The following is a 72089-nucleotide window of genomic DNA, read 5'->3' on the forward strand; positions in this document are numbered from 1 at the left end:
CACTACATTCTAACACATAGAAGCCCTACTAGGCAATACTTAATCTTTACAAGAACTCTAATACTAAACAGTGCATAGGGGTTATGAGGCGTACTTGGAGTAATGAAGAACTCTGAGTCATAGGACACGTCCTTAACACCCCGTTGGTTTGGATTAATTTAAGTGTGTGATACCCCGTAGTAGAGAAGGTTGGAAGTGAAATTATAAGAATTCGGAAGGAATTGGAGGCCAAGTAACGAGTCGTAGGACTCGATTTACCTACGTAAGTTATTAATGTAAAAGTTTCATATATTTGAGCTACTAGAGGACATGCCAAGCCTGCGTAGTACGAATTACATAGGCTCTTAAAATAAAGTGAGATGACGAACCTACGAGAGGGAGCAAAAACTAGTTTCCAAACTTACAAAAGTGAAGCAAGCAGGTGACAAGCAAGCACCTCAAGCAAGCAGGTGACAAGCAAGCAAGTGACTCATCTGCCTGCTTGGGGGTGTGTGTCACGACCCAACCATGTAGGCCATGACTGGGGTCCGACTTGGACCCCCTTATATGTATCTATCAGCTACCCTTAAGTTGAACCGTGTGTGATATGATACTATATACAAACCATAATGGGTCAAAAACTTTTTTTCAGGAACTTGTAGCCTCATTCACCTATATCATAACATGAAGGGGGTATGCGAGCCGATGAGGCTGCCATACCATGAAAACATTTACAATACGTCGTATGAGCACAATTGAAACAAACTTACAAATAACCTACATACACATGTCTATAGACCTCTAAGAGTAATAACTGTATCATATGGCGGGACAGGGCCCTCATCGTACACCTGAATAAATAAACATATGTATCAATGACCAGCATCAACAATAAGGCTCCGAAACAGCGGAGCATGTCAAACATAGCTAAGTGGAAACCCTAAGCTAGCGGATCTCCAACATGAACATCTGTACCTACGGGCATGAAACGTAGCCCCCCGAGAAAAAGGGGGTCAGTACGATATATGTACTGTGTATGTAAAGCATAACACATCATAACTGAGGCAATAACTAAAATAGAATGCAGGGGACAAGTATAACAACTTAACGAATTACTGTACCTACACCTTAGGACACATAAATCATACACATCGTCATATGTTGTGCCCGGCCCTCTAGTGATCTTGGTGTCATAAGCATTTTATCATATTCACATGTCATCGTATCATTATGTATTTTATTTCATTATATCATCGTATACGGTATTATATCATCGTATACGGTATCATATCATCGTATACAATATCATATCATTTTATATGGTATAATCTTATCATGTATGTCATCGTATTACATCTGGTTCACTACGGGGCTTGAGGTCGCAAATATATCACTCTAATCTCATATGCATGCCTACATAAAGTATACGACCCCTTTAGTGAGGGAATCGGTGAATGGAGTGGTGTATGTCTATAGCATACCATCATAATATACATACCGTACCCGGCCCTCTAAGAAGGGACTCAGTGTTCCTTCCTTATTTTGCCACATATACTATCATATTATAGTTGGCCTGGGACTCGGTGAATAATCGTATCGTCATGACATATAACATATATCACACCTCACGTACGACATCGTCTCCTCATGTGTGGAACTATACACATACGGCCTGGGACGTGGTGAAAGAAGTAGTAAAGCTGCGCCCGACATAATATTCGGCCCATCGTGGGACGCGAAGAAAGAAGGGTTACAGCATGCACGCGTAGAGTAATGAGAAAATATATGCAACTAAGTCACCCTCTGAGACTCAATGAAACACTCAAGTGAACCGTAACCAGAAGAACAAGAAGGTACTCATCTGAAGTGCCCTTTAGATGTCATTAGGGGTTACATCAATTGGGGTATCAGGAATCACAGACACGCATTAAGACAATGCTACATAGCTTATGCAATCAAAAATATAGTTTATGCAATCAGAGACATGGTTATGCAATCAGAGACATAGTTATGCAATCAGAGACATAGTTATGCAATTAGAGACACAGTTATGTAATCAGAGACATTGATCGTTTCAGAGCCTTCAAGAAAAGGAGCTTGTATCTTCACTTACTATTCACTATATAGCAGGCTCAAGAATAATAGTTTGACTACTTTCAGGCTTTTAATGGTCAGAAGTGACTACAAGTCACGAATTATACTCAGAGCTCATAATTGAATTTTTCTCCAAATCTATATCATATATCATTTCACTTAAAATTAAGCCATTCCAAACGAAAGAAGAGATAGGCTTTACATGTACTAGTTTTCATCACATAGAGGACTTAAAGGTAATGATTCAGTTATTGCAGGAGTTCTAATATTAAGAAGTAAACGAGAGTCTCGACTCATACTCAGGGCTTTACGAATGGATTGAATCCCAAATGTCATAAACATATCATTTATAGCTTACATCAAAGACATGTCAAAAGAAAAGAAGAATAGCTCTACATACTTATTCCAAAAATGCGCCAAAAAAAGCTTCACATACCTTGTCTGAATTATTCCTTATCCTGCTTGCCTCGCCGTCCTTTGAACCTATTCATCATGAAAGTAATATAAATATCAAACCCTCTTAAATTTCCATCATCTTAGGTTACACCTTACTATTAATGGAATCTATTTCCTTAGTTGTTTCCCCGACTAGTTCTGTTATTTGTTAAGGTGTTAACGAAAATTGGGCAGCACCTCCCCTATAATGTTCCCTATCCAAATTTCCAATTAGGTCCCTAAGACCTACAGAAAACCAACAACAACAACCTGCAGCAATTCACACCAACAATATACAACATAAACTCCGAATGACTTATTCAAAAATACGGTAGCACAATAGGGCGTCTAGCCTTTATTTTGTAACGCCTTTAATAATACGCCACAAGGGGTCATGTGGATTCAAACAGAAGCAACCTAACCCAAATTAGAACATATTTAGGCCCTGAAACAACACATCACACCCCTGCAGCAGAAACTCACAAGAACAACGCCTCATTTCGACGACAATTCACTTCTAGCGACTCCAATTTAGTTTATTCCGAATACCGAACTTTTCAAACCTTTTACCCAACTTCCATCAGACCATAAGGTGTGTAATACACCATAATGTAACATCATAAACTTCAACTTATATGGGAAGAACTTACCTTTCCCGAAATTGGCCAAAACTAGCTAAAGCTTGCTTCGAAAATCTTTTGTCGTGCTGAAATGGAGCGGACTGTTTTTGACACTTCTTCGCTGCCCGAAATTATGATTTTAAGATATTAAACATATTTATATAAATATGGGATACCATAAATAATTAATTCACAGAATGAAAATCGGAGACTCACCTCCAAAGGCCAAAGCCGTAGCTCCCTCCTCTTGTTCCTAGAATTGTTCCTTTAAATTTTCTCTTGTTTGTTCCAAGCGTAAAGCTGAATTTCTGGTTCTGTAGACATTGTAAGATACCTATGTACATCTCCATGTGTTCGAGGAACACCGTAGATAATTAATTCACGGGGAAAAATTGGAGGACTTACCCTTTTTCTTCCTTAGTTGCCGTAGGTCTCCTTATCCTCTCTAAGAGTTTCTCTAAGCTCTTCGCTGATTCTTTTGGATAATGAACAATTTAATAGTCATAATACATACATGTATATACTAGCTTAGGAGGTGACACATGTCATCCCCATAGGGTGACACGTGTCCAGCACCTATTGGGCCACGGATCCATGCTTTCAAGGAGGGGCTGCCACGTTGCAGTGGGACCCACCTCCCCCAAGCAGATGGGTCACCTGCTTGCTTTGGTTCTGCCACGTGTCACCCTCCCATTGGCTGCCCCGCGTAATTTTTTTCTTCTTCCTCGTGGGTTCGTAATCTCGTCTCACTTTAAGAGCCTATGTAATCCGCACTACGTAAGCTTGATATATCCTTAAGCAACTTAAGTGTATAAGACTCTTAACTTAGTGGCTTACGTAGGTAAATCGAGTCCTACGACTCATTACTTGGCCTCCAATTCCTTTCGGATTCTTATGACTCCATTTCCAACCTTTCTTCTCTCGAGGTATCACAATCTTCTTTCCTTAGAGTTGTTTGATAGTGTCGTAGCTTATCCGGCTCACATGATAGTGTCTAAGGAACATAAGAAGACATTCCGAGCTCGAGAGCGCGGGGTGTAACATCCTTCCCCCCCTTTAGAACATTCGTCCCCGAATGTTGAATAAAACTTCCTTTAAGACTTTATACAAATTGTAGGGAGATTCCTTTCTACTGGAATGACATACATTCTCATCCAAGTAATTAATATACGAGTTCCAGGACTAGGGGTTATCTGTAGACATCAGGAACAGGTGCGGACACCTGTGTTTCATGTCCTCTTCAACCTCCCAGTGTATGTCTTTACGATTCTTATTCCGCCATAGTACCTTGACGGAAGCTATGTCCGTAGTTCGCAACTCATTTAATCTGCTGATCCCGGATGGAAATGGGTTGCCCCTCGTAGGATAACTCCTTGTTACGTGGACCTTCTCCACGGGAATTTTTCTGGGAGCGTCGTTCACATTCTTGTGGAGCATTGATCTGTGAAAACTGAATGTATTGTTTAAAATCGGATGGTAGGTCCCACTCATAGGCTGCTTTATCTATTCTACAAATGCCTTGAGAAGGACCAATATATCCCCTTTCTTGTCGACTCTAAGCTTCTAATCGATAGCTTATCCCGGATTAAGCTTTACTTCATCAATAATTTACTGGATCCCCTCTGGGCCTATCCATTAATCGAAGGGCAAAATGTCGTACTAAGACTCACCTGTGTTCCCAATCCTTACCGGAATGATCTCCAGCGATTAGCCGTATGTTGAACTTCATCGTCCGAGATAATAGATGTGGGAACCCCGTGAAATCTTATTGTTTCCTTCCTATGTCATCTCGTATAACCCTTAGCTGAATATACCTTCCTAATTGGAAGAATATGGGTTAATTTTGTCAGCTTGGACTATAACCTACATTAATCGCCTTCCATTCTCGAGTTGGGATTCCCATCCCCCGTAATAGGCTATTAAGACTCTAATGCTCCTCTTATTTTAAGCCATTACACAACTCCTCTTAATTCAACTTGTAACACCTTAGGTATGCTATCTTGCTCTTTTACTCAGATCTTCCTTCTAGTTTTATTACCACACATTATACTGTAATTCTTACACAAATGTGTGTAGGTACGCAGAGCCATTCAGAAAACGCTTTAGTGTCGCTATACTAGCGGCTTACCTCCTTCAGTCGAGGTTAGGGCTCTGCTATGGCTTTTGTCCTTAATACCGATTATATCTTAATAGTTCTGCCTCAAACCATTTTACACTTTTCTTTAATAGATTCTAAATATGGCAATCACATTGCTATTACTGACTTCATTTTATCGAGTAATCATTTGACCTTGCTCTTAGTATGCCAATGTTCGTAAGCTGCACAACTATTCTTGTGCCATTTTCACGAAGTGCGTTGTATTTGAGTCATAATCTTTTCTTCTCTTGGCTTACTCTGTTCTATATGTGTCATTGTAGTAACACGCCTTTATAATCTCTTTTTTTCATACTTGTCTCGTTCCCTTTTTCACTTCCCAGGGGGTCACCCATCCCAGTGCTACTCTTACCCAAGCACGCTTAACTTCGGAGTTTTGACGGAATCCGGTGCATTAGTGCGGGTATGATCGCGTCCATTCCTTATGGGGTCTCGTTTGAAGTTTAAGCGTTCCTATTTACATATGATAGCATCAGTTGATTTTCTCTTGCGCTTGTACTTCTGTTGTCCACTTCCCCCCTTTTAGGGTGTACATATGTCAGCCTCAATTTATTTTCAGCTATTCACACTCGAAGGATTCCACTCCAACATATTTAATGTGTTGTACCATATCTACATGTTATGTTAAATCTTCCATACGTTAGGTTGCCTTTATAGGAAACCCTAGCATAACCGTAGGGTGCATTAGTATTCACAATGTATCATATAAAATCTCATCTAACGATTGATACTCGAGTATTATCCGTAATGTAGCAGTGCATTCAAAGCCACATTCCATTCATCCCAATCAGTAATTAGCGAGGGCTCATAATTGGTGCCAATTCCCCACTCAAGTGTACTTATACTTTAATGACTCGTGTTTCAAGCTTCATCATTATACTAACTTTATTCTCGTGAATATAGCTTATTCCTCTAATAACCTCGTAATGCAGCAGTTGTTCTGCAAATTGACATACCCTCTCCTTGCAGGATCTCACTAATCATCAAGGTGGAGTCACGTATATTAACCTCGTTATGCCTTCTGAGCTTTCATCTTTGTCATGTGCTTCAGGCTCTCTTCTAATCCTGCTTAAAACCATATTAACTTCGTTGTAGTATGGGCCTTATCTTATTACTTTTTCATCATACTATACTTTCAATTCGTAGCTGTCTTCTTAACATTTCATATCCGTCACAATTCTTTATCCCTCGTACTCTTGTCTTAGTCATACTGTTACTTCCTTCAACCATAACTTGTCATAGTTTATCCCTATGTATCAATTCAGGCGATGCCTTACTATATTATTTTATCCCGATCTATCAGTCCTGTCTGAGTCTTCTTCTTTGGCTTGTAGGTCCTTTCTAACTTCATTCTACTATTCCAGTATCGACCTCCTAGTTTCTATTGCCATTAATTCAGCAATTAACTTATTTCTCGAGGTCAGCCATACTCGTTTAGTCAAATCTCATCATTGTTGCGAGAACAACCTTTCAAGACATACTACAACCCTGCATCTGATTCTCTTTTTATTTCAAAGAAAATTTGGGCAGAGTTTCCTCTATATTTCTTACTATCTCAACACCTGCACATAGAAAATATCAACAATGCCTAATAGGGCACACATATATATATTCATATCGTATCATATCGCAGCCACCCAGGGCACACATATATATTCATATCATTTCAGATCGCAGCAACACAGGGCACCTACAATTAGCAGTATGAAAATGGACTTAGCTCGTATGTCCCCTTGAACTGTGCTTGTTGCATTTTCCTGTATAATTTTCCTTTCATTTTCCAACTTTATATATCAATTGTATTGCAACACCTTACCTGACATAGGCCCTTCATGCCTTTTCTTACCTGCGTTCTTCATAACATCCAACATTGTCAGTTACTTTCTTCTATATGAGGAATTTCATTTCTTATAGCTCGGCTCTATTGCACGATCTTAGATATGAAAGAAAGTAACATCCTACATGTCCTGTAGCCTCCTGTCTATAGATGTGGTGCACAACACACCGATAAACCAGACTCTACTAGACACGGTCTATAGACAACCCAAGGACGAACTGCTCTGATACCACTTCTATCACGACCCAACCCCGTAGGCCACGACTGGGGTCCGACTTGGACCCCCTTATGTGTATCTATTAGCTACCCTTAAGTTCAACCGTGTCTGATGTGATACTATATACAAACCCCAATGGGTAAAAAACTTTTTTTTTAGGAACCTATAGCCTCATTCACCTGTATCATAACAGGAAGGGGGCACGCGAGCCGACGAGGCAACCATACCATGAAAACATTTGCAATACGTCGTATGAGCACAATTGAAACAATCTTACAAATAACCCACATACACATGTCTACAGATCTCTAAGAGTAATAACTGTATCATATGGCGGGACAGGACCTGCGTCGTACCCCTAAATAAATAAACATATGCATCAATGACCAGCATCAACAATACGGCTCCGGAATAGCAGAGCACGTCCAACATAGCTGAGTGGAAACCCTAAGCTAGCGGATCTCCAACATGAACATCTGTACCTGCCGGCATGAAATGCAGCCCCCCGAGAAAAAAAGGGTCAGTACAATATATGTACTGAGTATGTAAAGCATAACACATCGTAACTGAGGCCATAACTGAAATAGGGATGCAGGGGACAAGTATAACAACTTAACGAATTATTGTACCTGCACCTTAGGACACGTAAATCATACACATCGTCATATGTTGTGCCCGGCCCTCTAGTGAACTCGGAGTCATAAGCATTTTCTCATATTCACATGTCATCGTATCATTATGTATTTTATTTCATCATGTCATCGTATATGATACCATATCATCGTATACGGTATCATATTATCATATACGGTATCATATCATCATATACGGTATAATCTTATCATGTATGTCATTGTATTACATCCGGTTCACTACGGGGCTCGGGGTCGCAAATATATCACTCTAATCTTATATGCATGCCTACATAAAGTATACGGCCCCTTTAGTGAGGGACTCGGTGAATGGAGTGGTGTACGTCTATAGCGTAACATCATAATATACATACTGTACCCGGCCCTCCAAGGAGGGACTCGGTGTTCCTTCCTTATTTCGCGACATATGCTATCATATTACAGCCGGCCCGGGACTCGGTGAATAATCGTATCGTCATGACATATAACATATATCACACCTCATGTATGACATCGTCTCCTCGTGCGTGGAACTATACACATCCGGCCTGGGACGCAGTGAAAGAAGTAGTAAAGCTGCGCCCGACATAATATCAAGCCCATCGTGGGACTAGAAGAAAGAAGGGTTACAACATGCACGAGTAGAGTAATGAGAAACTATATGCAACTAAGTCACCCTCTGAGACTCAATGAAACACTCAAGTGAACCATCACCTGAAGACCAGGAAGGTACTCATCCGAAGTGCCCTTTAGATATCATTAGGGGTTACATCAATTGGGGCATCAGGAATCACATACATGCATTAAGACAATGCTACATAGCTTATGCAATCAGAAACATGGTTTATGCAATCAGAGACATGGTTATGCAATCAGAGACATAGTTATGTAATCAGAGACACAGTTATGCAATTAGAGACATTGATCGTTTCATAGCCTTCAAGAAAAGGAGCTTGTATCTCCACTTACTATTCACTAAATAGCAGGCTCAAGAATAATAGTTTTACTACTTTCAGGCTTTTAATGGTCAGAGTGACTACAAGTCACAAATTATATTCAGAGCTCATAATTGGAATTTTCTCCAAATCTATATCATATATCATTTCACTTAAGATTAAGACATTCCAAAGGAAAGAAGAGATAGGCTTTACATGTACTAGTTTTCATCACATAGAGGACTTAAAGGTAATGATTCAGTTATTGCAGGAGTTCTAATATTAAGAAGTAAACGAGAGTCTCGACTCATACTCAGGGCTTTACGAATGGATTGAATCCCAAATGTCATAAACATATCATTTATAGCTTACATCAAAGACATGTCAAAAGAAAAGAAGAATAGCTCTACATACTTATTCCAAAAATGCGCCAAAAAAAGCTTCACATACCTTGTCTGAATTATTCCTTATCCTGCTTGCCTCGCCGTCCTTTGAACCTATTCATCATGAAAGTAATATAAATATCAAACCCTCTTAAATTTCCATCATCTTAGGTTACACCTTACTATTAATGGAATCTATTTCCTTAGTTGTTTCCCCGACTAGTTCTGTTATTTGTTAAGGTGTTAACGAAAATTGGGCAGCACCTCCCCTATAATGTTCCCTATCCAAATTTCCAATTAGGTCCCTAAGACCTACAGAAAACCAACAACAACAACCTGCAGCAATTCACACCAACAATATACAACATAAACTCCGAATGACTTATTCAAAAATACGGTAGCACAATAGGGCGTCTAGCCTTTATTTTGTAACGCCTTTAATAATACGCCACAAGGGGTCATGTGGATTCAAACAGAAGCAACCTAACCCAAATTAGAACATATTTAGGCCCTGAAACAACACATCACACCCCTGCAGCAGAAACTCACAAGAACAACGCCTCATTTCGACGACAATTCACTTCTAGCGACTCCAATTTAGTTTATTCCGAATGCCGAACTTTTCAAACCTTTTCCCCAACTTCCATCAGCCCCTAAGGTGTGTAATACACCCTAATGAAACATCATAAAATTCAAATTATATGGAAAGAACTTACCTTTCCCGAAATTGGCCAAAACTAGCTAAAACTTGCTTCGAAAATCTTTCGTCGTGCTGAAACGGAGCGGACTGTTTTTGACACTTCTTCGCTGCCCGAAATTATGATTTTAAGATATTACAAATATTTATATAAACATGGGATACCATAAATAATTAATTCACGGAACAAAAGTCGGAGACTCACCTTCAAAGGCCAAACCCGTAGCTCCCTCCTCTTGTTCCTAGAATTGTTCCTTTAAATTTTCTCTTGTTTGTTCCAAGCGTAAAGGTGAATTTATGGTTCTGTTGACATCGTGAGATACATATGTACATCTACATGTGGTCGAGGAACACCGTAGATAATTAATTCACTGCGAAAAATTGGAAGACTTACCTTTTTTCTTCCTTAGTTGCCGTAGTTCTCCTTCTCCTCTCTAAGAGTTTCTCTAGGCTCTTGGCTGATTCTTTTGGATAATGAACAAGTTAATAGTCATAATACATACATGTATATGCTGTCTTAGGAGGTGACATGTGTCATCCCCATAGGGTGACACGTGTCCAGACCCTATTGGGCCACGAATCCATGCTTTCAAGGAGGGGATGCCACATTGCAGTGGGGCCCACCTCCCCAAGAAGGTGGGTCACCTTCTTGACCCCAAGCAGGTGGGTCACCTGCTTGCTTAGGTGCTGCCACGTGTCACCCTCCCATTGGCTGCCCCGCGTAATTTTTTTCTTCTTCCTCATGGGTTCGTAATCTCGTCTCACTTTAAGAGCCTATGTAATCCGTACTACGTAAGATTGATATATCCTTAAGCAACTGAAGTGTATAAGACTCTTAACTTAGTGGCTTACGTAGGTAAATCGAGTCCTACGACTCATTACTTGGCCTCCAATTCCTTTCGGATTCTTATGACTCCATTTCCAACCTTTTTTCTCACGAGGTATCACAATCTTCTTTCCTTAGAGTTGTTTGATAGTTTCGTAGCTTGTCCGGATCGCATGATAGTGTCTAAGGAACTTAAGAAGACGTTTCGAGCTCGAGAGTGCGGGGTGTAATAGGGTTGACCCTGCTTCCACGTGGCGACGTTTGATAGGCCGCATGAACCTAGGTGGCGCCCTAGGGGGCTTCCACGTGGCACCTTCTAAAAATGGTGGATATATATGTTAATGACTCTTAAGTCATTATGTATCCAAAAAATCAGCCAAAACATAGAGAGGAAATGTGAGAGAAAGAGATTACCTACGGCAGCTTTGGTTTGGAAGAATTAAGGGTGAGTTCTTCATTATTCTTCCATGAATTAATTATCTACAGTATTCCTCAAGTACGTGGAGATGTATATATGTATATTATGATGACTAAGAAGTCATTTCTTCAGCTGTACACTTGGAAAAGTTGGACAGAAATGTGAGAGGAAGAAGAGAGGAGGGTTACGGCCTAAGGGCTGCCAAGGTACGCCTTCGAGCTTCGCTCTGTAAATAAATTATATAAGGTATACTATGATTAATTTAGGGTGATAATAACATAAATTTACTTCTTGGGGCAGCAAGGAAGTCATACAAACAGCCCGCTCAATTTCAGCACGGTTGAAGAAGTTCCGAGTTGCGATTTGACAATTTTGGCCAATTTCGGGTAAGGTAAGGTTTCTCCTTTTAATTTGGACTTTATAGTGTTGTTATTGAGTGTGTTACACGTCCTATAGGTGGCTGAAAATGTGAAAATGTCATAGAAACACTTGACGCTCGGAATAAACTAAATTGGAGTCGCTATAGTTGAATTATCGTCGAAATAAAGTATTGTTCTTGTGAGGTGCTGATGAAGGGGTGTGGTTTGTTGTTTCAGGGTATAAATATGTTCTAAATGAGGTGGGGGAGCTTCTGGTTTCAGCCACACGACCCCCCACTTCGTACGGTTAAAGGTTTTGCAAAATGGAAACTAGAAACCCTATTTTGATATCGTATTTTTGAGAGAGTCGTTTGGAGTTTATGTTGTATATTGTTGATATGAATTGCATAAACATATATTGAAGGTTGTTGTTGTTGGTTGGATGTAGTGTTTAGGGATATAATTGGAAATTTGGATAGGGCACATTATAGGGGAAGTGCTGCCCAATTTTCGTTAATGCCATAACTAATTAAAGAATTAGTCGAGGAAACGAACACGGAAATAGGTTCCATGAATACTAAGGTACAACCTAAGATGCTGTAAAGCTAAGGGTAGTTGATATTCTTATTACTTTCATGATTGAATAGGTTCAGAGGACGATGAAATGAACGGGATAAAGAGCAACTCACAAGAGGTATGTAAAGCTTTCTCTTGGCATGTTTTGGTATAAGTTTGTACAACTATCTTTCTTTCCTTTTGGCAAGTTTTAGCCTTAGGTGAATTGTGTGTGGAATGTGGGGATAATTCCATTCCCAAAACTCCAAGTAGGCCTCATAACCCCTATCCACTGCTTAGAATTTGTTACACCCCGCTCTCTTGAGCTCGGAATGTCTTCTTAAGTTCCTTAGACACTATCATGTGAGACAGATAAGCTATGACACTATCAAACAACTCTAAGGAAAGAAGATTGTCATACCTCGTGAGAAGGAAGGTTGGAAATGGAGTCATAAGAATTCGAAAGGAATTGGAGGCCAAGTAATGAGTCGTAAGACTCGATTTACCTACGTAAGCCACTAAGTTAAGAGTCTTATACACTTAAGTTTCTTAAGGATATATCAAGCTTACGTAGTGCGGATTACATCGGCTCTTAAGACAAGACGAGATTACGAACCCACGGGGGAGAGGAGAAGGCGACACGTGGCAGCAAAAGAAGGTGCCACGTGGAAGACTAGGGAAGTGCCACATAGAAGTAGGTGACCCACCTGCTTAGGGTCAAGTAGGTGACCCACATACTTGGGGGTGGGCCACACCAAGGACACGTGGCAGCCTTGGAGGCTAAGGGTGGATTCGTGGCCCAATAAGGGCTTGACTCGTGTCACCTTAGGGGCTGACACGTGTCACTTCCTAAGGAACCATATATATATGTGTTAATGACTCTTAAGTCATTTGGAGTCCAAAAACATCAGCTAAGCATAGAAAGAAAATGTGAGAGGAAGAGAGTACTACGGCAGCCATGGTTCAAGAAGAATTAAGGTAAGTTCTTCACTTTTCTTCCGTGAATTAATTATCTACGGTGTTTCCTAAGCACGTGGAGGTGTATATATATATTTTACGATGTCTGCAAAATTAATTCTTCAACTTGGAACTTGAGAGGAAGTTGAAAGAACAAAGAGGGAAAACGTTAAAAACTAGTTAACAAACCCATTTTTGGAGGGGAAAGTTGTTAGTAATATTGGTATAACTTCTTGTGTATAGCTTCGTTTTGGGTGATTCAATATGTTTTAGAAAGTTATTTCATAGTTATATAACTTTCATTTAGACTTTAAAATCCAGTTTTGCTTTTAGCTTCTCGAAAAAGGGTGATGAAGTGTAGAGGAGGTATTGCCCAGATTTTGGTTTTGGAAATCTTACACGTATTCCTGTTGGTGTTTTGGGCATATCGTTTTCTACAAAATTTATGTAGGGGTGATTTTAAATTGTATGCAAACCTAAAACACATGTCTATAACTTTCATGAAGGATATAAAACCTGTTTCCCTCCATTACCCCTTCGAAATGAAATGACAAGGTAAAATAGTAGGCTGTCCAGAATTCACGTTTTGATAGTTTTGAGTGAGTTGTTGCTTCAGGGGTGTAATGTATTGTTGCAGGGCCTAAATGCATTCTAAAAGATATGTGGTTGCTTCTGGTTGCAGACACACGACCCCTCGTTGCATGTAATGCAAGGCGTTACAAAATAAAGGCTAGACGCCCTATTGTGATATCGTATTTTTGAATAAGTCGTTTGGAGTTTATGTTGTATATTATTGGTGTGAATTGCTGCAGGTTGTTGTTTTTGGTTGGCTATAGGTCTTAGGAACCTAATTGGAAATTTGGATAGGGCACATTATAGGGGGTGCCCAATTTTCGTCGACACCTTAGCGAATAACAGAACTAGTCGGGGAAACGACTAAGGAAATAGATTCCATTAATACTAAGGTGTAACCTAGGGTGATGGAAAGTAAAAGGGGTTGATATTCATATTACTTTCATGTTGAATAGGTTCAAAAGATGGCGAGGCAAACAGGATAAGGAATAATTCAGACAAGGTATGTGAAGCTTTCTTTTGGCATGTTTTTAGAATAAGTATGTAGAGCTATCCTTCTTTTCTTTTGGCATGTCTTAGATGTAAGTAATGAACAATATGTATATGATATGTGGGATTAAATCCATTCATAAAGCCCTGAATATAAGTTGAAACTCTTATTTACTTCTTGATGTTAGAACTCTTGCAATAGCTGAGTTGTTGCACTTAAGTCTTTTATGTGATGAAAAGTAGTACATGTGAAGCCTATCTCTTCTTTCCTTTGGAATGACTTAATTTTAAGTAAAATGATATATGATATGGGTTTAGAGGTAATTCCAGTTATAAGCTCTGAGTGTAACTCGTGACTTGTAGTCACTTCTGAACATTCAGAGTCTAAAGGTAATAAAATTACTATTCTCGAGCCTGCTATATAATGAATAGTAAGTGGAAGTACTAGCCCTTCTTTTTAAAGACTCTGAAATGATAAGTGCGTCTGATTCCATAAGTTGAGTCTTTAACTAGATAAATTATGTTTCTGATTGCATAGACTATATTTCTGATTGCATAAATTGTGTGGCATTATCTTGATGCATATCTGTGATCTCTGAAACCCCAACTAATGTAAGCCCTAATGACATCTAAAGGGGTACCTCGAATAATTACTCCCCTAGTCTTCAGGTGATGGTTCACTTGACTGTTTCATCGATTTTCAGATAATGACTTAGTTGCATATGGTTTCCCACTACTCTACTCATGCATACTGTAACCCATCCTTCACTGCGTCCCATGATGGGCTGGGAATAGTTATCGTGCACAGTTTTACTATTTTTTTCACTGCATCCCAGACCGGATTTGTACAGTTCCATGCATGAGGAGATGATTCCGTACGTGAGGTGTGATATATGTTATATTTTATAATGATACGATTATTCACCGAGTCAAGGTCCGGTTGTAATATGATAGTATATGTGGCGAAATAAGAAAGGAACACCGAGTCCCTCCTTATAGGGACGGGGTATGATATGTATATTATGATGGTACGCTATAGACGTACACCACTCCATTCACCGAGTCCCTCACTAAAGGGGCTAGATACTTTATGTAGGCATGCATATGAGATTAGAGTGATACACTTGTGACCCCAAGCCCCGTAGTGAAATGGATGTAACACGATGGTATACATGATAAGATTATACCGTATACGATGATATGGTACCGTATACGATGATATGATACCGTATACGATGATATGATGAAATAAAATACATGATGATACGATGACATGTGAATATGAGAAAATGCTTATGACACCGAGTTCACTAGAGGGCCGGGCATATCATATGATGATGTGTATGATTTACGTGTCCTAAGGTGCAGGTACAGTAATTCGTTAAGTTGTTATACTTGCCCCCTGCATCCCTATTTAAGTTATGACCTCAGTTACGATATCTTATGCTTTATATACTCAGTACATATATCGTACTGACCCCCCTTTTCTCGTGGGGCTGCGTTTCATGTCTGCAAGTACAGATGTTTATGTTGGAGATCCGCTAGCTTAGGGTTTCCACTCAGCTATGTTGGACGTGCTCCGCTGTTCTGGAGCCTAATTTTTGATACTGCTCACTTAATGTATATATATTTGTACATTCAGGGGTACGGTGGGGGCCCTATACCGCCATATATTACTGTTACTATTCCTAGAGGTCTGTAGACATATGGATGTGGGTTGTTTATAAGTTTGTTTCGACGGTCCTTATATGACATGTTGTAAATGTTTTTATGTTATGGCAGCCTCGTCGGCGCATGCCCCTTCATGATACGATACGAATGAAAGAGGCTACAGGTACATAAAAAAGTTTTAAACTATTGAAGTACTTGTGTATTGTATCACTCACACATGGTTCAACTTAAGTGTAGCTGATAAATACGCATAAGAGGGTCCATGTCGGACCCCAATTGCGGCCTACGGGGTTGGGTCGTGATAGAAGTGGTATTAGAGCAGTTCGTCCTTGAAGTATCTACAGATCGTGTCTAGTAGAGTCTTGTTTATCGGTGTGCTGTGCACCACATCTATAGACAGGAGGCTACAGGACATTTAGGATGTTACTTTATTTCATATCTAAGATCGTGCGATAGAGCCGAACCATAGGAAATAAAATTCCTCATACTAACCTGCGATTTTAGTAGGAGGACAATGCCAATAGAAAGAAGTAACTGACAATATTGGATGTTACGAAGCACGTAGGTAAGTAAAGGCACGAAGGACCTATGTCAGGTAAGGTGTTGCAATACAATTGATATATAAAGTTGGAAAATGAAAGGAAAATTATACATGAAAGTGCAATAGGTGCAATTCGAGGGGACATACGAGGTAAGTCAATTTTCATACTACTAATGTGGACGCCCTGTGTGGCTGCAATATGAAATGATATAAATATATATATGTGCCCTGGGTGGCTGCGATATGATACGATACGAATATATATCTGTGTGCCCTGTGAGGTATGATTGGTATTTTCTGTGTACAGGTGTTGAGATAGTAAGAAATGTAGAGAAAACTCTGCCCAAATTTTCTTAGAAATAAAAAGAGAATGAGATGCAGGGTTGTAGTATGTCTTGAAAGGTTGTTCTCGCAACAATGATGAGATTTGACTAAATGAGTATGGCTGACCTCGAGAAATAAGTTAATTGCTGAGTTAATGGCAATAGAAACTAGAAGGTCGATACTGGAATAGTAGAACAGAGTTAGAAAGGACCTATAACCAAAGAAGATGACTCAAAGAGGACTGATAGATCGGGATAAAACAATATAGTAAGGCATCGCCTGAATTGATACATAGGGATAAATTATGACAAGTTATAGTTGAGGAAAGTAACAGTATGATTAAGACAAGAGTACGAGGGATAAAAAACTGTGACGGATATGAAATGTTAATAAGACAACTTGTGAAACATTAAGGATAATACTAACTAAGAAGGGTAAGTAGCCCATAGTAAGAATCGTAAAGAAAGTCAAGCGGTGTTATACTATGGGACTACATGTGAATAGGGTACTAGGTGAATATAACAAAAACCGTTATGAGAATAAGTAAAGGGTAATATGGAATTCCTTACGCCCAACCAAAAATGGAAATAAGCTGAAAGAATAATACAGAAGTTCTAACAGAGGCACTCAAGATAGATGTGATTAATTAAGTATGAGTACCGAACAAAAAGGGAGATAGACAGTTACAAATTGAAAGTATAGTATGATGAAAAAGTAATAAGATAAGGCCCCTATTACAATGAAGTTAATCTGATTTTAAGCAGGATTAGAAGGGAGCCTGAAGCACATGACAAAGATGAAAGTTCAGAAGGCATAATGAAGTTAATATACGTGACTCTACCTTGATGGTTAGTGAGATCCTGCAAGGAGAAGGTATGTCGATTTGCAGAACAACTGCTGCATTACGAGGTTATTAGAAGAATAAGCTGTATCCACAGGAATAAAGTTATTATAATGACGAAGATTGAAACATAAGTCATTAAAGTATAAGTACACTCGAGTGGGGAATTTGCACCAATTATGAGCCCTTGTTAATTACTGATTGGGATGAATGGAATGTGGCTTTGAATGAACTGCTACATTACGGATACTACTTGAGTATCAATCGTTAGATGAGATTTTATATGATACATTATGAATACTAACGCACCCTACGATTATGCTAGGGTTTCCTAGAAAGTCAACCTAACATGGGGATAATTTAATAGAAGATATAGATATGGTACAACACGTTAAATATGTTGGAGTAAGAATCATTCGCGTGTGAATAGACATGGGTACACCCTAAAAGGGGTAAAGTGGACAAGAGAAGTATAAGCGTAAGAGAAAATCAACTAACGCTATCATATGTAAATGGGAATGCTTAAACATCAAACGAGACCCCAAAAGGGATGGACGCGATTATACCTACACTAATGCACCAGATTCTGTCAAAACTCCAAAGTTAAGCATGCTTGGGTAAGAGTAGCACTGGGATGGGTGACCTCCTAGGAAGTGAAAAAGGAAATGAAGTAAGTATGGCAAAAAGAGATTATAAAGGCGTGTTAGTACAATGACGCATATAGAATAGAGTAAGCTAAGAGCAGAAAAGATTATGACTGAAATACAACGCACCTCGTGAAAATGGCACAGAATAGTTATGTAGCTTACGAACATTGTCATACTAAGAGCTAGGGCAAATGATTACTCAATAAAAGAAAGTCAGTAATAGCAATGTGATTGCCATATTTAGAATCTATTAAAGAAAAGTGTAAGGTGGTTCGAGGTAGAACTATTAAGATATAATTGGTATTAAGGACAAAAGTCATAGCAGATCCCTGACGTCCCCTGACCTCGACCGAAGGAGGTAAGCCGCTAGTATAGCGACACTAAAGCATTTTCTAGATGGCTCTATGTACCTACACATATTTTTGTAAGCATTATAGTATAATGTGTGGTAATAAAACTAGAAAGAAGATCTGAGTAAAAGAGCAAGATAGCATACCTAAGGTGTTACAAGTTGAATTAAGAGGAGTTGTATAATGGCTTAAACGAAAAGGAGCATCAAAGGCTTGATAGCCTATTACGGGGGATGGGAATCCCAACTCGGAGATGGAAGGCAATTAATGTAGGTTATAGTGCAGGCTGACCTTACACTCTACGAAAGTATAAGTTCATATAGGTTATGGTAGATAAGCTGACAAAATTAACCCATTTTCTTCCAATTAGGAAGGTATAATCAGCTAAGGGTTATACAAGATGACATAGCAAGGAAACAATAAGATTTCATGGGGTTCCCATATCTATTATCTCAGACGGGAAGGTTCAATGTACGGCTAATAGCTGGAGATCATTCCGGTAAGGATTGGGAACACAGGTGAATCTTAGTATGACATTTTGCCCTTCGATTAATGGATAGGCCCAGAGGGGATCCAGTAAATTATTGATGAAGTAAAGCTTAATCCGGGACAAGCTATCGAGTAGAAGCCTAGAGTCGGCAAGAAGGGGATACATTGATCCTTCTCAGGGCATTTGTAGAATAGATAAAGCTGTCTATGAGTGGGACCTACCGTCCAATTTGAAATAATACATTCAGTTTTCACAGATCAATGCTCCGCAAGAATGTGAACGACACTCCCAAAATATTTCCTGTGGAGGAGGTCCACGTAACAAGGAGTTATCCTACGAGGGGAAACCCATTTCCATCCGGGATCGGCAGATTAAATGGGTTACGAACTAAGGACATAGCTTCCGTCAAGGTACTGTGGTGGAATAAGAATTGTGAAGACATAACCTGGGAAGTTGAAGAGGACATGAAACACAGGTGTCCGCACCTATTCCCGATGTCTACAGATAACCCCCAGTCCTGGAACTTGTATATTAATTACTTGGATGAGAATGTATGTCATTCCAGTAGAAAGGAATCTCCCTACAATTTGTATAAAGTCTTAAAGGAAGTTTTATTCAACATTCGGGAACGAATGTTCTAAAGGGAGGGAAGGATGTTACACCCCGCGCTCTCGAGCTCGGAATGTCTTCTTAAGTTCCTTAGACACTATCATGTGAGCCGGATAAGCTACGACACTATCAAACAACTCTAAGGAAAGAAGATTGTGATACCTCGTGAGAAGAAAGGTTGGAAATGGAGTCATAAGAATCCGAAAGGAATTGGAGGCCAAGTAATGAGTCGTAGGACTCGATTTACCTACGTAAGCCACTAAGTTAAGAGTCTTATACACTTAAGTTTCTTAAGGATATATCAAGCTTACGTAGTGCGGATTACATAGGCTCTTAAGACAAGATGAGATTATGAACCCACGGGGGAGAGGAGAAGGCGACACATGGTAGAAAAAGAAGGTTCCATGTGGCAGCCTAGGGAAGTTCCATATGGCAGCAGGTGACCCACCTGCTTGGGGTCAAGTAGGTGACCCACCTACTTGGGGGTGGGCCCCACCAAGGACATGTGGCAGCCTTGAAGGCTAAGGGTGGATCCGTGGCCCAATAAGGGCTTGACACGTGTCACCCTTAGGTGATGACATATGTCAGTTCCTAAGTAACCATATATATATGTGTTAATGACTCTTAATTCATTTGGATTCCAAAAACATCAGCTAAACGTAGAGAGAAAACGTGAGAGGAAGAGAGTACTACGACAGCCATGGTTAAAGAAGAGTTAAGGTAAGTTCTTCACTTTTTTTCCGTGAATTAATTATATCTGGTGTTCCCTTAGCACGTGGAGGTGTATATATGTATTTTACGATGTCTACGGAATTAATTCTTTAGCTTGGAACTTAAGAGTAAGTTGAAAGACCAAAGAGGGAAAACCTTAAAAACTAGTTAACAAACCCATTTTTGGAGGGGACAGTTTTTAGTAATATTTGTATAACTTCTTGTGTATAACTTTAATTTTTTAAAATCCATTTTTTCTTTTAGCTTCTCGAACAAGGGTGATGAAGTGTAGAGGAGGTATTGCCCAGATTTTGATTTTGGAAATCTTACACGTATTCCTGTTGGTGTTTTGGGCATATCTTTTTTTACAAAATTGATGTAGTGGTGATTTTAAATTCTATGCGACCCTAAGACACATGTCTATAACTTTCATGAAGGACGTAAATCCTGTTTCCCTCCATTACCCCTTCGAAACGAAGCGACAAGGTAAAACAGTAAGCTGTCCAGAATTCACGTTTTGATAGCTTTGAGTGAGTTGTTGCTGCAGGGGTATAATGTATTATTGCAGGGACGAAATGCATTCTAAAGGGGATGTGGGTTCTTTTGGTTTCAGCCACATGACACCTCGTTGCGTTTAATGAAAGGCATTACAAAATAAAGGCTAGACGCCCTATTGTGATATCGTATTTTTGAATAAGTCGTTTGGAGTTTATGTTATATATTGTTGGTGTGAATTGCTGCAGGTTGTTGTTGTTGGTTGGCTATAGGTCTTAGGGACCTAATTGGAAATTTAGATAGGGTACATTATAGGGGAGGTGCTGCCCAATTTTCGTCGACGCCTTAGCGAATAACAGAACTAGTCGGGGAAACGACTAAGGAAATAGATTCCATTAATACTAAGGTGTAACCTAGGGTGCTGGAAAGTAAAAGGGGTTGATATTCATATTAGTTTCATGTTGAATAGGTTCAAAGGATGGCGAGGAAAACAGGATAAGGAATAATTCAGACAAGTTATGTGAAGCTTTCTTTTGGCATGTATTTAGAATAAGTATGTAGAGCTATCCTTCTTTTCTTTTGGCATATCTTAGATGTAAGTTATGAATGATATGTATATGATATGGGGGATTAAATCCATTCATAAAGCCCTGAATATAAGTCGAAACTCTTATTTACTTCTTGATGTTAGAACTCCTGCAATAGTTGAGTTGTTGCCCTTAAGTCTTTTATGTGATGAAAAGTAGTACATGTGAAGCCTATATATTCTTTCCTTTGTAATGGCTTAATTTTAAGTAAAATGATATATGATATGGGTTTAGAGGTAATTCCAGTTATGAGCTCTAAGTATAACTTGTGACTTGTAGTCACTTCTGAACATTCAGAGTCTAAACTTAATAAAATTACTATTCTCGAGCCTGCTATATAATGAATAGTAAGTGGAGGTACCAACCCTTATTTTTAAAGGCTCTGAAATGATAAATGTGTCTGATTGCATAAGTTGAGTCTTTAACTAGATAAATTGTGTTTCTGATTGCATAGACTGTATTTCTGATTGCATAAATTGTGTGGCATTATCTTAATGCATATCTGAGATCTCTGAAACCCCAACTAATGTAAGACCTAATGACATCTAAAGGGGTACCTCGGATAATTACTCCCCTAGTCTTCAGGTGACGGTTCACTTGACTGTTTCATCGATTTTCAAATAATGACTTAGTTGTATATGGTTTCCCACTACTCTACTCATGCATACTGTAACCCATCCTTCACCGCGTCCCATGATAGGCCGGGAATAGTTATCATGCACAGTTTTACTATTTCTTTCACTGCGTCCCGGGCCAGATTTGTACAGTTCCATGCATGAGGAGACGATTCCGTACGTGAGGTGTGATATATGTTATATGTTATGACGATACGATTATTCACCGAGTCACGGGATGGCTGTAATATGATAGTATATATGGTGAAATAAGGAAGGAACACCGAGTCCCTCCTTAGAGGGATGGGTACAGTATGTACATTATGATGGTATGCTATAGACGTACACCACTCTATTCACCGAGTCCCTCACTAAATTGGCCAGATACTTTATGTAGGTATGCATATGAGATTAGAGTGATACACTTGCGACCCCGAGCTCCGTAGTGAACCAGATGTAACACGATGGCATACATGATAAGATTATACTGTATACGATGATATAGTACTATATACGATGATATGATACCGTATATGATGATATGATACCGTATACAATGATATGATGTAATAAAATACATGATGATATGATGACATGTGAATATGAGAAAATGCTTATGACACCGAGTTCATAAGAGGGCCGGGCACAACATATGATGATGTGTATGATTTACGTATCCTAAGGTGCAGATATAGTAATTCGTTAAGTTGTTATACTTGCCCCCTGCATCCCTATTTCAGTTATGGCCTCAGTTACAATGTGTTATTCTTTACATACTCAGTACATATATCGTATTGACCCCCCTTTTTCTCGGGGGGCTGCGTTTCATGCCTGCAGGTACAGATGACTAGGGTCCCTGAGATCACTTTTAAGACAACCTATAATGGCATTTAGAGGACACTCGAGATGACTACGTCGATACTCGGGTCCTCAAATAGAAGCTTAACTTTCTTATTCTATTGGTTCTCTAATAATGATTTAAATTGCATATAGTTACTCACTACTCTACTCTTGTATACTGTAACCCTTCTTTCACCGAGTCCCGAGCCGGGTCCGTTCGTGCACAACTCACTGCATTATCCAACGAGCCCTTCACTAGAGGGTCGGGTACGTATGTATATATATATGATGATGATGTGTTGAAATAAGGTGGTGATGGCATCGGGCCTATGATGATCCTACAGATGTGATTCGCTGGATCTCGAAAGGGCCGGCTACATTATATAATTTGATCATGCATGCTTTCATGATTCACAGAGTACAAGTACAGGTTTCCAAGTTTGATATTTTATCCCCTGCTTCTCTACTTCAGATATGCTTCCAGTTGTATTATGTTATGTTTTACATACTGAGTACATATGTCGTACTGACCCCCTTTCTTTGGGGGGCTGCATTTGATGCCCGCAGGTACAAGTACAGGTTTGGGAGTCCGTGAGGCTATTATAACACATGGAGTCCTTAACACCCCATTACGAGTTCATTATTTTTCCTGAGCCCTCTGTTTAAATTCCTACAGTACAAATACAGCTGGAGATGCCGTAGTCTGAACTTTCTACTTAAATAAGCTTTTGTTCCTCCGAAATAAAATTCTTCAAGCGAAAAGGGTGCCCTTTATCGGCAACTTGAAGGATACCTCTTACAGCTTTAGTTAAACACAGTAGGGGTACTTGGCATCAATTTCTCAGACATCTCAAAAATCTATATTTCATTTCCTTTTCCCCATTCTGGTAAATATTTCAGCTGAGTTTCCTCTACACTTTATACTATCCCATAACCTGCACGCAGAAAATACCAACAATGCCTAACAGGGCCAACAATTAATATGGATTTCATTATCGGCTTACCTCGTACTCTGCGGAAGCAGGATTCCATATGGGTTATTATGGATAGGCTAACAAAATCTGCCCACTTCCTCCTAGTCAAGACCATATACTCCGCCGAGGATTATGCGAAGTTGTACATCAAGGAAATAGTACGACTTCATGGTGTTCCCGCATCTATTATTTCGGACAGGGGAGCCTAGTTCAGAGCCTATTTTTGGCGGTCATTCCAGGAAAGCTTAGGAACACAAGTGAGCCTTAGTACAGCATTTCATCCCCAAACTGATGGGCAGGCCGAGCGCACTATTCAGATACTAAAGGATATGTTACGAGCCTATATAATTGACTTTAAAGGTAGCTGGGATGATCATATACCACTTATTGAGTTTCCCTACAATAACAGTTATCACTCCAACATTCAAATGGCGCTATATGAGGCTTTATACGATAGGAAGTACAAGTCCCCTATCGGTTGGTTCGATGTTGGTGAAATGCAACTAATGGGTCCAGACATAGTCCAACAGGCGGTGGAAAAGGTAAAGCTTATTCGAGAAAGATTATTAACTGCCCAAAGTCGACAGAAGTCATACGCAGACAGTCGACTTCAACCATTGGAGTTTCAAGTGGGTGAATGGGTATTCTTGAAAGTGTCTCCCATGAAAGGAGTAATGAGATTTGGCAAGAAAGGAAAGTTGAGTCCAAGATACATTGGTCCTTACTTGATCCTTCGCCAAATAGGCAAGGTTTCCTACGAATTAGACTTGCCAGCCGACCTGGAAGCAGTACATCCAGTTTTCCATCTATCAATGCTTTGCAGATATGTAGGTGACCCGTCCTTAGTGCATTCTGTGGATGACATCCAGGTCACTCAAGAACTAGCCTACGAAGAACAGCCAGTCGCCATCCTAGATCGACAGATTAGGAGATTGCGAACTAAGGACGTAGCCTCAGTTAAAGTGCTGTGGCGGAATAGAAATCGAGAAGAAATGACCTGGGAGGCTGAAGAGGACATGAATCATATGTATCCGTACCTATTCCCGATATATATAGGTAACTCCAATTCTTGAGCACTCGTATGTTAATAAAATAGATGGAAATGTATGTGATAGCATAAAGGAAAGGAACCCCTCTATAATTTATATATAGTCTTAAAGGAAGTTGCATTTAACATTCGGGGACGAATGTTCTAAAGGGGGGAAGGATGTTACACCCCACATCTTTGAACTCGGAAGGTTCCTTAAGATACTTAGAAGCTAGTATGTGATCCACTTAAGTTGCGACCCTATTAAGCAACTCTAAGAAGGGAGAATGTGACACCCCATGGTAGGGGAGGTTGGAAATAGGGTCAAGAGAAGTCGGAGGGAGTTGGAGGCCAAGTGATAAGTCGTAGGACTTGATTTTCTTACGTACGCCCCTAACTTAGAAGTTTTACATACTTAAGCTATTTTAGTATATACAAAGCTTGTATAGCACAGATGACGTAGGCTCTTAAAATAAGACGAGATTACGAACCCACGAGGAGGAAAAAAAATTACGTGGGGCGGCCAATGGGAGAGTGACATATGGAAGCACCTAAGCAAGCAGGTGATCCACCTGCTTGGAGGAGGTGGGCCCCACTGCCACGTGGCAGCCCCTCCTTCAGCATGTAGATGCGGTGGCCCAATAAGGGTTGGACACGTGTCACCTCTTGGGGATGACACATGTCACACCCTAAGACCACATATTTGTAGGTATATGTATCATAAACTTCTGCTTTTATTCATCAAATTTGCAGCAACCAAAAATAGATGAACAAACCCTAATCTAGAGATAAAATTACGACGACTTGAGAGAAAAATAAGGTAAGTCCCGATTTCGTTCCATAAATTAATTATTTAGTGTATATCAAGATGATATGAAAGTATTAGTAGTATAAAACTAGAGTTTGGTGCAGAAAAAAAACGGACAGCAAGCTGCCACGATAATTCAGCGCGCTAAATTATCCGTCGAGAAAGGTAAGGTATTCCCCTCTAACTTGAAGTTTATGATGTTGTTATGGGGTGTATTACACACCTTTTTGACTGCTGGAAGTTGGTAAAAAGTCGGGAAAAGTTCGACATTCGAAATAAACTAAATCGGAATCGTTATAGTTAAATTGTTGTCGAAATAAGGTGTTGTGCGCGTGGGGGATGCTGCTGGTTGTGTTGTGGTGTGTTGCACGGTATAAAAGTGCTCTAAATGAGGTGGGGGAGCTGATGGTCACATTCACATGACCCCCTGCTTCGTACGGTTAAAGGTTTCGCAAAATAGAAACTAGAAACCCACTTTTGGTATTGTAACTTCGGGCGAGTCGTTTGGAGTTTATATTGTGTAATGTTTCCATGTTATATATATATATATGATCTTCTGATTTTATTGTTTGTTGGATTTAGGTGTTAAGGACATGGTTGGAAATTTGGATAGGGCACATTATAGGGGAGGTGCTGTCCGATTTCTGTTAACACCTTAACTAGTTAAGGAACTAGTCGAGAGGGCGAGCGAGGGGATGAATGCTATGAACACTCGTGAGTAGTCTAAGTTTCTGAGAATTCTAAGGTTGTCAATACTTGCGTTACTTCCATGTTAAATAGGTTTAGAGGAAAATGAAGTGAACACGATTAAGGGGAATCCATAAGAGTTATGTGGAACTTTCTTTTGGCATGTTTTTGGTATAAGTGCGTACAACTATCTTTCTTTCCTTTTGGCAATGTTTAGACTTAAGTGAATTGTATACGAAGTGTGGGGATAGTTCCATTCCCAGAATTCTAAGTACGCCTCATAACCCCTATCCACTGTTCAGTATTAGAGTTCCTGTAAAGATTAAGTATTGCCTAATAGGGCTTCTATGTGTTAGAATATAGTGTGTGAGAAGCTATCTCTCCTTTCCATTGAGATGTATTTGATACGAAAATGAGATTACGATGCCATAGTGGTTCACCGAGCCCCATGATGGACCGGGTACGAAATATGTATATGTAGATCACCTGAGGGAAAGTACACACTATATAGAGCTTATTCTCTTTCTTCTTTTGGGCATGTCCTTGTCTTAGTTGTAAGTTGAATATGATATTAGCTCTGGGGTAACTCCATCCTTAGCATCTCCTGTTTACTTTTGAATACCGAACTCTGATAGTAGTTGAGCTATTTTCCTGGAAACTTCTATATGTTAAAGAGGTACCAAATATAGAAGATCCGAGTCATAAAGACTACACAAGACTATGTGTTTGATTCCATAAATGATTTGGACCTACGTTAAAACATCTCTAGGGTCCCTGAGATTACTTTTGAGACAACCCATAATGGCATTTAGAGGACACTCGAGATGACTACTTCGTTACTCGGGTCCTCAAACAAAAGCTCAACTTTCTTGTTCTGTCGAGTCTTTGATAATGATTTAAATTGCATATAGTTACTCACTACTCTACTCATGTATACTGTAACCCTTCTTTCACCGAGTCTCGGGCCATGTCCTTTCATGCACAACTCACTGCATTGTCCACCGATCCCTTCACTAGAGGGTCGGGTACGTATGTATATATGTATGATGATGATGTGTTGCAATAAGGTAGTGATAGCACCGGGCCTATGATGGTCTTACATATGTGATTCGCTGGATCTCGAAAGGGTCGGCTATATTGTATAATTTGAGCATGCATACTTTTGTGATTCACAGAGTACAGGTACAGGTTTCTGATTTGATAATTTGTTCCCTTGCTTCTCTATTTCGAATATACCTCCAGTCGTATTATTTTACATTTTACATACTCAGTACATATGTCGTACTAACCTCTCTTTCCTCAGGGGGCTGCATTTTATGCCCTCAGGTGCAGGTACACAGGTTGGGGATCTGCCAGTGTAGGAGTCCCACTCAGCGGTCCAAGAATGCTCCATTATGCTGGAGCCTGATTTTGGGTACTAAAACTTGATGCATCTATATAAGTTTTGTTCATGGGTACGGCGGGGGCCCTGTCCCACCTTATGTTACTGTTATTTTGACTCTTAGAGGTCTGTGGATACAGATGTGGGTTGTATGTGTGTAGAGCGTATGTGTATATAAGGTGTATATACGTTGTATATGGACTATATCTAAGCTGTATATGAGCTATATATGAGTTGTGCATGGGCTATATATGAGTTGTGCCTGAGTAGTATATGAGCTGTATGTATGAATATATACGGCTGTACTGATATGACTTATAATCCAGGGCATTCTCGGAGTCGTGACGGCCTTGTCGGCTCGTATATATATATATCATGGGACGACCCTATGTGTTACAATAGCCTTGTTGGCTTATAAGTTTTCTTATTTGTTGATGTATTTTGAGTATAACCAGGGGACAGACTATGTATAGTTGGCCAGGGTAGATAGGGGTGTCCAATTCTGGCACCCGTCATGGCCTACGGGGTTGGGTCATGACAGAAGTGGTATCAGAGCAGTTCTTTCTAAGAGTATCCATAGACCGTGTCTAGTAGAGGCTTATTTATCGGTGTGTTGTGCACCACACCTATAGACAGGAGGCTGCAGGACATTTAGGATATTACCTTCTTTCTTATCTTATATCGTGCGATAGAGCTATATTTTTAGGATGACCCCTCACTAACCGATCTATATATTTACAGTAATGCCTCCAAGGAAAGCGACCACGGCCCAGAAGGGCAAGTCAGCAATAGGGGAAACTAGTCAGACCCCGAGAATTACCAGGGCCCGTGCCCAGTCTATGCCGAGGATTGTACTCCAGTCGATGAGTTCTACTATGCCGCCACCTCCAGAGGAGCTTGGGGCAGCAGCAGCTACCGATCCTAAACCTCTAGCACAAGAACCTTCCGGCGCAGAGGATAGACCTATGCGAGATGTCGTGCAGCTGTTGACTGGACTGATGGAAGGACAGGCCCAAAGACGTGGCCCAAATGATGTTAATAGACAAGACAGGTTGAGGGTCCGTGATTTCCTAGCTTGTAACCCTCTAGAATTTCATGGATCAAGAACTGCAGAGGATCCACAGGAATTCATTCGACAAATGCAGCGTACACTGCAGATCATTAGGGCTTCGGAGACTGAGTCGGTTGAATTGGCCTCCTATCGGCTACATGATGTAGCCTCTAACTGGAATGAGTCTTGGGATTTATCAAGGGGTGAGGGTGCTCCTCCAACTGAATGGGATGAGTTTGTAGAAGCTTTTATTAGCCACTTCCTGCCTCCAGAAATGAGACGATCCAGGGTGGATAGATTTTTGCAGTTGAAGCAGAACGGCAGGAGTGTTTGAGAATATAGCCTTGAGTTTGACTCATTGGCAAGACATGCCCACACAGTTGTAGCTTTATTTGGTTGATAGATGTATGGCCATGGCTTTTCAGCCAGGCATGGATGTTGCCCGGTACAAGCATACTCCCAAGGGATAGAAGAGCGACGTAGAAGGCGCCAGCCTGACAAAGGGTTCGACAGAAGTCAGCCTACGAGGGCTAGGTCAGTTGGTTATCCGGGGGAATTTCACAGCGGGAGATTCCAGCAGTTTAGGAGATACCCCTCCTAGCCAACTCGGAGTGTACCTCCATAGTTCCCAGGTGGACAAGTTGAAAGCGCCAGATATTTGGGGGCCGGTCAAAGCTCTAGAGCCTCAGGTATACAGGTAAACCATAGTTTTCGGCAGTCAAGACCCCCGATACCCCAGTATCCCCTTTGCAACAAGCCTCATTTTGGAGAATGTCGTTAGACTACGGGTGCTTGTTTTTTTGTAGCTGTCAAGGCCATATTGCGAGGGAGTGTCCATTTAAAAGTACTCCAGGTGGTATGGCTCAGCCAACTGGGTCAGTTGCGGGTTCGTCTTTTTCTGTGGCTATGCGCCGATGGGGCAAGGAATGCAGATACCAGCAAGCCGCGGTAGAGGCCGTGGTGGAGCTTCCAGTTATGGCGGTCCTTCTAATTGTATATATGCTTTAGCCAGTAGATAGGACCAGGAAGCATCGCCGAATGTGGTCACAGGTACATTATCAATCCTTTCTCAGGACATATATGCGTTGATGGATCCAGGCTCTACTTTATCATATATATCTCCTTATGTTGCTAGTAGAATTGGAATTAAGCCTGAGTTAATAGAATCATTTGAGTTTGCTACACCAGTAGGGGACTCTATTGTGGTAAAGCAGGTATATAGACACTGCCCGGTAAATATGTATAGTCATCGTACCTTGGCTAATTTGATAGAGTTAGATATGGTGGAATTTGATGTTATCATGGGTATGGATTGGCTAGCTTCTTGTCACGCTAACATAGACTGTAAAAATAAAATGGTTCGATTTCAGTTTTCAGACGAACCAATTGTCGAGTGGTTAGGAAACACAGCGTCACTGAAGGGTAGGTTTATTTCATACCTTAGGGCAAGGAAGATGATCAACAAGGGGTATATTTATCATTTAGTCTGCGTGCATGATCTGGAAGCAGAGGTGCCAACTCTTCATTCGGTACCCGTGGTTAATGAATATCCAGATGTGTTTCTAGATGAACTTCCAGGCCTCCCTCCAGAATAGGAGATGGAGTTCACTGTGGACATGCCACCAGATACTCAGCCTATCTCTATTTCCCCATATAGAATGGCACCCGCGGAGTTAAAGGAGCTAAATGAGCAGTTGAATGACCTATTGGAAAAAGGGTTTATTAGGCCCAGAACATTACCATGGGGAGCACCAGTGTTGTTTGTGAAAAAGAAAGATGGATCACTGCGAATGTGTATTGACTATAGGCAGCTGAATAAGGTAACAATTAAAAACCGATATCCCCTCCCCAGGATTGATGATCTATTTGACCAGTTGCAGGGTGCCCAATGCTTTTTGAAGATAGACCTGCGGTCAGGCTATCATCAGGTGTGGGTAAGGGAGGCAGATATACCAAAGACCGCATTCAGGACCCGGTATGGGCATTACGAGTTCAAGGTGATGTCTTTTGGGTGACAAACGCTCTAGCAGTATTTATGGATTTAATGAACCGAGTGTTCAAACCATTTCTAAATTTGTTTGTGATGGTATTTATTGATGATATTCTGGTCTATTCAAGATCGGAGATGGAATACGTGGATCACTTACGGGCGGTACTAGGGGTACTTCGACATTAGAAATTATACGCTAAGTTCTCTAAATGCGAATTTTAGTTAACGTCAGTGGCTTTTCTTGGACACATTATTGGAATTGATGGTATTCGAGAGGATACATAGAAGATTGAGGCCGTAAAGGCTTGGCCAGGACCCACAACCCCTACGGAGATACGTAGCTTCTTAGGATTAGCAGGATACTATAAGAGGTTCGTGGAAATGTTTGCTTCCATTTTGGCACCCTTAACAAGACTGACTCAAAAAGTGGTTAAGTTCCAATAGACTAACGCTTGTGAATAAAGCTTCCAATTGTTAAAAGAAAAACTGACTACGGCTCCTGTCCTCACTCTTCAAGAAGGACCGGATGGCTTTGTTATTTATTGTGATGCTTCCGGTATTAGATTAGGGTGCGTTCTGATGCAGCATGGTAGAGTTATAGCTTATGCCTCCCGACAGCTTAGGAAGCACGAAAAGAATTATCCAACTCATGATTTGGAATTAGCAGCGGTGATCCATGCTTTAAAAATATGGAGACACTACCTGCTTCCTAGAAGGACCCAAGTAACAAAGTAGTCATCTCGAGTGTCCTCTAAATGCCATTATGGGCTGTCTCAAAAGTAATCTCGGGATCCTAGACATGTATTAACATAGGGATAACTCATTTATGGAATCAAAATACTTAGTCTCGTATAGTCTTTATGACTTGGAGCTTATACATTTGGTACCTCTTTAACTGTAGAAGCTTCCAGGGAAATAGTTCCGCTACTATCAGAGTTTGATATTCAAAAGTAAATGACTCCTACGCTGACGAATCCCCAACCTGTGTACCTACACCTGCGGTCATGAAATGTAGCCCCCCGAGGAAAGGGGGGTCAGTACAACATATGTACTGAGTATGTAAAACGTAACATAATACGACTGGAGGTATATCAGAAATAGACAAGCAGGGGAACAAATTATCAAACAAGAAACCTGTACCTGTACTCTGTGAATCACAAAAGCATGCATGCTCAAATTATACAATATAGCTGACCCTTTCAGGGATCCGGCGAATCACATCTGTAGGACCATGATAGTCCTGGTGCTATCACAACCTTATTGCAACACATCATCATCATACATATATACATACGTACCCAACCCTCTAGTGAGGGCTCGGTGAATAATGCAGTGAGTTGTACACGATAATGAACCCGGCCGGGACTCGGTGAAGGAAGTGTTATAGTATACACGAGTAGAGTAGTGAGTAACTATATGCAATTCAAATCATTATCAGAGACTCAAAAGAATAAGAAAGTTGAGCTTTTGTTTGAGGACCCAAGTAAAGAAGTAGTCATCTCGAGCATCCTCTAAATGCCATTAGAGGCTATCTCAAAAGTAATCTTGGGGACCCTAGACATGTATTAACGTAGGGACAAATCATTTATGGAATCAAACACATAGTCTCGTGTACTCTTATGACTCGGAGCTTGTACATTTGGTACCTCTTTAACGTATAGAAGTTTCCAGGAAAATTGTTCAACTACTATCAGAGTTCGGTATTCAAAAGTAAACAGGAGATGCTAAGGATGGAGTTACCCCGGATCTCAGATCATATTCGACTTACAACTAAGACAAGGACATGCCCAAAAGAAGAAAGAGAATAAGCTCTATATAGTGTGTACTTTCCCTTAGGTGATCTGCATATACACAGGTGGACTGGGGTTCGACCTGGACCCCCGTATACCTACCTATCAGTTGTAGTCATACTGAGCTATGAACAAGGTGATACTACTCGTAAAAACCCCAATGAGTTAAAACTTTTTCGTGCACGTATGGCCTCTTTCACTCACTTCATAGCACATAAGGGCATGTAAGCCGACAAGGCTTCTGTAACATAACTATATTCACAAAATGTCGTATAGGCACAATCGAAACGAACTCACAAACATCCCACATCCATATGTCTACAAACCTCTAGGAATAGTAACAGCAACATATGGCGGGACAGGGCCCTCGCCGTACCCCTGAATGTACAAACATATACATTAAGTGACCAGTATCAAAAATTAGGCTCCAGAACAGTGAAGCACTTCCGACATAGCTGAGAGGAAGTCCTAAGCTGATGGATCTCCAGAATGAACATCTGTACCTGCGGGCATGAAACGTAGCCCCCCAAGAAAAGGGAGGTCAGTACGATATATGTACTGAGTATATAAAGCAAAATGCATCATAACTAAGAGAACAGCTGGAATAGGGATGTCGGGAACAAGTATAACAGTTAACAAGACACTATACCTGCATCTTATAACATAAGGCATGTACACCATCTTCATATACCGTATCCGTCCCGCTAGGGGACTCGGTGTTACCATGTCATCGCATATGGCATTGTGTCATATATTATGATTACATTATTATGTTTTCACATGCATGCCTATCTATCATTATATATCATACCATACCCGGCCTAGTAAATGGTCTCGGTGTTATAATCATATCATCACATACCGTACCCGGCCCATTAGGGGACTCGGTGTTATAATCATATCATCATATATCGTACCGGCCCTTTAGGGGACTAGGTGTTATTATCATATCATCATATACCATACCCGACCCTTTAGGGGACTCGGTGTCATAATCATCATATACCGTACCCGACCCTTTAGGGAACTTGGTGTCCTAATCATCATATATAGGTAGATCATTATCTGAGACTCACTAGGGTAATCATACTGAACTATCGTTCGTGGATCAGGGTAATAATCATCTCCGGTGCCCTTTGAGTGCCACTAGGGCTATATTAAGTAAAGTCTCAGGAATTATAGACATATGTTAGGGTAATGCCAACCGTCTTAAGGAAATCATAAACATCTGTCATCACAGAGTCCTTAGGAATAGGAGCTCTAAGTCCCATTATTAATCGACATATAGACAGTTCAGGGAAGGTAGCTCAACTACGATGAGAGTTTTCCTGCCAAGGAGTGAATATGAGACATATAGCGTATTCAGAGCTTAAGAATGGACCTCGAGGGTAGCAGTTCAACTACTTCAAGAACTTCGATATTAAGAAATGAATAGGAGTTATAGTTCATGCTTCCCATGCATCCGGTTACTATTTCCTGTATAGAAGGCTTGAGGGTAATAGCTCAGCTACTTTAAGAGCCTTAGCATTTAGAAGTGAACACAAGTCAATAGGCTCTACATATATTACCTTTTATCCTATAGAAGCCTTAAAAAGGCAATAGCTCAACTATTACAGGAGTTCTACCATTACGAAGTGGATAAGAATTATGGACTGTACTCGGAGCTTTACGAATGAAACTATCCCCAAGTTCCATATACAAACTATTCATAACTTATATCTAAGACATGCCAAAATAAAGAAGAATAGCTTTACCTACTTATGCCAAAAACATGCCAAGAGAAGGGATAAGCTTTACATACTTATTCCAAAAATATGCCAAAAGAAAGCTTCACATACCTGTTATGGGTTAGTCTTTGTCCCGGTCGCCTTGTCATCCTGTGAACCTAGGTAACATGAAATCAATATGAACATCAACCTCTTTACACCTTTAAGCATCTTACATTACTTGAGAGTATTCATAAACCCCATTCCCGCGCTCGCCTTCTCGACTAGTTCCTTAACTAGTTAAGGCGTTAACGAAAATTGGACAACACCTCTGCTATAATGTGCCCTATACGAATTCCCAATCACGTTCCTAATATATACAGACAACCAACAACATAACCAGCAGCTCTTATATATAGAAAACTTTGCAACATTATACATTACAACCTCCGAACGACTCGCTCGAAATTATGATATCCAAAATAGGGTTTCTAGTTTCTATTTTGCGAAACCTTTAATCGTACGAAGCGTGGAATCATGTGGATGCAACCAGAAACTTCCACACCTATTTTAGAACACATTTATACCCTTCAACACACACCACCCAACCGGAATCAGCCTCCAAACACACCACGCCTCACTTCGACTATAATTTAACTACGGCGACTTCAATTTAGATTGTTTCTTTCGCTGAGCATCCCCAAAATTTTTCTATACTTCCAGAAGTATAAAAGTTACATAATACACTCCATAAAACCCCCATAAAGTCCAAATTTAAAGGACAAACCTTACCTTACCCGAAATTGGCCAAACTAGCCAAAATCGCGCCTCGGAACCCTTCTTAGCGTGCTGAAACTGTGTGGACTAGTTGCTGTACGTTTTGGCTGCACCAAGACATGATTTTATACTTCTAATACCTCCATATCATCGTGGTATATTCTAGATAATTAATTTATGGAACGAAATCAGGACTTACCTCTTTTTTTTCCTCCTAGCCGTCGCTAGTTTCTCTCTAAACTAGGGTTTTGTTCTTGAGTTTTGCTGAATTTTAATGGATCAGAACTGAAGTATAAGATACATATACATGTATATATGTGGTCCTAGGAGGTGACACGTGTCATCCCCATATGGTGACATGTGTCCAGCCCCTATTGGGCCATGGATCCATATCGTACCCCTAGGCTGCCACGTGTCCTTATGGGCCCCACCTCCCAAGTAGGTTGGTCATCTACTTGACCCTAAGTAGGTGGGTCACCTGCTTGCTTGAGGTTCTACCAGGTGTCGCTCCTCCATTGGCTTCCACGTGTTGTCTTCTCCCCTTTCTCGTGGGTTCGTAATCTCGTCTTATTTTTGGAGCCTATGTAATCCATGCTACGTAAGCTTGGTATGTCCTTAAGCAAATCAAGTCTATAAGACTTCTAAATTAGTAGCTTACGTAGGTAAATCGAGTCCTATGACTCATTACTTGGCCTCCAATTCCTTTCGGATTCTTATGACTCTATTTCGAACCTTCTGTACTATAGGGTATCATCACATTCTCCTTTCCTTGGAGTCGTTTGATAGTATTGTAGCTTATCCAGCTCACATGATAATGTCAAAAGAACTTAAGAGACATTCCAAGCTCGAGAGTGTGGGGTGTAATAGTTTTCATGTGATCTATGTTATCAATGATGTTACCAAATGATCTGAAGGAAGGGAGGATGTAATGCTCCATATTTTGCATAGAGACTGGAAATAGGTTTGGAAGGATTTGAAAGGAGTTGGAGGCCAAATAATGTGTCGTGGTAATCAACCTAATTTCTTAAGCTACTGGTTTGGATGTCTTACATAATTAATCTACTTGAGTACATGTCGAGCTTAAGTAGAAAGGATCACACAGGTTCTTAAGGTAAGACTAGATTATGAACCTACTAAAAAGAATAAGTAGGTGATGCACCTAGTTAGAATGTATGGGCTGCATTTTTTTAAAGAGGAAAAGTAGGTGATGCAACTACTTACAAACTTTTGGCATGAATTAGTGGGGATTAGTGATTGATTATGATTAATTAAGTTAATTAAACCACTAAGGGGGGCCCACCAAGACACATGGCAGTAGCTGATTGGCGCATGGGTTAGAGGGACACATGTCAACCACATGGAAAGCCTATGGAAACATGTCCACCACATGGGAAGCATATATATTTCTATATTAATGACTAAGAGCTCATTGTTAGCTCATTCTTCTTCTTCCTAACATAGAGAAAAATAGAGAAAGAGAGGATGAGAGCTTCTACCATGACTGCAGCAAATATGCTCCTAAATTGTGGTTCCTAAACTAGTTCTCTAAGGTAATTTTGACCCATTGGGAGGTGATTAGAAATGTGGGATTCATTGTTAGGGAAGCAAGGAGGTTCAACGTGAATCTACAAATTTCAGCAAGTTCAAGAAGCCCACTTGTTAAGGTAAGGTTTGATCTCCTTTTCACACATTTTAATAAGGATTTAAACATGTTGTGGAAGTGTAAACATGGGATGGAAATATGAAATTATACACGTTACTATTGAAGGGTGTTGAAGCCGTGTAGGGTCTGTTTTGAAGTAAAAAAAGGGTGAATCAATTTTAAATAACATCGTGGTTGTTGCTGTTATATTAGGATGAAGGAATTAAATGAAATTGAAAGTGAGAAAACCCCATATTTAAGTGTTGGGCGTGTAAATAGACAGAATTGAAATTGTTCTAATCAGATTAAGGTTTGATTAGGGTTGTCGCTACTATGGTATTATTTTTAAAGGTAATTTGTTTATGTTGAAGGGATAGAAATATAGTTTTAGATAAGTATAGGTGCTGTTGTTCACAACAATGTTATGCTCCTTTTCGTGTGTTGTAATTTTGCAAAATAAAAATCGAAAATAGTATTTTGCTGTCATAGTTTTGGTGGATTATTCAGAACTTGTATTAAACTGATGTTGAAGTAGTTTTACTGTATGTGGATGGAGGTCAAAGTTGCTGTCATGTTGTTGTTAATATGGCTCATAAATTTAGAAGAAACCAAGCGTATAAGGTGTCGTATAAGAAACGTATGTTGATCTCTTTGGTGTAAAATCTTTGATATTAATGATTTGAATTGAAGAAGGATAAGGAGAGGTTATTAGGTTGTTATCGTTGTTGTTGGTGTTGCTGTGCTAATTGGAGATTAATTAAAAGTAGGGTTAGGTGAGTTTATAGAGGAAATGCAGCTCGATTTCTGTTAAGTTCTTAACTAATAAAACTACTAATCAAGAAGTGTGAACGAGAAAATGATTCCTATAAGTAATTGGTTGTAGATTTATAAGGTAGAAAGTCATAGTTTATTAATAATAGTGTTACTTTCGTGTTAAATAGGTTAAAGGGGTAACGACGAAAGCTTGGTTACAGTTGATCTATAACACATATGTTGTCACAACCCAATCTCGTAGGCCACGACTCGTGCCTGAGTTGGACACCCATACGTACCCTTAGCCCAAATTAGCATATTAGCAGAATAAATAAATATAGAAATTAATTAAGGCCACTATATAGCGCACGAAAATAGATGCAGCTCACAAAAACCGATAAGGCCATCATGGAACACAAAAGCCCAAAACATATACAGAACCCACAAATACATATCTACAAACCTCTATAGAATAATAGTATAATTATATGGTGGGACAAGTCCCCATCGTACCCCTGACCAATATATATATATAGGCTATAGAAAGGTAAGTACAAAAATATGGGCTTTGGACAAAGGAGCACTGTCAAACGGTAGAGTGGATGTCCTAAGCAAGCGGATCGGAAACTCAAACGTCTATACCTACAGGCATGTAAAAAAGCCCCCGAGGAAAGAGGGTCAGTATAGAAAATGTAAAGCATGGACTGTAATAAATAAAGTCATAACCAGAACAGAATGTGCAGAAAATGAGCAAAATATCCAGAATGTCAAAATACTTATCAAAAACACAGATAATGCATGAAGAAAAACATATGTCATATCCGGCCCCATTACAGGATGCGGTGAACAAAATGTGGTCGTCATCCCATCACTGGTGCCACAACACAGCATAACTCTAGAGTAGGGAATATCTCCGTAACAGATCATATCATATCAGATGGTCATATCATATCATATCATCAGACATCAGCATATGTGTACATGGCACAACATAACTCCACAACCCTTGTACAGGGCGTACCTGCCCCCCTCACGTCGGGGCACAGCAAACAAAGTAGAGAAGTACGCACGATCATGTATCTCCTAGCCTAGGTTCAGTGAAGAAAGCATTGAGTCATCCACGAGTAGAGTAGTGAGAAACTAAATACAATTTAAATCATATTTGAGACTCGATGGAATGATCAAAATGAGCTATCATTCAAAAATCAAGACAAGCGCTATATCAAGTACCTTTTGAATGTTACTATGGATTGTATCAAAATAGAACCTCTGAAAATCTAAAACGTTAGCCATCCAAGTGGCTCTAAGAATAGGAACTTACTTGGAAGCATATAAAAATCATATATTTGTTTCATAAATACCATGCCAAAGAAAGGAAGATAGCTTCACAGTTTTTTACTACTCTCCATCATATAGAAGGCTTGAGAGCCATAGCTCTATTATTATGGAAGTTCTAACATTAGGAAGTAGATAAGAGTCATAAATCATGCTCAGAGATTTATGGATGAAATAATCCCCCAAACTTACATCATGTAATACTTATCTCAAAACATTCCAAGAGAAGGAAGGGGTAGCTTTACATACCTATGCCAAAAACATGCCAAGAGAAAGAACCTAGCTTCACATACCTCTTATGGATTACTCTTAACCACGTTCGCCTCATCGTCTTTTAAACCTATTTAACATGAGAGTAATACTAATATTAATAACCTTTCACTTTCCAATTTCCAACTCTAAAACCACGTATCCATGGGAATCATTTCCTTATCTATTCCCTTTAACTAGCTTATTACTAGCTCCGAAGTTACCAAAAATTGAGCAGCATCTCCCCTATAACTTCAACATTCCCGAGATTTCAACTCAGCCAAAATATCAACAACTATACCAACAAAAATAACCAGCATCATATTTATAAGTAAATTAATTTAACTTTACACAATACAAACTCCAAACAACTCGCTTAACTACGATATTAAAATAGAGTTTTTAATCTTTGTTTCGTAAAAACTTTAACAATATGAAATGGAGGATCGTATGGATGAAAAAATCAGAAAACACACCCTTTTTAAAACACCTTCTATCCCTGAACCACACAACCAAACCAGCTACAACTGCAGCACCACAATGACAACACACTACCCGACTTCAATTTAACTATAACAACTTTAATTTAGTTCATTTCTAACATCAAGCATCCTTATGCAATTTTTCCACTTACAACCTTATTTAATACATGTAATATACCTCATAATATCATCATAGACTCCAATTTGAAAGGGAAAACCTTACCTTGCCCAAAACTCGCTAAACTCGCAAAAACTCACCTCGGAAGTTCCTTTAGCGCGACTAAAACTTTATGGCTGCTTGTTGTCCTTTTCGTGATTCCCCAAATCATAAATTTACATTAATAACCTTCATATCATCGTGTTATACCCTAGATAATTAATTCACTAAATAAAATTGGAGGACTTACCCTTTTTTTTCTCCAACCCAGTGGCTCTCTCTTCTCTAGCTCAAGGTTTATCTTCTCTTCTTTTTTTTCTCTAGAAGTTTGTAGATAAGAATGAATTTGGTTGTAGATAAGAATGAATCATAAAAAATATATATGTAGGCTACCTTAGAGGGTTGACACGTGTCATCCCCTAAGTGGTGACACGTGTTAAACCCTTAGTGGGCCAACACATTACCTCCTCCACTTAGGGGCTGCCACGTGGCATATGGGGGGGGGGGTTGGTTCAGCTGCTTCCACATGGCACTTCCATCTTCTGCCATATGGCACTCCCTCTTGCTGCCACGTATCACCTTCTTTTCCTCCTCGTGGGTTCGTAATCTCGTATTACTTTACGAACCTATATTATCCTTGCTACGTAAACTTGGTATGAAATCAAGTAGCTTAAGAATGTAAGATTTTCAAGTGGGTAGCTTACGTACGTAAGTCGAGTCCTACGACTCATTACTTGGCCTCTAACTTCTTCCAGATTTTTATAACCATATTTCCAATCTTCCTTACTATGAGGTGTCACATTCTCCCTTCCTTAGAGTTTTTTGGTAGTGTTATAGATTATCCGGCTACATGATGACTTCTAAGAAGCTTAAGAACCTTTCAAGGTATAAAAATATGGGGTATAGCATATGTAAAGATATCCCTCTTTTCTTTGGGCATGTCTTAAACATATGCAATATATGATATGAGCTTTGAGGGTAATTTCATTCATAAGCTTCGAGTATGATTCATGACTCTTATTCACTTCTTGACGGTAAAACTCTTAAAGTAGTTGAGCTATTGCCCTCGAGCCTTATATATGTTGAATAGTAAATGGATGTATAAGCTCCTATTCCTAAGAACTCTACAATGACGAATGTCTCTGATTTCATAAGTTGTTTAGCATTATATTGATACATGTCTATAATTCCTGAGGCTCCATTTGATATGGTCCCTAATGACATTCAGAGGGTACTTGAGACGATTACTATTCTGATCTTCAAATGATAGTTCATTATGATTATTCTATTGAGTCTCAGATGATGATCTAATTGTATATGGTTGTTCATGATATTTTACTCGTGCATACTGTTAATACATCTTTTACTGAGTCCTGGGTTGGGTATGTTATCATTCACAATTTACTACATTATCCATCGAGTACCTCACTAGAGGGTCAGGTACGCTATATGGTGACATGATGTTACAATGATATGGTTATAGCACCGAGTCCCACGATGGGCCGGGTACGGTATATGTGTATACGACTTTATTCATGGAGTCCCTTACTAGAGGGAAAGGTATGGTATATATATATGATGATATGATCATATAATGACACAATTATGGCACCAAGTCCCATAATGAGTCGTGTACGGTATATGATAATGATATGCATGATTTGTTTCGTAAAACACAAGTACTGTGAGTTCTTGATTATCATACTTATCTCCTGGACTCTCTACTCATTTATGATCTTTACTACTGTATTTCATACTTTACATACTCGATACATATCTTCTACTGACCCCGTTCCTCGAGGGGGCTGCATTTCATGCCCGCAGGTACAAGTACTAGCTTCGATGATCCACCAGCCTAGGATTCCTACTCAGCTATTTTGGGGTGCTCCTTTGTATCAGAGCCTAGACTTGTGGTATAAACCCCTTTTTGGTGTATACCTATATTTATTCAGGGGTATGGCAGGGACCTGTCCCACCATATGATACTATCAGTACTCTTAGAAGTCTGTAGACATATATGTGGGTTGTATGTAGATGATGTTCATCGGTGCTAGTATGACTTATGTTTTGCGACGTTCTCTTTTATAGTGGCAGCCTTGTCGGCTCGCGTATACGTATATAACGGGACAAACCCACATGCTATGACAGCCTAGTCGGCCTATGTACTGTGGTACCTATTGATAAGTTGTGACTGTTCAGGAGATAGGTTGTGTTAATATATGAATATGTGATAGTTTTGAGATAGCATTCTATTTCCTTAAGTTCTAAATTATGCATGGTAATTATAGCTAATAGGGGTGTACGCGAGTGTCCAGTTTCGACACTAGTCACGGCCTACGGGATTGGGTCGTGACAAAAGTGGTACTAGAGCAGGTCATTCTCAGAGTGTCTATAGATTATGTCTAGAAGAGTCTTGTTTATTGGAAAGCAGATTATTATATTTACAATGATGCCTCTAAGGAAAGCAACAACTGATCAAAAGGGCAAGTTGGTAGCGGGAGAAAGTAGCCAGACCCCAAGAGTTACTAAGGTGCATGCCCAGTCCATGCCGGAGATTGTACTTTAGTCGGCGAGCTCTACTACGCCGCCACCCCCAAAGGAGCTTAGAACAGCAACAACTACAACTACGGATCAAGGGATGTCTTCACTGCTAGCTTCAGAGGCTTTAGTGACTGAGTCTCCAACTCCCTAGCCAAGGGCGGAGGATAGGGCCATGAGAGACACAGTTCAGTTACTGATAAGATTAATGGCAGGAAAGGCTCGTAGGCATAGGCTAGGAATAGAATATGCAGATAGACATGATAGTTTGAGGGCTCATGACTTTTTGACTTGTAATCCCTAAAGTTCTATGGGTCGAGGCCTGCGGATGACCTGTATAAGTTTATCCGATAGGTGCAATATACGTTATGGATAATTAAGGCTTCTGAGACTGAGTCTGTTGAGTTAGCTTCATATCGGTTACATGATGTAGTTGTTAATTAGTATAAATCTTGCGAGTTATCTAGGGATGAGGGTGCTTCTGCAGCGGTATGGGATGAGTTTGTGGAGCCTTTCTTGGTCACTTTCTACCTCCAGAAATGAGATGAGCCAAAGTTGATAGATTCTTACATTGGAGGCAGAATGGCAGAAGTGTTCGAGATTATAGTCTTGAGTTTAACTCGTTGGTGAGACATGCACCCATTATTGTAGCTGATATAGCTGATAGAGTGCATCGTTATATGATAGGCCAGATCATTATTTGATTGACAGCTGTATGGCAATGTCTTCTCAGCTAGGTATGGATATTGCTCGGGTATAGGCATATGCAAAGGGGGTAGAAGACCAGCACAAAGGGCATCAACCCAATTGAAATCATGACAAAGGCCAACATAAAAAGGGCTAGATCGATTGGTCATTTGGGTGAGTTTCGAGGCGGAAAGCCTCAGCAGTATAGTAGGTATCTTTTTTAGTCAATCCGAAGTGCACCCCCATAGTCACACGTAGGATATTCGATAGCACAGGATATTCAAGAGCCGGTCAGAGCTCTAAGGTTTCGGGTTCACAGATGAGCAGGGGTTTGCGCCAGTCAAGGACACCTTAACCTTGGTGTTCCGGTTGTGGTAGGCCCCATTTTAGAGAGTGACATTTTGTTTCTGGTGCTTGTTTTACTTGCAGCCGTCAAAGCCATATTATAAGAAAGTGTCCATTCGGGGGCGGTCCAGGAGGTGCAGTTCAGCCTACTGGGTCAGTTGCTGGTTCATCTTCTTTGGTCGCTATGCGCCCTATATGGTAGGGTATTCAGACACCAGCAGGCCGTGGTAGAGCATCCAGTTCTAGTGGCCCTTCGAATAGCATATATGCCTTAGCTAGTAGACAGGACTAGGAGGTGTCACCAAATGAGGTTACAAGTATATTATCAATTTTTTCTCACAACGTATATGCATTGATAGATCCAGGCTCCACCTTGTCATATATATCTCCCTTTATTGCTAGTAGGATTGGAATAAAACTTGAGTTAATAGAACAATTTGAGGTAGCTACACCGGTAGGAGACTCTGTTATAGTAAAGCAAATATATAGAAATTTCTTGGTGAATGCATATAGTCGTCATACCTTGGCTGATTTAATAGAGTTAGATATGACGTAGTTTGATGTTATTATGGGTATAGACTGGTTAGCTTCTTGTTATGCTAATATTGATTGTACACAACGACAACCACAAATTGGAAAAAATTAAGGTAAGTTCTTCACTTTTCTTCTGTGAATTAATTATCTACGATGTTCCCTAAGCACGTGGAGGTGTACATATGTATTTCACGATGTTTACAGAATTAATTCTTCAGCTTTGAACTTGAGAGGAAGTTGAAAGAACAAAGAGGGAAAACGTTAAAAACTAGTTAACAAACCGTTTTTGGAGGGGACAATTGTTAGTAATATTGGTATAACTTCTAGTGTATAGCTTCGTTTCTGGTGATTCAATATGTTTTGGAAACGTATTTCATAGGTCTATAACTTTCAGTTAGACTTTCAAATCCAGTTTTGCTGTTAGATTCTCGAAAAAGGGTGATGAAGTGTAGAGGAGGTACTGTCCAGATTTTGGTTTTAGAAATCTGACATGGATTACTGTTGGTGTTTTGGGCATATATTTTTGTACAAAATTGATGTAGTGGTGATTCTAAATTCTATTCAACCCTAAGACACATGTATATAACTTTCATGAAGGACGTAAATCCTGTTTCCCTCCATTACCCTTTCGAAACGAAGAGACAAGGTAAAATGGTAAGCTGTCCAGAATTCACGTTTTGATAGTTTTGAGTGAGTTGTTGCTGCAGGGGTGTAATGTATTGTTGCAGGGCCTATATGAATTCTAAAAGGGATGTGGATGCTTCTGGTTGTATCCACACGACCCCTCGTTGCGTATAATGAAAGGCATTACAAAATAAAGGCTAGATGCCCTATTGTGATATCATATTTTTGAATAAGTCATTTGGAGTTTATGTTGTATATTGTTGGTGTGAATAGCTATAGGTTGTTGTTGTTGGTTGGCTGTAGGTATTAGGGACCTAATTGGAAATTTGGATAGGGCACATTATAGGGGAGGTGCTGCCCAATTTTCATCGATGCCTTAGCGAATAATAGAACTAGTCGGAGAAATGACTAAGGAAATAGATTCCATTAATACTAAGGTGTAACCTAGGGTGATGGAAAGTAAAAGGGGTTGATATTCATATTACTTTCATGTTGAATAGGTTCAAAGGATGGCGAGGCAAGCAGGATAAGGAATAATTTAGACAAGGTATGTGAAGTTTTCTTTTGGCGCATTTTTGGAATAAGTATGTAGAGCTATTCTTGTTTTCTTTTGGAATGTCTTAGATGTAAGCTAGAAATGATATATATATGAAATTTGGGATTCAATCCATTCGTAAAGCCCTGAGTATGAGTCAAGACTCTCATTTAGGCTGATATTTGGACTTCAAATGACTTAAGAATCATTAACATATATATATAGTCCCTTAGGAAGTGACACGTGTCAGCCCCTAAAGGTGACATGTGTCAAGCCCATATTGGGCCACGGATCCACCCTTAGACTCCAAGGCTGCCATGTGTCCTTGGTGGGGCCCACCTCCAACTCGGTGGGTCACCTACTTCACCCCAAGCAGGTGGGTCACCTTCTACCATATGTCACTTTCCTAAGCTGCCATGTGGCACCTCCTGTTGCTGCCACGTGTCGCCTTCTCCTTTCCCCGGTGGGTTCGTAATCTCATCTTGTCTTAAGAGCCGATGTAATCTGCACTACGTAAGATTGATATATCCTTAAGCAACTTAAGTATATAAGACTCTTAACTTAGTGGCTTACGTAGGTAAATCGAGTCCTATGACTCATTTCTTAGCCTCCAACTCTTTCCAGATTCTTATGACTCTATTTCCAACCTTCCTTCTCACGAGGTATCACAATATTCTTTCCTTAGAGTTGTTTGATAGTGTCGTAGCTTATCCGGCTCGCATGATAGTGTCTAAGGAACTTAAGAAGATGTTCCGAGCTCGAGAGTGTGGGGTGTAACACCTAGGGTGTAGGCTCGAAGAATGAAAAAATTGTTATCAAAGCTCAAGGTTTAAGTGTCTTATGATGTCTATAAAGTCGTGTGTAGTAGATTCCTTCTTATGGGTGTGAAGAACACCTGTTACACCCTGCACTCTCAAGCTCGGAATGTCTTCTTAAGTTCCTTAGACACTGTCATGTGAGCCGGATAAGCTACGACACTATCAAACAACTCTAAGGAAATAAGATTGTGATACCTCGTGAGAAGGAAGGTTGGAAATGGAGTCATAAGAATCCGAAATGAATTGGAGGCCAAATAATGAGTCTTAAGACTCAATTTACCTACGTAAGCTGCCAACTTAGAAGTCTTACATACTTGAGTTGCTTAAGGACATACCAAGCTTATATAGCATGGATTACATAGGCTCCTAAAATAAGACGAGATTACGAACCCACGAGGAAGGGGAAAAGATGACATGTGGAAGGCAATGGAGGAGCAACACGTGTCAGCACCTCAAGCAAGCAGGTGACCCACCTACTTAGGGTCAAGTAGGTGACCCACCTACTTGGGAGGTGGGGCCCACAGGGACACGTGGCAGCCTAGGGGTAAGGCATGGATCCGTGGCCCAATAGGGGCTGGAAACGTGTCACGATATGGAGATGACACGTGTCACATCCTAGGACCACATATATACATGTATATGTGTCTTATACTTCAGTTCTGATCCATTAAGCTTCAGCAAAAACTCAAGAACAAACACTAGAACAAGAGAGAAAAACATGACGGCTTGGAAGAGAAAAATAGGTACGTCCCAATTTTGCTCCGTAAATTAATTAGATAAGGTATTATTATATCAATTGGAGGTGGTTAACAACGTAGCTTACCTATTTGGGGCAGCAAAAACGAGTAACAAGCAGCCACAACATTTCAGCCGCGTCAAGGAGGTTCCGAAGTTAGTTTTCAACATGTTTGGAAGGCCATTTGATAAGCTATGGCTTGATTCTCTTCTCCCACTTTTTGTTAAGGGTTTTTAAATGTTATGAGGGTGTTCATAATTTAAATTTAAGGTTTGTATCAGCACCAAACGGACAGCAAACAGTCCACTCCGTTTCAGCACATCAAGAGATTTTCCGAGGCGGGTTTTGGTGTGTTTTGGATAATTTCGCATAAGGTAAGGTTTCTCCTTTAAATTTGGACTTTATGAGGTTGTTCTGGAGTGTATTATGTACCTTTTATACTAATGTAAGTATGAAAAAAACGTGGGGATGCTCAGCGAAAGAAACAATCTAAATTGAAGTCGCCGTAGTTAAATTGTAGTCGAAGTGAGGCATGGTGTGTTTGGAGGCTGCTTATGGTTGTGTGGTGTATTGTTTCAGGGCCTAAATTTGTTATAATGTGTGTTAGGGTTCTTCTGGTTGAAGCCATACGACCCCTCATTTCGTATAGTTAAAGGCGTTACAAAATAAAGGCTAGACGCCCTATTGTGATATCGTATTTTTGAATAAGTCATTCGGAGTTTATGTTGTATATTGTTGGTGTTAATTGCTGCAGGTTGTTGTTGTTGATTGTCTGTAGGTCTTAGGGACCTAATTGGAAATTTGGATAGGGCACATTATAGGGGAGGTGCTGCCCAATTTTCGTTAACACCTTAACAAACTAAAGAACTAGTCGAGTAAACGACTAAGGAAATAGATTCCATTGATGCTAAGGTGTAACCTAAGATGCTGGAAAGTTAAGAAGGGTTGATATTCATATTACTTTTATGTTGGATAGTTTCAAAGGACGACGAAGCGAACAAGATAAGGAATAACTCCGACAAGGTATGTGAAGATTTCTTTTGGCGTGTTTTTGGGAATAAGTATGTAGAGCTATCTTTCTTTTCTTTTGGCATGACTTAGATGTAAGTTATGAATGATATGTATGTGATATTTGGGATTTAATCCATTCATAAATCCCTAAATATAAGTCGAAACTCTCATTTACTTTTTGATGTTAGAACTCCTGAAATAGCTGGGTTATTGCCTTTAAGTCTTCTATGTGATGAAAAATAGTACATGTAAAGCGTATCTCTTCTTTCCTTTGGAATGGCTTAATTTTAGGTAAAATGATATATGATATGGGTTTAGAGGTAATTCCATTTATGAGCTCTGAGTGTAACTCATGACTTGTAGTCACTTCTGAACATTCAGAGTCTGAAAGTAATCAAATTACTATTCTCGAGCCTGCTATATAATGAATAGTAAGTGGAGGTACTAGCTCTTCTTTTTAAAGGCTCTGAAATGATAAATACGTCTGATTGTATAAGTCGAGTCTTTGACTAGATAAATTATATTTCTGATTGCATAGACTATATTTCTGATTGCATAAATTGTGTGGCATTATCTTGATGCACGTTTGTGATCCCTGAAGCCCCAACTGATGTAAGCCCTTATGACATTTAAAGGGGTACCTCGGATAATTACTCCCCTAGTCTTTAGGTGACAGTTCACTTGACTGTTTCATTGAGTCTCAAAGGGTGACTTAGTTGTATATAGTTTCTCATTACTCTACTCGTGCATGCTGTAACCCTTTTTTCTTTGCTTCCCACGATAGACCGAATATTATGTCAGGTGCAGCTTTATTACTTCTTTCACCGCATCTCGGGCCGAATGTGTGTAGTTCCACGCACGAGGAGACGATGCCGTATTTGAGGTGTGATATATGTTTTATGTTATGACGGTACGATTATTCACCGAGTCCCGGGCCGACTGTAATATGATAGTGTATGTGGCGAACTAAGAAAGGAACACCGAGTCCCTCCTTAGAGGGTCGAGTACGGTATGTATATTATGATGGTATGCTATAGACGTACACCACTCCATTCACCGAGTCCCTCACTAAAGGGGGATCGGATACTTTATGTAGGCATGCATATGAGATTAGAGTGATACATTTGCGACCCCGTGCCCCGAAGTGAACCAGATGTAATATGATGACCTATATGATAAGATTATACCGTATACGATGATATGATACCATATACAATGATATGATAAAATGAAATACATGATGATACGATGACATGTGAATATGAGAAAATGATTATGGCACCGAGTTCACTAGAGGGTCGGGCACAACATATGATGATGTGTATGATTTATGTGTCCTAAGATGCAGGTACAGTAATTCGTTAAGTTTTTATACTTGTCCCCTTCATCCCTATTTCAGTTATGGCCTCAGTTACGATGTGTTATTCTTTTACATACTCAGTACATATATCGTACTGACCCCCCTTTTCTCGAGGGGCTACATTTTATGCCCGCAGGTATAGATGTTCATTCTGGAGATCCATCATCTTAGGAGTTCCTCTCAGCTATGTCAGAAGTGCTTCACTGTTCTGGAGCCTAATGTTTTGATACTAGTCACTTAATGTATATATATTTGTACATTCAAGGGTACGGCGGGGGCCCTATCCAGCCATATGTTGCTGTTACTATTACTAGAGGTCTGTAGACATATGGATGTGGGTTGTTTATAAGTTTGTTTCGACTGTGCCTATACGGCATGTTGTAAATGTTTTTATGTTATGGCAACCTCATTGGCACATGCCCTTTTTATGATATGATACGAATGAAAGAGGCTACAGGTACATGAAAAAGTTTTAAACTATTGAGGTTTTTATGTATAGTATCACATCACACACGGTTCAACTTAAGTGTAGCTGATAAATATATATAAGAGGGTCCAGGTCGGACCCCAGTCGCGGCCTACGGGGTTGGGTCGTGACAGAAGTGGTATCAGAGCAGTTCGTCCTTGGAGTGTCTATAGACCGTGTCTAGTAGAGTCTTGTTATCAGTGTGTTGTGCACCACATCTATAGACAAGAGGCTACAGGACATTTAAGATGTTACTTTCTTTTATATCTAAGATCGTGCGATAGATTCGAGCCATAGGAAATGAAATTCCTCATACTAACCTGCAATTTTAGCAGGAGGACAACACCAATAGAAAAAAGTAACTGACAATATTGGATGTTACAAAGCACGCAGGTAAGCAAAGGCATGAAGGACCTATGTCAGGTAAGGTGTTGCAATATAATTGATATATAAAGTTGGAAAATGAAAGGAAAAGTATATAGAAAAGTGCAATAGGTGCAATTCGAGGGGACATACGAGGTAAGTCAATTTTCATACTGCTAATGTGGGCGCCCTGTGTGGCAGCGATATGAAATGATATGAATATATATGTGTGCCCTGGGTGGCTGCAATATGATACGATACGAATATATATTTGTGTGCCTTGTGAGGCATTGTTGGTATTTTCTGTGTGTAGGTGTTGAGATAGTAAGAAATCTAGAGGAAACTCTGCCCAAATTTTCTTAGAAATAAAAAGAGAATGAGATGCAGGGTTGTAGTATATCTTGAAAGGTTGTTCTCGTAACACTGATGAGATTTGACTAAACGAGTATGGTTGACCTCGAGAAATAAGTTAATTATTGAATTAATGGCAATAGAAACTAGAAGGTCGATATTGGAATAGTAGAATGAAGTTAGAAAGGACCTATAAGCCAAAGAAGATGACTCAGAAAGGACTGATAGATCGGGATGAAACGATATAGTAAGGCATCGCCTGAATTGATACATAGGGATAAACTAAACTATGACAAGTTATGGTTGAAGGAAGTAATAGTATGACTAAGACAAGAGTACGAGGGATAAAGAATTGTGATGGATATGAAGTGTCAAGAAGACAGCTACGAATTGAAAGTATAGTATGATGAAAAAGTAATAAGATAAGGCCCCTAGTACAATGAAGTTAATATGGTTTTAAGCAAGATTAGAAGAGAGCCTGAAGCACATGACAAATATGAAAGCTCATAAGGCATAACGAGGTTAATATACGTGAATCCACCTTCATGATTAGTGAGATACTGCAAGGAGAGGGTATGTCGATTTGCAGAACAACTGCTGCATTACGAGGTTATTAGAAGAATAAGATGTATTCACGGGAATAAAGTTAGTATAATGATGAAGCTTGAAACACGAGTCATTAAAGTATAAGTACACTCGAGTGGGGAATTAGCACCAATTATGATCCCTCACTAATTACTTATTAGGATGAATGGAATATGGCTTTTAATGCACTGCTATATTACGGATACTACTCGAGTATCAATCGTTAGATGAGATTCGATATGATATATTCCAAATACTAAAGCACCCTACGGTTGTGCTAGGGTTTCCTATAAAGGCAACCTAACGTATGGAAGATTTAACAGAGCATGTAGATATAGTGCAGCACATTAAGTATGTTGGAGAAAAATCATTCACGTGTGAATAGCTGAAAATTAACGGAGGATGACATGGGTACACCCTAAAAAGGGGGGAGTGGACAAGAGAAGTACAAGCGTAAGAGAAAATCAACTAACGCTATCGTATGTAAATGGGAATGCTTAAACTTCAAATAAGACCCATAAGGGATGGACGCAATCATACCCGCACTAATGCACCGGATTCCGTCAAAACTTCGAAGTTAAGCATGCTTGGGTAAGAGTGGCACTAGGATGGGTGACCCCCTAGGAATTGAAAAATGGAATGAAACAAGTATGACAAAAAGAGATTATAAAGGCGTGTTAGTACAATGACACGTATAGACCAGAATAAGCCAAGAGAAGAAAAGATTATGACTGAAATACAATGCACCTCGTGAAAATGGCAAAAGAATAGTTGTGTAGCTTACGAACATTGGCATACTAAGAGCGAGGTCAAATGATTACTCGATAAAAGAAAGTCAGTAATAGCATGTGATTGCCATATTTCGAATCTATTAAAGAAAAGTGTAAGGTGGTTCGAGGAAGAACTACTAAGATATAATCGGTATTAAGGACAAAAGTCATAGCGGAGCCCTGACCTCCTCTGACCTCGACCGAAGAAGGTAAGCCTCTAGTATAGCGACACTAAAGCATTTTATAGATAGATCTACGTACCTACACACATTTGTGTAAGCATTACAGTATAATGTGTGGTAATAAAACTAGAAAGAAGATCTGAGTAAAAGAGCAAGATAGCATACCTAAGGTGTTACAAGTTGAATTAAGAGGAGTTGTATAATGTCTTAAACAAAGAGGAGCATCATAGGCTTGATAGCCTGTTACGAGGGATGGGAATCCCGACTCGGAGATGGACGATGATTAAGGTAGGTTATAGTACAGGCTGACCTCGCACTCTACGGAAGTATAAGTTCATATGGGTTATGGTAGATAAGCTGACAATATTAACCCATTTTCTTCCAATTAGGAAAGTATAATCACCTAAGGGTTATACAAGATGACATAGCAAGGAAATAATAAGATTTCACGGGGTTCCCATATCTATTACCGTGGACGGGGAAGTTCAATGTACAGCTAATCGCTGGAGATCATTCCGGTAAGGATTGGGAACACAGGTGAATCTTAGTATGACATTTTGCCCTTCGATTAATGGATAGGCCCAGAGGGGATCCAGTAAATTAGTGATGAAGTAAAGCTTAATCCGAGACAAGCTATCGATTAGAATCCTAGAGTCGGCAACAAGGGGATACATTGATCCTTCTCAGGGCATTTGTAGAATAGATAAAGTTGCCTATGAGTAGGACTTACCATCCGATTTGAAATAATACATTCAGTTTTCACAGATCAATGCTCCGCAAGAATGTGAACGACGCTCCCAGAATACTTCCCGTGGAGGAGGTCCACGTAACAGGGAGTTATCCTATGAGGGGCAGCCCATTTCCATCCGGGATCAGCAGATTAAACGGGTTGTGAACTAAGGACATAGCTTCCGTCAAGGTACTATGGCGGAATAAGAATCGTGAAGACATAACCTGGGAGGTTGAAGAGGACATGAAACACAGGTGTCCGTACCTATTCTCAATGTCTACAGATAACCCCAGTCCTGGAACTCGTCTATTAATTACTTGGATGAGAATGTATGTCATTCCAGTAGAAAGGAATCTCCCTACAATTTGTATAAAGTATTAAGGGAAATTTTATTCAACATTCGGGGACAAATGTTCTAAAGGGGGGAAGGATGTTACATCCAGCACTCTCGAGCTCGGAATGTCTTCTTAAGTTCCTTAGACACTATCATGTGAGCCGGATAAGCTACGACACTATCAAATAACTCTAAGGAAAGAAGATTGTGATACCTCATAAGAAGGGAGGTTGGAAATGGAGTCATAAGAATCCAAAAGGAATTGGAGGCCAAATAATGAGTCGTAGGACTAGATTTACCTACATAAGCTACCAACTTAGAGGAAGGGAAAAAGACAACACGTTGAAGCCAATAAAGGAGCAACACGTGGTAGCACCTCAATAAATCAGGTGACACACCTACTTAGGGTCAAGTAGGTGACCCACCTACTTGGGAGGTGGGGCCCACAAGGACACGTGGCAGCCTAGGGGTAAGGCATGGATCCGTGGCCCAATAGGAGATGCACATGTGTCACCATATGGGTATGACATGTGTAACCTTCTAGGACCACATATATACATGTATATGTGTCTTATACTTCAGTTCTGATGCATTAAGCTTCAGCAAAAACTCAAGAACAAACCTAGAACAAGAGAGAAAAACATGACGGCTTGGAAGAGAAAAATAGGTACGTCCCGATTTCTCTCCGTAAATTAATTAGATAATATATTATTATATCAAGTGTAGGTGGTTAAAAACGTATCTTACCTATTTGGGTCAGCAAAAATGAGTAACAAGCAGCCACAACATTTCAGCCACATCAAGCAGGTTCCGAAGTTAATTTTCAACATGTTTGGAAGGCCATTTGATAATCTATGACTTGATCCTCTTATCCCACGTTTTGTTAAGTGTTTTTAAATGTTATTAGGGTGTTCATAATGTAAATTTAAGGTTTGGAGCAGCACCAAACGGACAGCAAACAGTCCACTCCATTTCAGCACATCAAGAGATTTTCCAAGGCGGGTTTTGGCGTGTTTTGCCCAATTTCGGGTAAGGTAAGGTTTATACTTTAAATTTGGACTTTATGAGGTTGTTATGGAGTGTAATATATACCTTTTATACTAATTTAAGTGTGAAAAAAACATGGGGATGCTCAGCGAAAGAAACAATCTAAATTGAAGTCGCCGTAGTTAAATTGTAGTCGAAGTGAGGCGTGGTGTGTTTGGAGGCTGATTATGGTTGTGTGGTGTATTGTTGCAGGTCCTAAATATGTTATAATGTGTGTTAGGGTGATTCTTATTGAATCCACACGACCCCTCATTTTGTATAGTTAAAGGCGTTACAAAATAAAGGCTAGACGCCCTATTGTGTTATCGTATTTTTGAATAAGTCGTTCGGAGTTTATGTTGTATATTGTTGGTGTGAATTTCTGCAGGTTTTTGTTGTTGGTTGGATGTAGGTCTTATGGAACTAATTGGAAATTTGGATAGGGCACATTATAGGGGAGGTGCTGCCCAATTTTCGTTAACGCCTTAACAAACTAAAGAACTAGTCGAGGAAACGAATAAGGAAATAGATTCCATTGATGCTAAGTTGTAACCTAAGATGCTGGAAAGTTAAGAAGGATTGATATTCATATTACTTTTATGTTGGATAGGTTCAAAGGACGACGAAGCGAATAGGATAAGGAATAACTCAGACAAGGTATGTGAAGCTTTGTTTTGGCATGTTTTTGGGAATAAGTATGTAGAGCTATCTTTCTTTTCTTTTGGCATGTCTTAAATGTAAGTTATGAATGATATTTATGTGATATTTTGGATTCAATCCATTCATAAAGCCCTAAATATAAGTCGAAACTCTCGTTTACTTTTTTATGTTAGAACTCCTGAAATAGCTGGGTTATTACCTTTAAGTCTTCTATGTGATGAAAAATAGTACATGTAAAGCCTATCTCTTCTTTCCTTTGGAATGGCTTAATTTTAGGTTAAATGATATATGATATGGGTTTAGAGGTAATTCCAGTTATGAGCTCTGAGTGTAACTCATGAATTGTAGTCACTTCTGAACATTCAGAGTCTGAAAGTAATCAAATTACTATTCTCGAGCCTGCTATATAATGAATAGTAAGTGGAGGTACTAGCTCTTCTTTTTAAAGGCTCTGAAATGATAAATGCTTCTGATTGCATAAGTTGAGTCTTTGACTAGATAAATTATATTTCTGATTGTATAGATTATATTTCTGATTGCATAAATTGTGTGGCATTATCTTGATGCATGTCTGTGATCCCTGAAACCCCAACTGATGTAAGCCCTAATGACATCTAAAGGGGTACCTCGGATAATTACTCCCCTAGTCTTCAGGTGACGGTTCACTTGACTGTTTCATTGAGTCTGAAAGGGTAAATTAGTTGTATATAGTTTCTCATTACTCTACTCGTGCATGCTGTAACCCTTCTTTCTTTGCATCCCATGATAGACCGGATATTATGTCAGGCGCAGCTTTATATAGACCGGATATTATGTCGGGCGCAGCTTTATTACTTCTTTCACCGCGTCCCGAGCCAGATGTGTATAGTTCCACGCACGAGGAGACGATGTCGTATTTAAGGTATGATATATGTTATATGTTATGACGATATTATTCACCGAGTCCCGAGCTGACTGTAATATGATAGTGTATGTGGTGAACTAAGGAAGGAATACTGAGTCCCTCCTTAGAGGGTCGGGTACGATATGTATATTATGATGGTACGCAATAGACGTACACCACTCCATTCACTGAGTTTCTCACTAAAGGGGCTGGATACTTTATGTAGGCATGCATACGAGATTATAGTGATACATTTGCGACCCTGTGCCCCGAAGTGAACCGGATGTAATATGATGACCTACATGATAAGATTATACCGTATATGATGATATGATACCGTATACGATGATATGATGAAATGACATACATGATGATATAATGACAAGTGAATATGAGAAAATGATTATGGCAACGAGTTCACTAGAGGGTCGGGCACAACATATGATGATGTGTATGATTTACGTGTCCTAAGATGCAGGTATAGTAATTCGTTAAATTTTTATACTTGTCCCCTTCATCCCTATTTCAGTTATGGCCTCAGTTACAATGTGTTATGCCTTACATACTCAGTACATATATCGTATTGACCCCCTTTTTCTCGGGGGGTTGCATTTCATGCCCGCAGGTATAGATGTTCATTCTGGAGATCCATCAGCTTAGGAGTTCCTCTCAGCTATGTCGGAAGTGCTTCACTATTCTGGAGCCTAATTTTTTGATACTTGTCACTTAATGTATATATATTTGTACATTCAAGGGTACGGCGGGGATCCTATCCCGCCATATGTTGTTGTTACTATTACTAGAGGTCTGTAGACATATGGATGTGGGTTGTTTATAAGTTTGTTTCGACTGTGCCTATACGACATGTTGTAAATGTTTTTATGTTATGGCAGCCTCATTGGCACGTGCCCTTTTTATGATATGATACGAATGAAAGAGGCTACAGGTACATGAAAAATTTTTAAACTATTGAGGTTTTTATGTATAGTATCATATCACACACGATTCAACTTAAGTGTAGCTGATAAATACGCATAATAGGTCGGACCCCAGTCGTGGCCTACGGGGTTGGGTCGTGACCACACCACATCTATAATAGGAAGGCTACAGGATATTAGGAAATGCTACCCTTCTTTCATACTTTAGTTTGTGATATAGAGTTTAACTTTATAAAAGTTTCTTCTAACTTATGTGTTCGTGTATTTTAGATCATACCTCCCAAGCATACCACCAGCCAGAGGAATGTAGTCAGCACCAAGATTATTTCTAGAACCAATGCAAGTACTATGCCTTTACTTACTAGGATGCATACCAGGTTCAAAGTTTTTCCGAAAGACTAGAGCACTAATATTGGGACTCAAGGAGTGCCTGCTAGCATGATGAGGGTTTCTGTTATGCTCCATACTTTTGAACTTTGGAAAGTATTCTTAAACTTCTTAAGGAGAATGAGAGAATCAATAATAAGGAAGATTGGAAAATGGGGCTATAAGAATCCGGAAGGAGTTGGAGGCCAAGTAACGGTCGTAGGACTCGACTTGCTTGCGTAAGCTACCAAATTGGACATCTTCTATACTTAAGCTACTAGAGTACATGTTGAGCCAACCTAGCAAGGATTTCATAGGCTCTTCAAGTAAGACGAAATTACGAACCCACAAAAGGGAAATAAGGAGACGACGCGCCTACTTGAAATAAGTAGGTGATGCAATTACTTGAAGCAAGTAGGTAATGCACCTACTTGGACCAAGTAGGTGACTCACCTACTTGGGGTGGACCCCACGCTACCACATGGCAACTTTGGATTGGCCGTATGATTAAGGTGGCACCCTAGGGGGATGCCACATGGCACTTTCCAAAAAGGGATATATATGTATATTATGTTGACAAAAGTCTCATTCTTCAGCTTTTCACTTGGAAAAATTAAAAGAGAAACCCTAGGGCTAAGGAGAGAGTAGTGGCGGCCTTGGCCATAAGAAAAGGTAGGCCCCAATTTTGTTCCATAAATTAATTATTTAAGGTATTCTACGGTGATATAACGGTGTTTAATAATGGAAATTTCTGATTTGGGGCAGCAAGAAGCAACACAAACAGCCCCTTAATTTTAGCCTCGTCGAGGAGTTCCGAAGTTAATTTTTAGTAAGTTTGGAAAGTCATTTGTTAAGGTATGTCTTGATTCTCTTCTCCCTCGTTTTGGTAAGGATTTTTAAATTCTATGAAGGTGTTAGTAACTTAAAGTTATGTTTTGGAGAAGCACCAAAAAGATACAAACATTTCGCTAAAGTTTCAGCATGTTAAGAAACTTCCGAGGCGAATTTTGGCGAGTTTTGGCCAATTTCTGGAAAGGTAAGGTCTTTTATCTTAATTTGAAGTTTATGGTGTTGTTATAGGGTGTATTATAAATCTTTTATGCTGCTGAAAGTTTATGAAATTTGAAGAAATGCTCGACGTTAAAAACAATCTAAATTGAAGTTGTCGTTGCTAAATTAAAGTCGAATAGTGAGTTGTGTTGTGATGCTGAAGCAGATGGTTGTGTGGTGGTGTGGAAGGGATGGAACATGTTTTATTTAGGGCATGGAATATTCTTTTTTCAGCCACACGACCCTCCATTTTGTACATTTAAAGATTTCATGAAATAAAGGTTAAAAACCCTATTTTGGTATCGTAGTTTTAAGAGAGTTGCTTGGAGGTTGTATTGCGTAATATAGTCATATTTTGATTATATATGAGCTTCTGATTATTTGTTTTGGTTGGATGATAAGTTTAGAGAATGAAATTGGAAGTTCGGATAAGGCAAGTGATAGGGGAGATGCCCAATTTCCGTTAACTTCGTAACTAATTAAAATACTAGTTGAGACTAGTCGAGAAAGGCGAATAAGAAATTGATTCCTTCAAGTACTTGGTTGTAGATTTAGGGGCCGGAAAGTCGGAAGTCACTAACATTAGTATCACTTTTGTGTTAAATAGGTCGAAGGACTAACAAAGCAAATTGGGTTACAATTGAACTACGACAGGTATTTAAGGCTATTCCTTCTTTTCTTTTGGCATGTCTTCAAGTTAAGAAATGAATGATATGAGTTTGAGGGTAAATATACTCATAAATTCCAACAATAATCCTCGGTCCTTACTTACTTATTGATGAAAGCACCTCTGCAGTAATTGAACTAGGGCTTCTCAAGCCTCTTATACGTTCGGAAGTGATAAGTATGTAAAGCTTATTCCTTCTCTTGGTATGTCTTTGGCATAAGTATGTAAAGCTATTCTTCTTTATTTTTGCATGTCTTAGATATAAGTTATGAATGGTTTGTATATGGAACTTGGGGATAGTTCCATTCATAAAGCTCCGAGTACAGTCCATAATTCTTATCCACTTCGTAATGGTAGAACTCCTATAATAGTTGAGCTATTGCCTTTTTAAGGCTTCTATAGGATAAAATATAATATATGTAGAGCATATTGACTCATGTTCACTTCTAAATGCTAAGGCTCTTAAGGTATCTGAGCTATCACCCTCGAGCCTTCTATACAGGAAATAGTAACTGGATGCATGGGAAGCATGAACTATAACTCCTATTCATTTCTTAATATTAAAGTTCTTGAAGTAGTTGAACTGCTATCGTCGAGTCCCTATATGATGAATACTAATTAAATGTATGAGCTCTCGTGCCTAAGAACTCTATAATGACAAGTGTCTCTGATTGTATAAGACATTTGGTATTACCTTAATAAAAATCTAGGACTCTTGAGACTCCGTCGATATAGCCCCTAATGGAATTTAGAGGATACTTGAGATGATGATCATTTTGATCCTCAAATGATAGTCCATAACGATTGTTATACCGAGTCTCAGATGATGAGCTAATTGCATATGGATCCTCATTACTCTACTCATGCAGGTTATTAATGCATCACTCACCGCGTCCCATGAAGGGCCGAGCAGTATAAACTCACTGCATCCTATGAAGGGTCGGGTATGATAAACTCATCGCATCCCATGAAGGGTCGGGCAGGATAAACTAACTGCATCCCATGAAGGGCCGGGCATGATAAATTCACCGTATCCCGTGAAGGGCTGGGCATGATAAATGATAAAATACTGATTCATCGCATCCCATAAAGGGCTGGGCATGATATATGATGAAATAATTATTCACCGCATCCCATGAAGTGCTGGGCATGATACATGATGAAATAACACCTTTACTGAGTCCCTCACTGAAGGGCCGGAAATAGTTTATAGACATGCATATGGAAATTTAGTGACACACTTATGGTACCAAGTCCCATAGAGGGCCAGGTATGGTATGTAAGGAAGGTATACATGCCCTCATGTCATAAGATGCAGGTAGAGAAATTCGTTAACTGTTATATTTGTTTCCTGCATCCCTACTTCAGTTGTTAGCTCAGTTATGTGTTGTTATGCTTTATATACTCAGTACATATATCGTAATGAGCCTCTATTCTCCGCGGGAATGCGTTTCATGCCCGCAGGTACAAATGTTCATTTTGAAGATCTGCCAGCTTAAGGTTTCCACTCAGCGATGTTGAAAGCTCTCCACTATTCTGGAGCCTAACTTTTGATACTAGTCATGTAATATGTATGTATTTAATTGTCCAGGAGGACCTGTCCCGCCATATGTTGTTGTTACTATTCTTAGAGGTTTGTAGACATATGTATATGTAGGTTGTTTATAAGTTTGTTTCGACTATGCGTACAAGGCATGTTGTAACTATTTTTAGTTTATGGTATCCTCGTCGGCTTGCGTGCCCTTTCATGATATGATACGAATGAAAGAGGCTACATGTACATGAACAAGTTTTAAGCTATTAAGGTTTTTATATATAGTATCATATCACACACGGTACAACTTAAGTGTAGCTGGTAGATATGCATAAGGGGGTCCAGGTCGGACCCCAGTCGCTGCCTACGGGGTTGGGTTGTGACAGATGTGGTATCAGAGCAGTTCATCCTTGGAATGTCTACAGATCGTGTCTAGTAGAGTCTTGTTTATTGGTGTGTTGTGCACCACATTTATAGATAGGAGGATACAGGACATTTAGGATGTTACTTTCTTCCAGATTTAAGATCGCGCGATAAAGCCGAGTCATAAGAAGTGAAATTTGTCATATAAACCTGTGATTTTAGTAGGAGGACAATATCGATAGAAGAAAATAACTGACGATATTGGAAGTTATGAAGCATGCAGGTAATAAAAGGAATGAAAGACATATGTCAGGTAAGGTGTTGAAATACGATTGACACATAAAGTTGAAAAGTGAAAGAGAAGGTAAATAGGAAAGTGCAACAGGTGCAGTTCGAGTGGACAGATGAGGTAAGTTCATTTTTATACTATTAATTGTGGGTGTCCTGTATGGATGCGATATGAGATGATATGACTATATATATGCGTGCCCTCTGAGGCATTGTTGGCATTTTCTATGTGCAAGTGTTGAGATAGTAAGAAATACAGAGGAAACTCTACCCAAATTTTCCTAGAAATAAGAAAAGAATGAAATATAAGGTCGTAGTATGTCTTAGAAGGTTGTGCCCACAACAATAATGAGATTTGATTAAACTACAAGTATGGTTGACCTCGAAAAATAAGTTAATTGTTGAATTGATAGCAATAGAAACTAGGAGGTCGATACTAGTATGGTAAAACGAAGTTGGAAAAGACTTGTAATCCAAAGAAGATAATTTATAGAAGATTGATGGATTTGGATAGAACGATATATTAAGGCACCGACTGAATTGATACACAGGGATGAACTATGATGAGTTGTAGTTAAAAGGAAGTAACTAAAAGGTATGATATGGTCAATGTGATTGGAATATAAAGATAGGTGCAAAACGGAAAAGTGAGCTATGGAACAAATAAGGAAGACTTATCCAGTTCTATAAGGAAAGTTTCGAATAAAGGTTATATAACAACGAAAAGGATAGCTAGCGCAAGGAAATAAAGATTAATATGAAATTCCTTGCGCACAACTGAAAATACACACATATAGGGCAGAGTAAGTCAAAAGAAGGAAAGACGATAACCAAAATGGAACGCTCTTGATACAAATTGTACAAAAATAGTTCTGCAACCTACGGATATTGGTATGTTAAGGGTGAGATCAAGTGGTTATTTTATAAAAACAATAAGAACTCAGTAACAACAATGTGATTGCAATATTTCGGGTACCTCAAAGAAAAGTATGAGATAGTTCGAGGCAAAACTATTGAGGTATGGTTAATATTGAGGGAAAAAGCCATAGTGAGCCATGACATCAATCGAAAGGGGTGAGAGACAATATAGGGTCTGCATAAAGACTAATATGGAAATGCTAAGGCGTCTTCGTAATTGACTAAGCACCTACACCTGCTCGTGTAAGGATTTCAATATGACGTAGGGTAAGAGAGCTAGAAAGGAAATTTAAGTAAGGGTGCATCGGAATATACCTAGAGTATTATAAGTTGGCATAAGGGAAATTCTGAAATAGCTTAAACAAGATTGAGCATCAAAAGCCTGATAACTTATTATAGGAGATAGGAATCCCGACATGGAAATGGACAGGCCTATATATGAGCCAGCAAGTTATTAATAAAGTGAAGTTTACTCGGGGAAAAACTACTAATAGCCTAGAAGCGATAAAAGTTCTACACATAGAATTAACGTCGACCCATAGAGTTTGAAGGTAGAGATTGAGAGTTCTTAAAAGCCATACCAGTCAAATAAGTAATGAGATGTGGCCAGAAAGGGAAGCTTGTCCCAAGATACATGGGCCCTCATCAAATTAATTGTAGGATAGGCAGAGCTGTCTATAATTTAGACCTATCGTATGATTTAGAAGTGATACATTCAATTTTGATGGATCACATCTTCGCAAAGGTATAAACGACCCTTTTAGAATAGCTCCTGTGGTGGAGATCCACATAACAAGGAGTTATCCTATGAGGAGCAAACTATTACCATCATGGATTGGAAAAATAGAAGGTTGCGAACTAAGGACGTGGCTTCTGTCAAAGTCTTTTGACGAAAATAAGAATAAAGAAGAGATGACCTGGGAAGTCAAAGAAAAGATAGAAAGAGAAATATTGGTAACTATTCCCTATGTCTACAAGTGATCTAACTCCTATGATGATCGTATTGATGAATAAGAGACTTATAGATGACAACTATAATCGAAAAATTCCCAAAGCTTGTAAGACCTTATAAGATTAATTAACATTCGAGGACGAATGTTTTAAAGGGGGGAAAGATGTTATGCCTCATACTTCTGAACTTTGGAAAGTCTTCTTAAACTTCTTAAGATTTTCCATGTGACCCCGATTAGTTACAATAGTATCAAATAACTCTAAGGAAAGGAAAATGAGATACTCCATAATAAGGAAGATTGAAAAATAGGGCTATAAGGATCCGAAATGACTTGGAGGCCAAGTAATGGGTCGTAGGACTCGACTATCTTGCATAAGCTACCAAATTGGATGTCTTGTATACTTAAGCTACTAGAGTACATGTTGAGCCCATGTAGCAAGGATTTCATAGGTTCTTAAAGAAAGACTAGATTACAAACACACGGAAGGGAAATAAGGAGACGACGCGCCTACTTGGAACAAGTAGGTGATGCACCAACTTGAAGCAAGTAGGTGATGCACCTACTTAGACAAAGTAGGTGAGTCACCAACTTGAAGTGGACCCCACGCTGCCACATGGCAGCTTTGGATTGGCCGCATGATTGAGGTGGCACCCTAGGAGGCTGCCACGTGTCACCCCTAGGGGGATGCCACGTGGCACTTGCCAAAAAGGGATATATATGTATATTATGTTGACAAAAGTCTCATTCTTCAGCTTTTCACGTGGAAAAATTAAAAGAGAAAACCTAGGGCTAAGGAGAGAGTAGTGGCGGCCTTGGCCAAAAGAAAAGGTAGGCACCGATTTCGTTCCGTGAATTAATTATTTAAGGTATTCTATTTAATAATGGAAATTTTTGATTTGGGGAAGCAAGAAGCAGCACAAACAACCCCTTAATTTCAGCCGTGTCGAGGAGTTCCGAAGTTAATTTTTAGCAAGTTTGGAAAGCCGTTTGTTAAGGTATGGCTTAATTCTCTTCTCCCTAGTTTTGGTAAGGGTTTGTACATTCTATGAAGGTATTAGTAATGTAAAGTTATGGTTTGGAGCAGCACTAAAAAGATACAAACAGTCTGCTAAAGTTCAGCATGTTAAGAAACTTTCGAGGCGCATTTTGGCCAATTTCGGGAAGGGTAAGGTATTTCCTCTTAATTTGAAGTTTATGTTGTTGTTAGGTATATTATACATCTTTTATGCTGATGGAAGTGTACGAACTTCGTAGAAATGCTCAACGTTAGAAACAATCTAAATGGAAGTAGTCGTAGCTAAATTAAGGTTGAATAGTGCGTTGTGTTGTGATGCTGAAGCTGCTGGTTGTGTGGTGGTGTGGCAGGGCTGGAACATGGTTTATTTAGGGAGTGGGAGCTTCTGGTTTCAGCCACACGACCCTCCATTTTGTACAATTAAAGATTTCATGAAATAAAGGTTAAAAACCCTATTTTGGTATCATAGTTTTAAGCGAGTTGCTTGGAGGTTGTATTGCGTAATATTGTCATATTTTGATTATATATGAGCTGCTGATTATTTTTGTTAGTTGTCTACTAAGGTTAGAGGATGAAATTGGAAGTTCAGATAGGGCAAGTGATAGAGGAGATGCTGCCCAATTTCCGTTAACTTCGTAACTAATTAAAAGACTAGTTGAGACTAGTCGAGAAAGGCGAATAAGGAATTGATTCCTACAAGTGCTTGATTGTGGATTTAGGGGATGGAAATTCGGAAGTCACTAACAATAATATCCCTTTCGTGTTAAATAGGTCGAAGGACTAACAAAGCAAACTGGGTTACAATTGAACTACGACAAGTATGTAAGGTTATTCCTTATTTTCTTTTTGCATGTCTTCAAGATAAGAAATGAATGATATGAGTTTGAGGGTAAATCTACCCATAAATGTCAAGCATAATCCCCAGTCCTTACTTACTTATTGATGAAAACACTTCTGCAGTAATTGAACTAGGACTTCTCAAGCCTCTCATACGTTAGGAAGTGATAAGTATGTAATGCTTATTCCTTCTCTTGGCATGTCTTTGACATAAATATGTAAACCTATTCTTCTTTATTTTGGTATATCTTAGATATAAGTTATGAATGGTTTGTATATGTAATTTTGGGATAATTTCATTCATAAAGCTCCGAGTACAGTCCATAATTCTTATCCACTTCGTAATGGTAGAACTCCTGTAATAGTTGAGCTATTGCCTTTTTAAGGCTTCTATAAGATAAAAGGTAATATATGTAGAGCCTATTGACTCATGTTCACTTCTAAATTCTAAGGCTCTTAAGGTAGATGAGCTATCACCCTCGAGCCTTCTATACAGGAAATAGTAATCGGATGCATGGGAAGCATGAACTATAACTCCGATTCATTTCTTAATATCAAAGTTCTTGAAGTAGTTGAACTTCTAGCCTCGAGTCCCTATATGATGAATACTAATTAAATGTATGATCTCCCGTGCCTAAGAACTCTATAATGACAAGTGTCTCTGATTGCATAAGCCATTTGGTATTACCTTAATAAAAGTCTAGGACTCTTGAGACTCTGTCGATATGGCCCATAATGGCATTTAAAGGATACTTAAGATGATGATCATTTTGATCCTCAAATGATAGTCCATGACGATTGTTATACCGAGTCTCAGATGATGGGCTAATTGCATTTGGTTCCTTATTACTCTACTAGTGTAGGATGTTAATACATCACTCACCGCATCCTGTGAAGGGCCGGGCAGGATAAACTTACCGCGTCCTATGAAGGGCCGGGCATGATAAACTCACCGCGTCCCATGAAGGGCCGAGCAGTATAAACTAACCGCATCCTATGAAGGGCCAAACATGATAAATTCACCGCATCCCATGAAGGTCCAGGCATGATATATGATGAAATGATTATTCACCGCGTCCCATAAAGGGTCGAGCATGATACAAGATGAAATGACAGCTTCACTTAGTCCCTCACTAAAAGGATGGATACAGTCTATAGGCATGCATGTGGAAATTTAGTGACACACTTGTAGTACCAAGTCCCATAGCGGGCCAGGTATGGTATGTAAGGAAGGTATACATGCCCTCATGTCATAAGATGCTGGTAGAGAAATTCGTTAACTGTTATATTTATTTCCTGCATCCCTACTTCAGTTGTTAGCTCAGTTATGTGTTGTTATGCTTTATATACTCAGTACATATATCGTACTAACCCCCCATTCTCCGTGGTGCTGCATTTTATACCCGCAGGTACAGATGTTCAATTTTGGATATCCGCCAGCTTAAGGTTTCAACTCACCGATGTTGGAAGTGATCCACTATTCCGGAGCCTAACTTTTAATACTAGTCATGTAATATGTATGTATTTAATTGTCCAAGGGTACGATGGGGGCCCTATCCCGCCATATGTTGCTGTTACTATTCTTAGAGGTCTGTAGACATATGTATATGTGGGTTGTTTATAAGTTTGTTTCGACTGTGTCTATACGACATGTTGTTACTGTTTTTATGTTATGGCATCCTCGTCAGCTTGCGTGCTGTTTCATGATATGATACGAATGAAAGAGGCTACATGTACATGAACAAGTTTTAAACTATTAAGGTTTTTGTGTATAGTATCACATCACACATGGTTCAACTTAAGTGTAGCTAGTAGATATCCATAAGGGGGTCCAGGTCGGACCCTAATCGCGGCCTACGGGGTTGGGTCGTGACAGTTTTAGAGGCACCTAGTCCTTAGAATCCCCTCACTTTTTAGTTAGTTACTACTCAGTCAGACTGTCAGGGAATGATAGTTACTAACTCTATCTCACAAGAGTCATCAACCTCGACATGGATCAGATATTTTCTCATGATGAAATCACCAGTGTTCATAAGATCCAAGGAAGAAGATTATCCTCAAAACTTCATTGATGAGATGTTCAAAATTATGAGCGATGCATGCTACTGAGAATAAAGGAGTTGAACTTGATGCATATCAACTCAAGGATGTAGCAAATATTTGGTATAACTAGTGGGAGGAAAGTTATGGTGAGGATCAACATCCTACAGTTTGGGATGATTTTGAGAGAATATTCCTGAACCATTTCTTTCCCTAAGAGCTGAGAGAGGCAAAAGTGGAAGAGTTCATGAGTTTGAAGCAAGGTGGGATACTATGAAGAAGTGTGGTCTCAAGTTTACTCAACTATCCTTCTATGCTCTAGAAACAATTTCGAATATAAGATCTAGGATGGGGAAGTTTATCTCTAGATTGGGCAAATATATAAAGAATGAATGCAAGGATACGTCATTGATTTTTTACATGTACATCTCTAGCCTCATGGTGTATGCTCAGCAGGTGGAAAAAAATAAGTAGAAGGATAGGGAGGAACACCAGAGAAAAAAGTCTAAGTAAGTGGGTTATGAGCCCAATTAATAGAGAAATAAAAATGACAATATGTCCTCCTTTCATAAGAGGTTGTTTGTACATACACCGTCATCTGCTAGTACACCCACATTTGGGAGCAAAATTGATCAGAGGTTTTAAAATAACTATAATTTCAAGGCACAAAGCCCTCAGACACTAGGTAGCATAGCCCAAGGATCTACTCAGAATCCACCTTATGGTAAGTGTGGAAGTCCCAACAAGGGGGAGTGTCGTAATGGAATAAGTGGTTGTTATAAAAGTGGACAATTGGGTCTTTTTCTAAGAGACTGCCCTATGTGAAACAAGGTAATGGGGCACTAGGGCCCAGTCTTCTTTAGTAACTCTAGCAGGCAGGGTCGCCCAAAAGTGCACTACATCTGGAATAGGCAGAGGTTAAAACTGTTTGTATGTTATGTTTAGTTTCCTAGATCAGGAAAACTCTCCGAAAATCATTACTAGTATGCTAAAAGTCTTTTCCTTAACTTCTTATACTTTACTTGACCCAGGTGCTACTTTGTCTTTTATGACTCCTTATATTGCCATAAAGTTTGGGATTTACTCCGAAAAACTTTAAGATCCTATCCGTATTTCTACTCCTCCTGTTGGTGGGTCTATTCTAGATAAAAAAAAGGTATATAGAAATTGATCCATTTCAATCTATCATAAAAACAACATAGCTAACTTAATTGAGTTAGGTATGGTGGGTTTTGATATCCTTCTATCCATGGATTGGTTGTATTTTTTTTATGCCTTAGTTGATTTAGAACTCAAGTAGTAAAGTTGATCTTTATAGATGAGCCAGTCTTAGAGTGGAAAGGTAGTCCAGCAATGTCTAGATGTCATTTTATTACATACCTTAAGGCTAGAAAGTTAATTTCCAAGGGGTGTAAAATCACATAGTCAGAGTTAGAGAGACTAGTGTTGAGACACCACCCCTTCAGTCAGTTCCAGTTTTCCCACTAATCTACCTGGAGTCCCTCCCAATAGGGAGATAGACTTTGGATTTGATGTCCTTTCAATACTCAACCCATCTCTATTCTCCCATATATTATGGCTCCAACAGATTTGAAAGAGTTAAAAGAATAGTTGAAAGATCTCCTTGATAAGGGTTTCATCAGATCGAGTGTCTTGCCTTGAGATGCTCTAATCTTTTTTGTGTGAAAGAAAGATGGTTACCTCAGGATGTGTATCGATTATCGCTAGTTAAGAAAGCTTACCATAAAGAACAAGTATCCCCTTTCTAGAATCGATGACTTGTTCAACCAGCTTTAGGGTAACACTTATTTCTCTAATATAGACCTCCAATTTAGCTATCATCAGTTCACAGTGAGAGAAAGTGACATCCCTAAGACAACCTTCAATAGCCGTTATGGTCACTTCGAGTTCATTGTTATGTCCTTTGATTTGACTAATGCTTTTGCAACATTCATGAATCTTATGAACAAAGTATTTAAGCACTACTTAGATATGTTCATTATTATGTTCATCAACTACATATTAATCTACTCTAGAAGTGTGGAGGATCATGTAAGCCATCTCTGAATAGTCCACCAGACTCTCAAAGACCATGAGTTATTTGCCATGTTTTTGTTATGTGAATTTTGACTAAAATTTGTCCCAAACCCACATCCCTGAAAGATATAAGAAGTTTCTTGGGTTTGACTAGTTACTATAGAAGGTTAAGAGAAGGGTTTTCATTTATGTCCTCTCTTTTGACTAAGTTGACCTAAAAGAAGGCTAAGTTTCAATGGTCTTAAGCTGATGAGAAGAGCTTTTAAGAATAAAACTCACTTGATTTTTGCTCTAGTGTTGACCCTACCAGAGGGTACAAAAGGCCTTTTCATATTTTGTGATGCGTCTAGAATGGGACTTGGCTGTGTTTTGATGCAGAATGGTAAAGTCATAGATTATGCTTCTAGATAACTTAATATTCATGAGAGGAATTGTCCAACTCATTATCTTGAGTTGGTGGTGGTAATATTTACATTGAAGATATGGCGTCATTACCTCTATGGAATTCATATGGATGTGTTCACTAATCATAAAAGTCTCCGATATATTGCCATTCAAAATGAGGTGAACCTCAGATAGAGAAGATGGCTCAAATTTCTTAAAGACTATGATATAAGTATCCTCTACCATCCAGGTAAGGCTAATGTTGTTTTTGATTCCCTTAGATATTTTCCATGGGAAGTACCTCTCATATGGAGGAGGAAAAGAAATAATTTGCTAAGGAGGTGCTTAGATTTGCACGTTTGGGAATCCACCTAGTAGATGTGGTTCTCTTATTTAGAATGGGGTTGAATCATCCCTAGTGATGGAAGTGAAAAAGAAGCAATACCAATACCACATCCTACTTTAGTTGAAGGGAGAAGTTATATGCAGAAGGTAATAGTTTTTGAACAAGGGGGAGATGGTATGCTATAGTACCAAGATAGACTATATATGTCGAATGTGGATGGTATCAGAGATAGGGTTATGAAAAAAGCCCACAGTTTTAGATATTCGACTCATCCAAGTTCCACCAAGATGTATCATTACTTAAGAGAAGTCTATTGGTGAAATAGGGAGATATTACAGATCTGGTTTCTAGGTGCCCGAATTGTCAACAGGTAAAACTTGAGAACCAGAAGCTAGATGACATGGCTTAGAATATAGATCTCCTTTAGTTGAAGTGGGAGATGATAATATGGATTTCATTACTAGATTATCGCTATCTCACTAGTAACACAACTCAATTTGGGTGATTGTAGATTGAATTACTAAGGAAGTCTATTTCTTGCTAGTAAAGACTACTGATTTAATAGAGGACTATGCAAGATTGTACGTCCATGAGATAGTTACACATCATGGAGTTTTGATGGCTATTATTTTAGATAGAGGTGCTCAGTTCATTACCCAATTTTGGAAGTCATTTTCGAAATGTCAAGATTTGAATATGGCCAGGATGATGGCCAGGATGAGCATATGATTCAGAAGCTGGAAGACATGTTGAGGCTTGTGTTGTTTACTTTAAAGGGAGTTGAGATAATCACTTGTCTCTCATAGAGTTTGCATATAACAATAGTTACTACTCAAGCATTCAAATGACCCTTTATGAGGTTCTGTATGGGCGACAATGTATATCTCTTATTGGTTGGTTTGAAGTTGGCAAAGTAGATTTGATGGGGCCATACTTAGTCCATCAGACCCTTGAGAAGTCTAAGCTTATTAAAGAGAGATTGAAGACTGCACAAAGCATCTAAAAGTCCTATACTGATGCTAAGGGACTTAGAATTTTAGGTGGATGATTAGGTTTACTTGGAGGTTTCACCCATTAAGGGTGTCATGAGATTCAGGAAGACAGGAAACCTCAGTCCCCTTTATATTTTCCATACCAGATTTTGAAGAGAGTCAGTAAAGTTGCTTATGAAATAGAACTACCAATAGAGTTAGTAGTAGTCCATCTAGTATTACACATATCCATGCTTAAGAAGTGTGTAGGCATTCCTTCATTCATCATCCCCAAAGAAAGTTTTGGTGTGAAAGATAGATTATCTTATGAAAACATGTCGATTCAAATTCTCAATTGTCAGGTTTACAAGTTGAGGACCAAAGTGGTTGCATCAGTCAAATTTCTGTGGAGAAATCATTTCGTGGAATAGGCTACATAGGAAGAGAAAGGAGATATTAAAGATAGATATCCTTATCTATTCGTTCCTCATCATGATGATATTGAAGGTAATAATCCTTCCCTTACTTCAGTTTTAGCTTCAATATTTGTTTTTGAATGTTTTAGTTTATGCATTATATTTATGCCTTGTACATTTTCCCTAGCTTCGACATCATTTGAGGATGACTGATACCAATGGGGAGATTTTCCAAAATCCCAAAATTTTTAGCGCAAATCAAACCCAAAATGAAAAATAAAAGATGGAAAATTCTGTTGAATTCGGGAATCATGAGAAACATCTACGTACCGCAGATGGAACCAGAGGTCATAGATGAGGCTAGTAGTTCAGATTTAGACTTAGTAAAAATCCTTCTATACTTTTATGGATGATTTTTATGGTTCGTGGAATGAACCATAGACCGTAGATAGTGTTTGCGGAAAAAACTAGGGTTTTACTCCAAATTTCATGGATTTGAAATTGTCTATACTTCTTTATCAATTATTGTTAATTCTAATTATAGAGATTTCAGTTCTCCGTATATTTATGTTCTTTGGTTGTCGTTCATGCTTATTATACCATATGAAGCCTATTTAATTAAGATTTTTGAAAGCCTTGTCATATCATTTATTATGCATTGTTTTCACATTCAAAGTAAACTTCAAGTGTTTGAGCTATAGTTCAAAAAGGATTTTAAGAGAACTTATAATATTTCGAGTGCACTATATTCATAAGGAAAAGCATGGTTAGATTTGTGTAATATCCCTCGTGGTCATTTTCTTGCTTTGTGTACTTTTTACTATTTTTTCCCCTCTCGTTGCTTCCTTTTGGTATTTCTATGGTGTTGGGATGGTGACACACTTCCCAATATGGCTGAGAGAAATTGGTGCGAGTATTTATCTTTTTGGCATTTTTAGTAAAATAGTTGAATTTAGTAAATATCTAGAAAATCTAATGTCGTATGAGATATTTGTCAGTTTCATCAGCTCCAGAAGGTCTATTTTGGGCTAGTGGCATGGTTGGTTTGGTTTAGAGGCATTCAACGTGAGAATGAGCTGTTAGGCAAGATAATTGTGAAAGTTTGGTTAATATTTGTCTTCGGTAAACATTCTTGATAAATATGTTCGGATAAGAATTTCATCAGTGTGGTTAGCTACAAAATATTAAGTTTTGTCTAGAATGATCTTGGGTTTGGATCTCGAGGTGATCATAATAATTTTGTGGTGTTTGGCATTTTTTTATTGTGTTTGCCTAGTAATTATTGATTTGAGTCAATATTCTAACAAGACGGTCTCTACTGGTTATTTCATCAATTCCATTGAGTCCAAAATATTTATTTAAGTGGGGTAGCATAGTTTATTTGCATTCTCGAGGTTTCAAACGCATCCCCAGCCCTCATTAGGGCATTATTTCTAATAAGGTGAGCTGATGCAGCTGGTGCTTGTGCACCAGAATTTTCTCATCATGTCTACGAGCTAGGAAGGCACAATTGAAAAGAACAACTTACTTGGACAATGTGATTGTGACCATTGACCAACGCAATCATGAGGCATGGTCAGTGGACCCATCCCTCTTTAATGAATTATGATTGCGACCTTGGGGTCCGCCCATCATGTTGAATATTTTTTTGAAATTAAATCAGTCCTTCATGAACTCAAAATGCATATTTTCAAAAACTCTAAGTCTTTAGGCGATTTTGGAGAACTATTGAAGGATA

At 39.3% G+C, this 72089-nt stretch overlaps 1 protein-coding gene and 1 pseudogene across 1 annotated transcript; one reads left to right on the forward strand and one right to left on the reverse strand.

Moving 5' to 3' along the window:
* Positions 1 to 5580: 5580 nt before the first annotated feature.
* On the reverse strand, positions 5581 to 5700 carry LOC129875344 (5S ribosomal RNA; annotated as a pseudogene).
* A 22933-nt stretch (positions 5701 to 28633) lies between these two features.
* Positions 28634 to 43462, forward strand: LOC129872411 (uncharacterized). Its single transcript, XM_055947404.1, has 5 exons — positions 28634 to 29129; positions 29235 to 29343; positions 29616 to 29802; positions 30690 to 30784; positions 43345 to 43462. The coding sequence occupies exons 1-5, from the start codon at positions 28634 to 28636 to the stop codon at positions 43460 to 43462; spliced, it is 1005 nt and encodes a 334-aa protein (XP_055803379.1).
* Positions 43463 to 72089: the final 28627 nt, after the last annotated feature.

This window comes from Solanum dulcamara, chromosome 11 (genome assembly GCF_947179165.1).
Source record: "Solanum dulcamara chromosome 11, daSolDulc1.2, whole genome shotgun sequence".
In the NCBI taxonomy this organism is placed as follows: domain Eukaryota; kingdom Viridiplantae; phylum Streptophyta; class Magnoliopsida; order Solanales; family Solanaceae; genus Solanum; species Solanum dulcamara.

Excerpts from the sequence above, each read along its gene's own strand:
- LOC129872411 (XM_055947404.1), top strand. The coding sequence starts at position 28,634 with ATGCCGCCACCTCCAGAGGAGCTTGGGGCAGCAGCAGCTACCGATCCT. Across the intron at positions 29,344-29,615 it reads AGTCAGCCTACGAGGGCTAG|CTGTCAAGGCCATATTGCGA; the intron begins GTCAGTTGGTTA and ends GTTTTTTTGTAG. Across the intron at positions 29,803-30,689 it reads TTATGGCGGTCCTTCTAATT|GGTGCCCAATGCTTTTTGAA; the intron begins GTATATATGCTT and ends GACCAGTTGCAG.